We start from the raw sequence: 72,089 nt of genomic DNA on the forward strand, positions 1-72,089 counted from the left end.
GCTTGGAGACACTTATTCATTCTTCAGATATGCATACATGGAGACCTTCTTCCTTTTTCAATTTTTTCATGTAGTAGATTATTCGTCATTTGATGTATTCATTTCTTCCTAAGGGGAGGCATGTTTCTTGTATTCATTCAATAATCTCTTGTTTGAAGATAGTCTTCATCTACATTGGAGCTTCTTCACTATGGGGGGATAGCACATTTCCTTATTTCCTTTATAATGGGGGGATCATTCTTTGTGTATATATGATGTATTTAGTTCTTGGGGAGTTTTGAGTACCCCATCCATCCATGCATATTTATTTTATTTTTTAATCTCTCTTTCTAAAAAAGGATTTTTCCCATAAGGTTTTCTCTCTTTCTCCACTTTATGAGAGATTGCATTTCATGTATTGCATTGCATATTGTACAAGAGTACCTAAAATGGCTTAGTAGTAGGAAACTATCTTGTATTATAAGTTTAAGTGCATTTCCTTAAGTTTCACTTGTGGGGTGTGGGTGGGGGTGTTTGGTGGGGGGCAGTGTTAGTGCAATTAAATATTCACTTATTACACTTACTTAAGCTTAATTAGGATTATGCATCTCATCATAGTTTTCCATTGAGATACCTAGGAGTTTGCACCTTAATTAAGCACATGGTGTATGATAATTCCACCCTAGGTGGTCATAGTTTTTATTTCAATCCACCTTTAGTGTAATTATCACATTATCATCCTCATCCTCATCATCAAACATACTTTATTGCATAATGGAGATGATCTACCTTTGGTGGACATTTGATTCCAGCTTGTGTAGGTTATATCTTATCTTCTCATTATATTTGTCTCTTATCACCTCTCCTATATAAGGAGGCCTATTATTTATATTTTAGATCAATCCATTGAATGTAAATCATGTCCATAATTAATAAAATTCTTTCATCTTAATGCAATTATCTTTCCAATCTCTTGTGGAATTTGTCTTGGTCTTTCATGTTATCCCGGGGGTGTTGTAGAGTCACCAAAAAGTCTAACAATCACTATATGAGATAACTGATTGATTGATTGGATGACATATACAATTGTTAATAAAGACATGGTCTCATGATTCCATTTCTAATTTATGAAGGTGATTATTTTAATTTTAGATGTTTTGTTGTCACTTATTTCTTGCCACGAGAGAAATAATTTTATAGAAGAGATTTTGATATGTTTTTATTTTTTATTTTTTATTTGTTGATTTCTTAAACATATTTCCTAATGCTTTTTCTTCATAAAAAGAGACATATGTTTGGAGTTGACGTAGGTGTGAGTGCCATGAAAATGATAGTGCCTTTCATAAACACCATAAACTTTTTTTCTTTAGATGAATTTTTATGATTTTAAAATATTTTCTCATGACCATATATGATACCTTTGATCACTTTTTCAAGTATTTTTTTTAAAAATAAAAATAAAATATTATTTCATTTTCATGTTTTTTTGGAAAATAATTAGCTGATTTTCTTATAAACTTTTAAGAATTTTCTAATGATGAATTCGTGATTTTTTTGAAGAATTTCCTTAAGACTTGTATTTGAAAGTTTTTGAATTTTTTTCCGATCAATTTGATATGTTTTTGAAATTTTAAGGACTTTAATACTATTGAAAACAATTCTTCAATTGTATAATGTCATCAATGTTACACAAATGTTAGTATTAACTGAGAAATGTAAAGTTTGTTAGAAATAGATAATACTGGGGTGGGTGGTTGAATCAGTATTCTACAAATTTTTATTCACAACTAAATATTGTTAATTACTTTATAATTTTCATATGAAAGAAAACCATTAGTGTTGAATAGTAAATATAACCATACTCATAGAGAACTCATAACACCATTATTTGTTAACTAGGGAAACCCTGGGCAAGGGAAAACCCTGATGGGGATGAAATTCACTAGATGATCCACTAAACAAAAGAATCCTATACAGGATATTGACCTTGCTAGGAGTCTATGAAGTACATATGGTTTCTTGACTCCTTGTTAGAGGACAAGGTTCTATTAGAATCCTCAACCCTGTTAGGAGTTGGTAGATCAAATACAATATATGCAAGAAGAGCCCACTGCCCTAACATGTAATTATATAATTGAGTTCTTCACAAGAGTAGATATACATATAATACTTTCTCACTATTGTAACTCACACTTGTTCTAATCATACATCTAATATTGCATCACATAAGGCTTGCATAAAATATAAGCTTCCTTCACAATAGTTCACATCACTTATATTGCTCGCATATCACATTACAAAAGCATACTTATCTATACACAATAAGATCTTTACTTATACCTTGCATATTAGTAAATCTCTGCTTAAATGACCTTCATGTCTTCACACACTTGACATAATATAAAATAACTTATGGATTAATAGCCACAATGTTGGCTCATCATGACAATAATTATTTTGTCACCAAAATAATTCATTACAACTCATATTTTGTCACTCACACTATACTATCCATACACATTTGTGCACCGGCATACATTAACATGACACTATCATAAAGCTATCCTTAGTTTCCAATGAGCTAACTCAAAGTGATTTGACTGTATACATCAAATTTGTCTCTGTACTGCTACAAACTATCGAATACTTAGACACTTTTCTAACTCTAAATGCATAAATGAAATGAAGAATACATGTTGCCATAAATAAAAACTATCTAGAAATCTAATTGACCATATTTCCAATAATCTGCCCATTTGGCATCGATGACAATATTTGGGAAAATTGGCTATGTCCCAAAATGATGTCATACATAATAAAACAAACAAAAGTAACTATAGAAAATTTCCTTCAAAACATAACAATTTTATTCATGTTTTCATGGATCATTGCATACCTTATCACTCCTTACACTGATACGTAAGTATACTCCCCCTTTATATATACATATATCATTCCTTATATATATTACTTCTTCACCTTTCATTTACATATACGTCTCCTTATTATATACAATCATACAATTCTCCTTACATATATTACTCCCCCTTTGTTATTTATGAAAAAGGTGTCAAAAACTGTGTGCAAAATTTGTGTGGTCTACTACTAATCAACTTGATATTCTAGAAAAAAATCTGCATATACAAGTTTCTCTCTTTCCACTTCCTTCTTCCAATTCTCCTTCACTACATTAGAAATATTGATTAGTGTGCAAACTGCATAGGATGTCACTTCAACTACACTCAAGTCAATATAGGAAAACTTATTATAGGAAGCCTTTGCTACAAGACATTCCTCTAATTTCCTTTAGGTGACAAGATTTCTCTAAGAGTAGAGAACCTTTTTACTATCTTTTCCTTATCAAACTCCAAACATCTAATTAAATTATGGATCTTCTCCACTTTGTTTCCATAGTCTTTAATGATGGCCTTAGGGAGTTGTAATTGTACAATGAGTGTATCAAGATCACTCATCTGACCCTTTATCTGATTCTCAAAATCTATCAAGTACTTGTATGATAGTGCACATTGTCCATATAACTTCTTTCCTTCATTAATGTGTTTTCTTAACTCTTTGATGCATACATCAAGTGCCTCCAAGTCATTTCTTTCAATCATGCACACTGTATCAAAAATTGTTGCATCATGTTTTTCATGTGCTTGTGCTAAATCTACTTTAGACACGGTTGTGAATTCTTCATCAAAGAATTTTACCAATTCTTTTGCCTTCAACTGCAAGTCTAGATTAGCTACAATTATGGTCACTATCTTCTACATTCTGTCCAAGACTTCTAATAATTTTTTGTCCAAAGAATTCATAGATGTGTTCTTTTCAACTAACTTTCTCAATGAGCTCATTAACCCAATCTGCTCATCATCATCATTAGATAGAATTGTCAATACTTTGACTACTGATGATGGGGTTTATGCTAATTTTTCAATAGGTACAATTGTTGGGGCTACATAAGGTATGTTAGCCTCATGTTGAAAAACTACCTTCCCAAGTTTTGACTTGACATATTTCAGATTGGGCAAGAATGTTGATTCTTGCATCACAATCTTTCACCTTTGTTTAAGCTCAAAATTTTCTTCTATTTTCTTCCTTTCCTCTTCCTCTTGCCTCTTTTTCTTTTCCTCTTCTATCCTAGTTTACTCCTTTCTCTTGTCTTCCTCTTTCCCCTTTACTTGTTCTTTCCTCTTCTCCTCTTCTGCCTATTTCTTCCTTACCCCTGCCTCATCTTCTCATCACAAATGGTGTAAGATATGATATTGCCAAAAATGGATGTACCCAAAGACGTAAATGGATTATCCTTTGTATCTATTGTTATATGCATACCATCCACTTACATGGATTCAATACCCATAACTATGTACAATGGTGAGGGTGCCTAGTATGTCTCTTGAATTTCTTCCTCATCACTAGAAGGTGTACTTTCTTGTACATACAGTAGGCTCACAAGTTTAGAGTGTGTGCTCTCCTTTATTACTATAGGTACTAAGGTCATATGTTTCACTATGGAATCCTCTATTTCCTTCCTTACATCCTCATAATTGCCTCTAAGTAGAAAAACTTCTCTTCTTTTGTTCCTCAATAAGGGCTCAATACCCTTCAAATTTTTTTCGATGTCCTCCTTTGAGTCAACTTCACATAACTTTTTGATCATAGTTTCTCTCAACTTGGTATCTTCATCTATTACTCTTTTATTTTTGTTCAATAACCTATTATATAGGTCCTTTATAATCGTATTCTAAATGTTATCAAATCTTTTGTTCCTCAAAATCATATTCCTCACTATGGCATTCTCAAGTTTCCTTCTATCCATATTATTATATAAGCTATAATACTTATTTAACTATACAAAATTGTCATCATTTATAACTACATGTTAATTTTTTCTACCTTTGGTTTCCATGTTTTCTTTCCTATTGAGTTATTCCTTCTTGTGTTGCTTGCTCCACTATTCTATCCTCATTTTCATCCACTAATTCTTTAGAATCACTAACTTGTAGAGTTTTCCTTCTTTTTCCAAGTCCATTGGTGGTCTTTTTGACTATTTTCCCAGTGGACGGTGTAGATTCTTTCTTCACCTTCACCAATCTTTTTGACTTCCTTTATGCAATAGGTGTTTCAACCTCTGATTGCCTCCTAGGTTGATTACTTTGTGTTCTTCTTGGTTGCACTTGTGAAACTGCTACATATGGTACCTGAACACTTGGTTTAGCAATAGTTACACCTTTAGAAGGTGCTACAACAATAATAGGGATTGTTGCTATTACATTAGTCTCTCTACTTGCCTTCATTTCTAGCACTATGCCTTTGACTTAATTAAACTCTTCTCAAGTCATGTCCGATTTCTTAATGATGGAATCTATCTTCTTTTCCACATATTTCTTTATTTCCTTACTGTGAAGTTTAGAATGAACTTCTCTCATATTTTATTAATAAGTACCCCATCTAGGGCACTCAGTGTCCTTCTTTGACTAGAGTATGATCTGCACATACCCTTTAATGAGTTCTGCACTCATCTCATATCCCGTGGGCTCAATTAACTTTACCCTTCATTCTACATCTTCCATATAAGTGTTATCAATTTCCACCATGGAATGTAAATCATCCTTATACTTCTCCACCATAGAAGGATGTATTTTGTACCTTTTTTTCATCTTAGTCTGAAAAATCTTCATCATTTTTTCTATATCACTATCTCTAACATTTTCCAACTTTGTCTTGTACCACTGAGTCACCATCCTCATTGGGCACTCATTTCTCTCCCAATTTTTCATCCCTGGGAACTTCTTTGTTGCATGGAAAAATAAATGTGTTAAAAGGACTCAAATTTGGAGACTGCATTCTTGGTCTTCTTCAATTTTGCAATGATGTCCAATAACTGTACTCTGATTATCTCACACAAATTCACTTTCTTTCTCTCAATTGTCACTACATATGTTGTATGTAAGAATCCATATGGTACTAAGTTAACCCTTGAACCATGGTTAAACTTGTGCCCTAAAATATTATTGAAAACCTTAACTCCTCTATCTCGAATCATGTCCACCTTCATGTTCCTTCCATCAAATCTAGTGAACAAGTTAGTCTCAATAGTTTTTCTCATATTTTTGTCTTTTATAGGATTTCATCCCTCATTACTTAGGTTTGTGACCTTATGAATTAGGTCATTTTCAATTGCAACATGCACATCACCTAACTAAAACATTTCATCATGAAGTGTACACATAATGATTTTGTTCTAATCATGATTGTCAAACTCAGTATAAAACATATACTTCACTAGGTTTAACTCATTCAGGTTTGTGTACTCAAATTCCAAAGTTAGGGCATTATTAGACATGACTCTTAAGGTCTTCTATATATCCTTATCCCCTATACTTTCAATTTTGAAGTGGATATAATTCCTAACATCTTCTACATGAAGCACATTCTATGGGATTTGTGAAAATGCACCTAACAAGTTATCCACAAGAGAAACAAATGGATGTTTCTTGAACACGTATCTTGGCCTTTCACTAACATCATAAATCATCTAATTAGACATTGAATATAATTGTATGTAGTAAAAACTTAGTTCAAGCTCCGTAAAAAACCTTAAAAGTCACATTTAGGGCTTCAAGAACTTCTTTACACACTTTGATTTGATGTCAAATCACTCTTCAAGTCACTCAAGACACTTCACATGATCAAATAGTACTCACAATCTTTCCTGCAACATTTTAGATCAAACTTCACATTAAAGTTTACATATACCACAAGTTCAAAAGCTATCACTATTTACTAGTAAATTTGTTTTCTATCTTCCAACTTACTATGATCATATCTAAGCTTGTGCACTAGAGCATAGCTTCCTCTCTATTTCCTCTACCTTCTATTAACTGTAAAATTTCTAATTCACTCTCTAACACAAATTATATTTAACTAATGCTCTTCCTCTTCTAAAACTACTTAATTTAGATAGGATGAATCACAAAAAAATTCTAACTTCAATTTCCCTTTAGGCGCATCAAAGTACTATTCTTTAGAAACTGTATAAGAGCTCTCTGGATTACAAGCTTTCAAAAATTCTTCTTTGAATTCATCAAAATGTTCCTTAATTTCTTCTTTTCAACTATTGTCACTACCATTTTCATTTCTTTTTCCATTTCTATTGTTGTTCCTTCTATTATTAAGATTCCTATTTAAGTTCCTTCTATCCATTCTGCAAAATCTTACCGTGTGTCCAAAGTTATTGCATAATTGATATATGGGTTCATTTCTCCTTTGATTGGTTCCATTATGATTACCAGGTGCTCTGCAATTACTTCCAATATATTTAGGATTGTTTCACTTGTAACATATAATCTATTTTCTTTCACTATTGGGTCTTTCTCCATCAGTGATCTACTCTAGGACCTTCCTCTTTCATTACCTACAAGGTTAGTATTCTTGAACTTTCTACTATTTCCATTGTTATCATCAAATTTAGGTTTCTTACATTCTATTACTTAATTTTCATAACCATGACAATTATAACAATAGAAATTAGCAATAGGTTTAAAATACTTACATATGCAATCTCTCTTCATGTGTCCAATTTCATTGCATATGAAACATCTACCTTTGTATTCATGTATAACTTCCTTGGGTGATTCATCTTTCTTAGGTTGATCAACATGCTCTATTATCTTAGGTTCATCATATTCTTTAGACAAATCAATTATCTCAACTTCTTTATATGATTGGATCTTATTTTGATCTGTTTCCTTAGGGGTTTCTACAAATGGTTCTTATTCTTTCCTAATTTCAACTTTCTTGGCTAACTTTCCTCTAATGAGATATTCAAGACCTTTCTTGTCATAAGAGGGTCTCTAAAAAAATATATGCTCATCAATTTTCTTAGAACTTTTATAAATTTTCTCTAATTATTGGTTGGCTTGTGTAAACTCTCCTTTTACAATATTGTTGTACTTTTGTATCTATTGGTATGATTTTTCACAGTGCAAAAATTCTAGAAAAAATTAGTGAAAAATCATGTGAGTCTTAGAATCTTGAAAATTAGGGTTTTGTTTCTTGTATTTTTCAAACCTTTAGATTGACCTAGTTTTAAAAGCCCTAAAAAATATTCTCAAAAAAATGTTTTTAATGGTATATCATTTTTACTTTAGCAAGGGCTTGTGCAAATATGAATTCATTATAATTTTGTTTAATCTTACTTGGCCATGCTTAGCTAGAAATTTTCTTAACCATTCTATTAGTAAATACCTTTGATGACACAAAGTCTTTATAATCGTTGATCTTGTTCAGATCAACGGGTATCGTATGCCTGCAATTTTGAGATGCAAGGTTTTTAAGTAATGCGGACATGTGACTTGGTGACACATAGCCCTTGCCTTTTTAAAATTTCAATTTACCGTAAAAGGAGCCATTATTTGTCAGAAACTTTTACAGGATTGTCAGTACTTTTCGTGCTCATTTTGGATTTCTTGTGATATCATTGGTTGAATTACTATCAGAGATATGCCTTTATCACCAAGAAGTGTCAACTATTGATTTCATTTGAATCAGGGGCTAGCACTTTCCCACCAAAAGGAGATGCTCGTTAGATAAATAATGTGAGGAAGCAAAAATTGGACAAGTGGCACAGTTTGACAAGATGGGCCCATTGTTCTCAAAGATGATGTTGAGATGTCTTCCGTGGCAAGTTTCAGATGAGTTGGAATGAATGGAGATATTTTATTCATCACTTCAGCCAGTGTGGTATTTGAAATACATAATTTTATAACCGTTGATCTGTCAAGGATCAAAGGCCAGTACATGCCTACATTTTGAAGCTACATGAGAGATAAATAATGTGGGCAAGTGGTTTTTGGATGTGTGGCAAGGTGGGGTCAAGAAATTTTAATTATATATTGTGGTGTGCCACATTCACTAACATGTATTGCTAGATGTGCCACTAAGGAAATTTGTCTGCTAGATGGAAGTGAAGCCTCATCAGCCATAGATCTTTCAAAGATCCAGGGTCAGTGCAATCCTACATTATGAAGCCGCTAGTCAAATAAGGAATGTGGGCATGCGCCTTTGTGATGCATGTCATGGTGGGGCCAGATTATGAAGGAATACTAAGTTACACCATGTGGTCTACCACTTGTGCTTAGTTGGAAGTACTTATGCTATGGGTGTGAAAACCTCATAAATTAATGCAGTAATCAAGTGGGTCAGAGCATAGGGGTTGAGTAGGGTTATTTCATTGGTCCAAGTGGATGACTAATTATAAAGTGCAAAAAAATTTCACACCATTGATCCTGTCTTGATCAACGGGGGATGTTTTCCTGCATAAAAAACTTGAATGAAGTTTAAGTAAAGTGGGTATGTGCCTTGCAAACACGTGTCCAGGATGATGTCTAAATTCTTGACTCAGGAGCTCTACAAGGCATAATCACTATCACCATTGATCTTTCAAAAATGAATGACTAACGCAATCCCACAATAAGGAAGTGCTCAATCAATAAGTAAAGTGGGAATGCACCAGGTTGAAATGTGGAAAGAGTGACGTCAAGCACCTACTTGCTTAGAAGAAGATATGGGACCCACTGGCATGGAATGTTGTCAAAAGGCACAAACTCATATGAAGGTTTCCTATTTGTCAATATAGCTGATTGGATTTTGTTCAAATGTGAATTGATCTGATCATTGATCTTGCCTTGATCAACGAACGACGCTTCCCCGAAATCCTAAGCTGCAAGAAATTTAAGAAATAAGGGTAAGTAGTATTGTGACGTGTGGGATAATATGACATCATGGGCCCCCCTTGCTTAGAAGTCACAGAGGATTTGTGATCACCATTGATCTGAACCAGATCTAGGGTTAGCACTTCCCTGCAATATGGACTTGCTCAAAATTTAAATAATGCAGGAAAGCGAGCATAGTGGGACCAAGACTTAAAGGGAATGTTGAGTTGTGCCATGTTGGAAAGATTAGATGGAGTAACGTGTGGTCATTGGTGGAACATGACAGGTATGCCAAGTTGAAAGCAGTGATGTCATGGGTGCTAAAGGTTTAAATGTCGTGATAAAATTTGTCAAAACATGTTGTAAAAGGATGATATTTTATTGGTTAAGTTAGCTGAGTGGGCCATCAGAGAATAGGATTTTGGCCTACCATCGATCTGGGAAAGATCAACAGATAATGCATGCCTGCAATAATAAGTTGTAGGAATTTTATGTAATGTGGGCATGCGCCCTTTTGACACATGGCTTGGAGCTTGAGATTTTTAAAGGCATTTTAATTTGAAATAAACCCGTCTGATCTTGGAGAGATTGATGGGTTAGATTCAAATTTGAAATATAACACGAAACTAACGGTTACAAGAATTAATATGACTCAAAGTTTCCTTCGCGTGACCTCAATGCTCTGGTATAATATGAAAAATTTCCATTATTGAAGCACACAGTCACAAATTTTCTTAGAGCGAAAACGATTTCTAGAGCAAGGGAAAATAATTTCTCAAGGGTTTCAGTGAATTTGCAGAGAAAATTATAGAGAAAGAAGTGCAAATTTGGTAGGTAAGTAATCTATAACTTGTAGAAATCCAAAATTTTTTCTTGTAAGAGTGTGAAACTTTAAAATGCCTCCATGGAAGGAATTTTTTGGGCAAACTGACTATTTAAAGAGGGTTGTGCATGATGATTTCCTAGAGAAATTTCCCTTGTCAGTAAATGAAATAACTAAAGGGAGGGAACTCATTCCTAAGAACCCTAGGGTAGTTGTGGCTGAGGGTTTCTATGATAGGGCAACCTGGGTAAGAGATGCCCAAGTATCTATGGGAGGTTTGCAATTGTTCAAAAAATGGTTCTCAGAATGGAATTTAGATACCCCCATGAGCAATGTCTGGGAATTTGACATTGGAAAGCTAACAGTCCCTTCAGCTTTCTTTGATAGTGATCTATTGACTGACTTGGCTAAGAAATATGATCCTATTACAAGATGGGTGAAGAATCATTTTGGACTTAATCTTTTTAGGGTTTACCCTAAGCTATTCAGTGAAGTTTTCAACCTTAACCCTAACCACGCTGTACATGAAATCATTTTTATGGATGATTTACAAGTGAGACATGATGCAAAAAGAATGTACTTGAGGACATGGCCATTGCAGGAGCATGCTGCTTGAGTTGGAACTTTGTCTGTGATTACTGATAGCACACTCAAGCCATTCTTGAAAAGACATTTTGACCCCAGGGCTTAGGCATTATATACTTCTCTTTGTAAAATTCTTGAAATGGATGAAGTCAAGCAGATACCAGGCTTGATTGTTCTCATAATGGCTCAAACTCTTCAATTTGGAATGAGTACTATTTTGGATTTTGCCACTTTTCTAGCAAAAGAGATTCATAATGGCTTGGTGGGAATAGCATGGGGAAAAGTGAACAAACCATTCTATTGGTATTCATTGCTGATGCATGTATGCTTGTACAAGGGATATACCTTCTTCTCCAAGGGTATGGAGCTAGAAACAACTAGGTATGGAGAGAGGAATCTAGTGCAGTTGTGGAGTGTGGATATGACCTCAAAAGCCACAGATGTTAGTTATGTGAGATTTGACATATATTTTGCATCTAGGCTTAGATTTATTTTCAGAGGAGACAACCCTTGAATTCCTCAAACACTATTAGAATTGGTCAGACCCAAGGACCATGTAAAAGGATTACTGGTAAGTCATAATTGGGGGGACATTATTCCCTATAATGTTTCAATAGTGATAAGAGTATATGGCTTCCTGAGAAAGCCTCATGTGCCTTTGAAGGTAGGAATAGCTGAATTTTTATGGCAAATGGGCACTATAGATGAGAGGGAGTTGCCTAAGAAAGGCACATTTTTTCTAATTGTTACCATAGCACATGATTTTGTTTTTGTAAGGAAAGGGTGTAAGCATTTTAATTTATTCCTAGATAGATATAACATGCCAGAGTCTCATGCCAGGTTAACTGACCCTGAAGGATTCTATGATCTCTTCAGAGAGAGAATAAAAGCTTCCCACATGGTGCATCAAGTATACTATCTGAAGAATGTGATTAGAAATGTTTTTACTCTACAAGAGTAGGAATTGAGAAAGGAGAAATGGATAGTATATAGTAAAACCCTAGAATTTATTAATGCCCTTGATCTCCATTATGATCTAATTAAAGAAAAGAAATATTGGGGAGCCAAGATGCAGGCATTAATGAATAACTTTGCTATGATAATACAAACCATGAATGAGAAGAAGGATGCATATGTTAAGGCATATCAAGACAAGGCTGCAAAAGTACAAAGGAAGATAAGTAATAAAAATATAGTGGCTCCTAGCTAGTATACATTGCAAAGAAGAGCTGGTTATGTCATTGTTCAAAGTGTGCAATAGGCACCCCTTCATCAGAGGCCAAGGTCAGGAAGTCCATCTGCAGCCGGCTCTCCAAAAAGGCAAAAATTAGAGCAAGGGTCTTCTTCCCAAATGGAACAATATTCCCCAAGCCAGTCTCCAATAAGAATTGATGATGAAACATCTCTGAGAGAACAACATAGACAAATTGGTGGAGAGAGAGATATGATTGTTACCTCCACAGATTTGGAGATTGGAGAGCCTCAGGAACCACCTACACCTTCCTTGGATTTAACTATTGTTGATTACCAAGGTAAGGAGATTAACCCTATAGTTGCCCAAGCCTCTGAGAGGTTTATTAATGATGAAAATTTTGTGAAGTCTAGAGCATTTGCACAATTTTTGTGGAGGCTAAATATATGAAATTTTGAGAAGACTTGTGAAAAAATAAAGGCAGAACAACTTGATAAATTGGATTCTGCTATTAAGGAGGAAGTAAAGTCTAAATTTTTGAATGATTTTTCTCAGTTTACCCCTGAGGTTGGTAGACAAGTAATTAGACAGTCTGGAGTTCTTATTTTGATAGAATGGGATATAGTGAATGCCATGGTTTTTTATTTAGTTAGGAAGCAAAAGGATGTCTAGTTTAAAACTGAAGAAGAGGTAGTACTACAGGCTCATAGAGGAGTCAAATTTAGTGATGACCACCAAGCCCTTACATTTGGTCAATTGAAAAAAGAGACAACACCAGAATGCAAGAAATCTCCACTGTAAAGCATATTGGTGCATTGATAGTTTTTAGGGCTGGTGAGGTAGGCAGTAAGTAGATAATAGGGATGGCCTTAGAAATGTTAAAATTTGGTAGTGTTGTATCTGGCCAGGAAGAAGATAGATTTTCCCAACTCAATGCTAGGTTTGAAGAAGTTTTGAAAGCATATGAGGAAAAGGGTATGCAGATATAGTCATTGGAAAATAAAGTATCTCAAATGGAGAAGATCCTTGGGAAAAGAAAAGCAGGAGAATCTAGCAGACCTAGGATTGTATACCCTCCTAGACCACCTATTGAACCTTTCAAGTCCACTCCAATTATTGAGGTACCGGACACCCCTAAAAAGCCACAGTTCTACACAGCAAAAGATTTTGAAGAAGAAAAGAATAAGTTGTATGCAATGCATGTAGAACTAAATAATCAATTTGAGGAGAAAATAAGGTAGGGTATAATGTATTTAGTAGATAGAATTGAGTGGTCATCATTTTTTGATTTATTGGCAAGGATTGCATCCATTAGGGATAAATTGAAGAGAGATGAAGCTGTATTCAGACCTCTTGTACAAAAGTGGACAGAAAGAAATGAAGATATCACTACTATGTGTATATCTGTCATCCAGCTGCCTTGTCATCAAATAGAAAAAATCTTTGACTTGTTGGATTTGATGATAAGAAAAATTCTTTTCAAAAAAGAATAACTATTTGTTTTTCCAAGTATATTGTAGAGAAGTTTTATTTATTCCCTTGTGCATTAAAAACTATTGATAAAGTGAAGGAAGAGGAATGGAAAAGGGAGTTAGATGAGATTTTTTGTGAAAGGATAAATAAAGTTATAACTGAAACTAGACAATTATTATGGGCTATGACAAATGAGGAGTTGGTTAAAGTGCAGATATTCTATAACTCTATCAGAAAAGATTTTGGTGATATAGAGGCAACTGCAAATTCTTTAGTAACTGTACAAAGAGAAGCCGTAAATTTTGATTGGCTAGAGGAAACTACCTATAATAAGTGGAAGGAAGATTTTATGTCTACAGAATAGATAGAAGGAGGTGATGAGGTGGAGGATGATGATAAAGAAGAGAGTACAAAAGTAGAAGCCACCTCTGCCACCGATGATAAAGACAATGAGTATCCTTAGGTAGTAGGAGATGACTCATCACTATCACATTTGATGGCCACCTATCCCAAGGAACTAGAGCACTAAAAGGAATCTAATCATAATATATTTTGTCTTTCCAAAGGGAATAACAAAAATGGGCCCACAAAGGAATGTTCAATGTACCAATCTTTCTATTATTCATAGTTTTGTCTTGTTGTGATGGGTGTATGTAAAATTTTTGAAGCACAACTATCAATTTTTCTTAGCCTGAAGCTTGTTGCATCTCACACTATATAAGTGAGATTCCAGGGCTAGAGAAAGGGTTTGAATTCTATTTTTTCTAAGTGATATACTTAGTCTATTTTTGGTCCATTGTTTGGAGCAAGTTTGTGATGCATTTTCTCTATTAGTTCCTAAGAATACATGAATAATAGAATGATCTCTGTGTTTCTTCCTAAGGTCATTCTGAGTTTACTATAAATGTATACAATTTTCAAAAAAAATGAATAAAAATTATGAGTTGTCCCCCTATCAATTCTTTTTGAATCTTGTCTCCTTTTGATTACTTTTTTATCTTGATATTGTATGAGTAAAGGCTTGTGCAATTGAATGCAATCCAGTTAGGTTGTATATCTGTTCATCACTACTATTAGTTCAATGGATTAAGTAAAAGCTTTGATGAATTTGATAAGGTTGCTGTAGTAGGGGAAAGGATTTTTGAATGATGAATTCTGATAAGAATTGCACTGATAAAATTTGTTGTAAGGCAACAAATTAGATCTAAGAATTTGTAGTAGACTCTGAACCCCAGTGGATTAGGCACTAGTCAAATTGATTTAGCTGGAAGAGAAATGTGTCATAAATTATTTTCAAATGCAGAATTATAATCAATTTTACTTTTATTTCCTGTAGATCTTCAAAGTTGGCTAGTACTTGTTTGCACATAATGTTTTAGCTTCAATTAGCCACTATTTCTCAGAACATTTGCAGATTTATAGAAGAATTTTGGCTAGATCTTTTATATGAGATGTGTTTAGCAAATTGTCATGAATTATGCATGTATTTGAGGATTTGAGGTGAGAATTAGAATGAAACTAAAATAATCCTTATGAAATGTTTCCTAGTCTTGAATCGTCCCTGGGTATACCCAACTTGGTTTTGTTGAAGTTGGGCCCAAATGGTTTGCACATAAAATTGTTAATAAGAATTGGCTAGTCTTTAGATTGTGTGAGTAATGTCATCTTGGTATTGAGAATTTTGTTGCTTAGTAGTTTTGTAACACCAACAATATCTCAACATATTCTATCTTAATAGAATCTAACTTAGATGTCACTTGACTCAACTGGGATCTAAGGTCTACATTCTCAAATTTTTAGATCAAGTTCACTCTTACTATCAAATTTCTTAAGACTCAACTTAAGTTCAACAATTTTCAACTCATGTTTCAAGATATCATTTTCTTTCTTGAGATTTCTTACTTCAAGATTTTCAATAGTCTACACATTTGATTCCTTACCAAATTTTAGATCATCAATCTTGTCTTTAGTTTGCCAATTTAAACATTTGCATCTTCATACCTATCTTTTAGGTTATCTCTTTCTTCTATAAGAAGGTCAATCTATTCAAGAGATTCTTCAAGATTTCTCTTTAACTATTCCATATCCATAGGGATCTTACTCAAGTTGTTAAGCTTCTTTAGAGTAACTAGGCTCTCATACCTATTGTTAGAAAAGACAATACTGAGAGGGAGCAGGTGAATCGGTATTCTAAAAACTTTTGCCCACAATTGAATATTGTTAATTACTTTATAACTTGCATTTGAAAGTAAATTAGCAATGTTGAACAATAAATATAACCATACATTTAGAGAACTCATAATACCATTATTGTTAACTAAGGAAACCCTATCCAAGGGAAAACTCTAGTGGTACGATACCCACTAGATGATCCACTGAACAAAAGAATCATTTTTAGGATATTGACCCTATTAGGAATCTATGAAGTACATATAGTGTCTCAAGTCCTTGTTAGAGGACTAGGCCACATTAGAAGGTTCAACCCTATCAGGAGTTGATTCATCCCTATTAGGAGTTGGTAGATCAAATACAATGTATGCAAGAACCCACTACCCTAAGATGCAATTATACAATTGAGGTCTTCACAAGAGTAGATATACATACAATACTTTCTCACTAATGTAACTTGCACTTGCTCTAATCATACATCTGATCTTACATCACATAAGGTTCACATAACATATAAGATTCCATCACAATAGTTTGCATCACCTATATTTCTTGCATATCACATTACAAAAGAGTACTTATTTGCACAAGATAAGATCTTTAGTAAACTTCACATGTTATTAAATCTCTACTCAGTCAGCCTTCATGTATTCACATGTTTGAAATAATATAAAATAGCTTATGGATTAATATCCACAATATCGACTCATCATGACTTTGTAATTATTTTGTCACCAAAATAATTCCTTAAGTTGTAAAACTCATATTTTTGATATGCTTTGTTCTGCTCTATTAAATATTTGTACTAATATTTTAAATGTAAATCACACCATATTGTTCATACACATCTATGCACTAGCATACATCATCTTGACACTATCATAAAGCTATCTTCAACTATGCATAGGCTAATTTGAAGTGAGTAAATTGTATACACCATACATGTCTCTGTAATATTGCAAACTATCTAACACTTAGATAATTTTCTAAATCTAAACACAAATGAAATGCTAAATACATGTTGCCATAAATGAAAACTATATAGATATCTAACTGGTCATATTAATAATAGAGTATGAAGTATTAACCTTGTATATCTTAGTATTGACCAAGCAATGAGGTAAAGAAGACATTCCAATATTAACTAAGCAGGTGGTTGATAAAGGGATTCCTTTTTATAGTGTAGACTGAGTAGTTGAGCATCAAAGAGATGATAGTATAGACTGAGTAGTCGGGCATCAAAGATATTATAGTGTGGATTGAGTTATTGGGCATCAAAGGAGTGATAGTGTCAACTAACTGTTCAATCCTCGTATTGACTAAGGGACTATAGAATGTATCAATCAAATATTTTATTGATTGAGGCAAACTATTTGGATGTTCATTAATTATTTAGAAGGGTATTCAAGCCAAATTATCTTAGTTTATGATATATAAGAAAGGTCAAGTTGTGAGAAAAGTGTGGATAAGTGACACATGATATAAGATGGATGTGTGAGTGAAGGTAGAGAAGGAAAGTGTGGAAGATAGGCTGCATAGATTATTTTGATTAGTAAGGATCTAGAGGTCAAGCTAGAATAGGGATCTAAATCTAGTGTTAGCTATTTTACCTTCCCACCAAAACTAAATATTTGAATTTAAACTTAGCTAACATTCATATATTTGAATATTCAAATATATTAGGGCACACAAAATACTATTTAAAAGACCTTAGGTTACATCTTTTCCTATGTAAACTATGCATTTTAATATTTTGCAGACCCATATCATATCCACCATTAGATCAAGAAGGATCAATGAATGTCACTTTGTTGCTATCAAAATTTGTAGAACTTTTTTTCATAACAAAAAAGTGATGAATTTCCATGTAGCACCATAGGCCCATTCCTCTCTAGTCAACACAGTTTTTAGTGGGACCTTTTGTTCATCATCCGATCTTTTGCAATCTACAGCCATCACTTTGTCAATTTATAGAAATATTCATTCTTTGTTTTATATGACAAAGTGATGTTGTGACATGTGGAATCATGGGCACTTTTTTCCTTGTGGGCCATAGGCAAGGTGGATTGAAGTGTTTGATGTGTTGGCATGGGGCCATGTTTTCTATTGGTTGATATGCTTACAGGATTAATGAATTTTTAGACCTATTAGATGAAGTAAGATCTATGGTTGTTCTTATGCCATTTTGTAAAGATGAAAGGTATTCATTTAATGTGACATAATAATAGGTCGACATGAATACATGGCAGGCCTAGTTTGAAAGGTAAACACTACAGTCACATAATGGCTAAGTTATGGTTTTGTGAGATAGTTGCAGTTAAATCTTAAAGGGTGGTGCAGCTAAGGTAATTAAGTAGTCAAACTCATGAAGACCTTGTAGGGTGACAAAATGAAATAAAGCCATTGGTCCACATGTCTCTTCCTAGTTGCTAGACCCATTTGAATACTAGTTTTGATATTTTGTTGAGCCAAGAGGGAAGGAAGTTGGTTTTCTCTGTGTGATCCGATACTCATGATCGATCTTAACCACTCTAAATGAATACAAGGGCTAGTAAAAATGCAAAAGACATTCGATCACTACCTAGTTATCCACCTACCATGTTAGAATGATTAATGGTGTCATTTCTATCACTTTATGGTTTCTTCTAGGTCATGGTTTGATGATTTCTTCCCTCCAAAAATGTACTCCTTTTCTCCTTGTGGGCCACGGACGAGGTGGATTGAAGTGTTAGATGAGTTGTTGTGGGGCCACATTTCCTATTAGTTGATATGCCAACATGATTAATGAATTTTTAGAGCTGTTAAATGAAGTAAGATCTATGGTTTTCACTATGTCATTTTGTAAAGATTTAAGGTAATTATTTTATGCGACATAACAATAGGTTGACATGTATACATGGAAAGCCTAGTTTGACAGGTAAAAATTATAGTCACATCATGGCTAAGTTACAATTTCGTGAGACAATTGTGGTTAAGTCTTAAAGGGTGGCACAGTTAAGGTAATTAAACTATCAAACTCACGAAGAGCTTGCAGGGTGGCAAAATAAAATAAAACTATTGGTCTATGGGTCTCTTCCTAGTTGCTAGACCCATTTGACTACTGATTTTGGTATTTTTTTGAGCCAAGAGGGAAGGAAGTTAGTTTTCTCTGTGTGATCCAATATTCATTATCAATCTCAACTACTCTAAATGAATGCAAGGGCAAGTAACAATGCAAAGGACATTTGATCACTGCCTAGTTATCCACCAACTAGGTTAGAATTAATGGTGCCATTTCTATCACTTCAAGGTTTCTTCTAGGTTAGGGTTTGATGATTTCTCCCCTCCAAAAATGTACTAGATCATATCTATTACCCAAATCATATCCAATCATCCTCTGATAGTATTAAATGCATTAGTTAGATTATGAACCAATCTGAGTTATGCTTGAGCTATAAAGGTACATTTTGTAACCCTCCTTAGGATCAATCTTCTTTTTGGTCCTCTAATATTTCCTTGTGCTCTGCTTCTATGATTTCCCATGCCTCTACATTATTATGATCTCTATTGTATCTCTTTCTACCATTAATAAACTATGCAAACATTCCTTGCCTCTTGTTAATGTATTGTCTATTTCTCTCTAATTACATGATTGTATCTATCTTTGGCTTTTAGATGTTATGGTGTGAAGGTTCTTTCTTGTAGCATTATCTATTTTTTTTATTTGCACGTGATAGTTGAGATAAAAAAAGTTATAATCTATATAGTTTGACATTGTGTTAATAAACTATATATTTTTGGGAAAAATAAAGATTGAACACTCTATTTTGGTGCATCACCTCCTTAGGATAGATTAGGTTAGTGTTTTATGCATGCCTTCTTCCCTTTTTCCCTCCAAGAGTAGTTAGGTACATCCTAATAGAAAAGGAAGCCGACCTTCTCTAAAGACTCAACCTCATTGTTCAAGTGCCACAACTTGGAGGTTGTTTCCATGTTTCACAAAGTTACCTTTAGGTCAAAACTTTAGGAAAGGGTGTAAAAATTTTTGAAAATAGTTTTTGGCACACCTATTGGGACATATTCAAGAAGATTTCAAGTCTACTATTGTGGTTCCACAATGTATGCCCCATTTCCTAATAGGAATGGGGGCCCCCTACTTTATTTTCAGATTCTAGGCTCACAATCTAGGATCCGAGAAAGTTTTGAGGTCTTACCTAGTGTCCTAATTCTTATCCAAGTCCTAACACAAAAAACTCAGCTAATGAAAGTCAAATATTTTTAACAAGGAAGGCTAAATTGCAAAATTAAAGGGCACATCAGCCCACCACATAGGGTGCACTAATGTGCCAAATAAGGGAGCACATTGTTGCATTGATCTGTGAGCTACACAACATGTATCCAAGCCCGAGGTTTATTAACACCCCCCTTTCATTCTTCACTTTTGTTTTCTCATATTACAAACCTCCAACTCTTTGCAAGAATAGCTCTCACATCCATGTCGTGTGCCTTTCACATTAGCATCTTTATTCCTCATTTTGTCGCATCTTTATACCACATCTAGTGTGCCCATTTCTCCCTCCTTTGCATCACCCTATGGATTCCATTGTCATGCACCTTAGTTACCAAAACCATACAAACAAAAGACATAAATACAAAAAAATGTGCACCCAATTTGATGCACTACTTTGCACCTTCCCTTTGTGCACACCCAACACAAACTTAGAAAAAAAAACTCCATGATGGGTGCACATTAGTGCACCTACCCGGGTGCATTGATGCAACCCATTCTCTTATAAAAACAAAGAATCATCACTCAAAACAAGGTGTACTCTTGCGCATCTATCCAAGTGCATAGGTGCATGCCCCAATTTGATTAAAAAATGTAAAACTAAAAAAATAGGTGTGCAGTCACACACCTAACTAGGTGTGCTAGTGCGAACCTTTTCTTTTCAAAAGATTTCATGGGAAATTCACCAAGCACACTAGGCTTACCTTCTTGGTGTGCCTAGTGCACTTAAATTTTGCATTTTAAGAAATGAGCATTTTGAACAATTTTTTCTTTATAAAATTCTAATCCAGTAGAGACTAATGGACATCTTGTGTCACACAGATATAATGGCATCTTCATTCGGTGAGAAAATGGCACCAAAGCCCATTGTGTTCAAGTTCCAAGGAATACCATCAAAATCAAGGTTCCAAGATGACTATTTAGAGATTAAGGATACAAACTTGGGACACACTGACCTGGAAGAGTTCTTAAGGATTTGCAAAAAACCCATAGAGAGGTTAGCTTTGGTTTTAGCATTAATCCAATCAAGACTGGTGAATGCAGCTTCACACGCAACATTAGTACAATCCTCAGAGCTAATTATGACACTTGCACAACATTTTGTTCCTAAGGAAAGGGTAGTGAAGAGCATGACTAGAGAAGTTGTCCTTGACCTTCAACTTGACAACATTGAGAGGGCATTTCATCTCCCTAGGGTAGATCAATTGATCAGACTCACCTACAAGGCAGCCAAAAGGTGGTATAGAGAACACCTAAGTGAGGCAACTGAGATACTCCACTATAATATGTAATTAGGGCCGCCATTATTTTGCAATAAAATTATGCTTTTGGTGCTTGCATTTGGAGTGTAGTGATTCTTACCTAAATGTGTCATTTTTTTGTGAATTTTTGTTCATGGGATTGTGATTGAACCAAAAAAATTATTGCTTTGTTTCTAGTTGTGCGATTCATTAATTCTAGTGTTTGCTATGGTTTTTAAAAATTCCACTGACGTATCTAGCTCAAGAAGAAATCATCAAATTGTACATGCATAACTTTTTGTCTCACATGAGCACAATTTCCATGGCCTTACAATTTGATGAAGAGTGAAATATCATACAAATATTAACTTTCTCACTGATGATTGCATCAATGAAATCGAGGAAGCAATGCTTCTTCTTTCATTGGTTACCCACTGATTTCTTTGAAATCTTAACTCACAAATGTGTTGTTTCGGTAGCTTATGTCCATTACGATTTCAATTTTATGTTATTTTCTTTAAAGTTTTGTTATTTGCTTTATTAACCCCCTTGTTACAATTGGACTCCATACTAGTTGCATTGCTAGATTGCATTCATAAAATTTAAAAAAAACCATAAAAATACAAAAACATAGTTCTTTTGCATGCTTTATTTTGAAGTAGTGTGCAGATTGTATGTCTCATCCAAAATCAAACAAACTAGAAAAGGCCTCCTTGTGAACAATCACATTTATCTTCAACTGAATGGATTCTAGTAGGTCACAAGATCACCCAGAACCTTGGAGTTGATTCACAAGATCATCTTTTCAAGAGAGGAGTTCGAAAGAATTCCTATCATTTAGCATCATGCATAATGATAGCTCAACAAAAGTGTCAAAATAGAAGAAAAATTTGCTAAAGTTTCAAAATTTTGCATTTTTTGCGAGTTCATAAAGTTTTTTGAGTTTTTTAGAAATTCAAGTGCACAAGTCCACAAATCTGCAAGTTCGCAGATTCGCAGGTGCACAAAATTTTGTGGTGCATTTCATTTTGTGAGAAAGTGTAGTTTTGTCACTAGTACATTTGGGTTCATTTTTTGACCTTTATTGGTCATTTTTTTGACCAAATTTTGACCAACTTCGACCAACCTATTGGTCGATATTTTTTTGGTCAAAATTTTGACCAACTCACTAGTTGGTCAAAATTTTGACCAATCTATTGGTTGAAAACCTACCAAAGCCATTATGTGGGTTCAAACAGGAGTTGGTCAAAATTTCAACCAACAAAGGTATGAAAACATTTGCACGTTGGTGGAAATTTTGACCAACAAAGGTGGAAAAAAAATTTAGGTGTTGGTGGAAATTTCGACCAATGAAGCTGGAAATTTTGACCAACAAAGGTGGAAAAAAAATTTAAGCATTGGTGGAAATTTCGACCAATGAAGGTGGAAATTTTGACCAACAAAGGTGGAAAAAAAATTTAGACATTGGTGGAAGTTTTGAACAATGAAGGTGGAAATTTCGACCAACAAAGGTAGAAAAAAATTTGGGCATTGGTGGAAATTTGGATCAATGAAGGTAGAAAAAAATTTAGGCGTTGGTGGAAATTTCGACCAATGAATGTGGAAATTTCAATCAACAAAGGTAGAAAAAGCCCAGGAGCTGGTGGAAATTTCCACCAATAGCTAGGTGTAAATTTTTTTCAGGCATTCTATAAAACAATTCACATGTCTTGCTTATGATATGACATTTTACATGCATCCTACACTCTCTCATCTAGCTGATGATGGATTATGCAAAGTGATCTGAAACCATGATTCTAAAAAACAAACAATCAAATCCAAAATGAACTTGCACTACAAATGGATTGTGGAAATCTAATATTGTTAATTTTGCATGCACATCTACTAGGACAAATGTATGTTTAAGTTATGATTGTCCTGGTAGACATGCATGCAATTTTACCAATATCAGATTTCCACAATCCATTTGTAGTGCAAGTTCATTTTGGATTTTATTGTGTGTTTTTTAGCATCATGGTTTCAGAGGACTCTGCATAATCCATCATTAGCTGGATGAAACAGAGTGCAGGATACATGCAAAATGTCATATCATACGCAAGGCATGTGAACTGTTTTATAGAATGCTTGAAAAACACTGACAGCAACTAATATGAAGAATATATAATTAGTTATATGATTGAGACAAATCATTTACCAATGAGTTGGTCAAAATTTCAACCAAAAAAATTTCGACCAATGGGTTGGTCGAATTTGGTCAAAAATTGGGTCAAAAATTTGAGCAATAAAGGTTGAAAAATGAATCCAAATGTACTAGTGCAAGTATGCTCGCCAAGTTGACTCTTTGAGTTCAGTCATCAAGTCACTCCACCAAAGTGCCTCATCAAAGTCAGTTGTTAGGTCGGCTCATCGAGCTTGCTCACCAAGTCAGCACACCATGTCACGTCTCTAAGTGGCCTCGCTAAGTTGGCTCACCAACTTACCCCACCAAGTTGCCACTTTAAGCCCACTCACCATGTTAGATCGCCAAGCAGGCTCTCCAAATCAGCTCGCCAAGCTGACAATTGAAGTATGCTCACCAAGTCAACTCTCTAAGTTCACTCACCAAGTCTGCCCCCTAAGCCAACTCTCCAGGTCAGCTCACCAAGTCACCCCCACTTGCCCCACCAACTCGCCACTTTAAGTCAACTTTCCATGTTAGCTCGCTAGGCTGACTCCCCTAATCTGAACTCCTTATATAGAAATAAATTTTATAATCTAAATCTACAAATCATGTGTATTTGTTCATTGACATTTTTGCATTTTAAAGTTAATACTAGCACCACCTTTGATTGAAGATAACCACCAAATTTTTGTTTAATGAACATAGTCACATGTGCTATTGGATGAATGGATTCCTCTCCACTAGCTTCATCAAGGCATATCAACTACATAGTATCAATTGCAAATCTAAAAGGAAAAAGAAAAACAAGATATCAATCTGTGTGTGTGCGTGCACATGCAAGCATGCATGCATGTGCCAAGTAAGTATGTTTAAGCACATCAATGGAGATTAATTTTTGTGTGCACATAATTTGTAGCATATCCTTAAATACTCCTTTCTATGAGCATTTCTATCTTGATATATGTCGGTATGATTTAAAAATTAAAGACTCTAAGCACTTTGCAATTCATGTTACCTCAAAAACTCATGATCATCTTCCTATTTTCCACATCCAAGGTGATTGCCAATGTTTTTAATTCTAGAAAGTATTCTAATTGGTGATAAGGCACCATATCCTCCTCTCACCCTCGAGACAAGAAACTCAAGCTCACATATGAAGCACCAGTATTTCTTCTGACCTGAGTAGACCCAACAAATAGTATAGGTTATTGTTTTTGCAAGCCACAACTAATATTGCAATGCCTTCATCTAAGGATAAATCTACTGAGAAATGATAACATACATTTTTGAGAATGTGATCCATGGAGTAGATAGGCTGCAAGAGGTTTTGTGTATATTAGGTACTGAAGCACCACGTTAGCAAAGCAATTGCCAATAGACTAGTGGAAAGGCAAAGATCATGAATAACAATCTACCCAAAAACTAATTCTTTACATTTAAAAATTACAAGAATTCACAAACAAGATGTACCCTAACCCCTCCCCGAATTGAACCTACAATTTAACCTATTATACTTATATTTCAATGTAAATGACACAAGATTATAAATCAACTCATGAAGATATTATCATTCTACCATTCTGAACTTTGAGATTGGTTTTTCTAACAATCATTTGGATTTCCATAGACCATAAAACAAGAGGAAAAAGCATGTGCTCTCAAATAGAATAAAATGTTGACACATACTTGTCTTCTACATTCCAATTCCAATGGAAAAAGTCACCAACATAGATATTATGCCGAGTTATTAATAATAGATTCTAATGCATAAATTCAAATGGAAGATATGAAAATAAAGTGGAATAGCCTCAGTTATTTACCTTTGGGAACACCCAGTTTAGGGAAAACTCTAGTGCATGTTCTTGCTCTATTGCCTACATACCTTTCTATGCAATAGTGTTTTCTCTCACATGTGGGGGCAGGGAAGACAAGGAGGCTCCTTTGTTGTCTCCTTGGCTATGCAATAGTTCAGCAACACCCTAACCCCCCCCTCTCTCTCTCTATGCAATAGTTCAAAGGTATAATCCACATTTGAAATTTGGAAAGTTACCAAATTTATTCTAGTTTACTCTCTTTTGTTCTTTTTCATGTAATAGGAGACCCTGTAGTAATGGAGTTGTGTTTCCCTAGCACACGATCTAATTCATCATTCAATGCAAGAACCTGACCAAGAAGCTCCTCATTCTTGCATTAAATTTGAAATAAAGGTGAACCAACTAGATAATGGGCTAATAAAACATGCTTTATTGCTAGTGAGAAGCATTAAAAACTAGTTCACTTTGCATTTGTAACCTTGGGTAGGGTCTTAACAACATGCTCACATTGAACCTTTGATGTAAAGGAGAAGTACACAAGCTCACAACCCTCAGGAAGGCTTTCTTAGATAAGAAGTTTCTGAGTAGACACAAATCCTCACTAATAATGTTGCTATGATTTTCTTATTTAAATCCAAACAAGGTTGTATTATCTTGGGTAGAGGAGACTACTGTTGTTTGTGGTTAAGGATCCTTTAGGTCAGTAGAATCATATGCAAACTGGATGTGACATTGTAGTAAGAAAACTATAATAAGAGCTAGGAGCTTGCCTAGTGATCAAGGCTTGAGACTGGACACTGCATGACGTATTTGTAGGCATTTGAGTCTCAAGCATCACCAACTCAAAATCAAACTGAAAAGGAAACTTGGCAAATAAAACTAAATAAAAATAGTATTCTTGAGTAAGCATCAACATTGTATGAACAAGACCATTACAATTCACTATACTTGGTACAAATATATTGTTGGCTGAGTATAAAGAACATTGGTGGTGAATTCAAGTCCAAGTTGCAAAAGAAAAGACATTTACATAAAAACTAAGCAACCCTGTCTAGAAAAAAAAGATATATAGAGATTTCTAATTGAAATTACTAATTGATGCTAAAAAACTTAAACCATAAGAATTTTTCTAGAGAATAATAAAGAAGAAAGATGAAGAATCAAACACCTAAAGGATACAATGTTGATGCAACTTTAGAAAGATCGTCTAAAAGACATCATATGCTCAAGCAGAAGGAGCTTTGAGATTCATTACTACACTTGGAATGGGCTCATCTTCAATCTTCTGAAGACTGAAGATGAGCCTATTCCCAAGTGTAGTAATGAATCTCATATAATGCAACAAAGAAATAACATCAACAAGAGTAACCGTGCCATCTCCTAGCATTCTCAGTATTGCCACTGGCACATAAAGAACTAGGCCACACTTCACAATGCCAAAACCTTGAGTAGAATTCACTATGGGAAGAAGCAAGTTATGTTTCCTTGGCAGGTGTTAGCTAACAATCATTTCATATAACATCTTATACAAGAATTCCTAAAGCTAACCAGATTTTGAAATGAGATAACAACTGATATATATCATTTCAAACTCAATTTATTCCTATTTGTGCATAAAAAATTTGCATAAAATGCCAAGCAACTCCACTGCTTTAATATCAACATTTTCTCAGTAAAAACCCAGAAAAGCTTACCTTTGCATTCCTTATTTATGATTCTAATGATGCAAAGTAGTCTTGTTGTTGGAAGATATAAACTAAAGTATGAAGGATACAATGTTAGAGCAGCTTCAGAAAGATCATCTGAAGGACATGATATGCTCACGTTGAAGGAGCTTTGAGGTTCATTACTACAGTCTAGAATGGGCTGATATTCAATCTTCTGAAGATTAAAGATGAGCCCATTCCTGAGTGTAGTAATGAATCTATAACCTTGAAACCCATCTCTTTGCAAACTTGCACACAGGCTTTAGAATACTAATGACACAATTCATTTGTCCATACTATTGGAGCAAAAATACTATTGTAGAATCCAAAAAGTTAGGCCAAACAGGTAGATTACAGAATCATGAAATTGTGAACCATTACACACACACAAGAAGAATAGTACCTTGAAGCACTACTAATCAAATATTCATTAACAGGTGGGCAACTTAAAAAAATCAAGCATGTCAACTCTGAGAGGTCGTGATTTGTTTATCCCAAACTCAAATTAGATAATTGTCATCGTAAATATTGAAATATCCATATCTTTCAAATGAAATTGAAGAAATATAAACATAGAATAATGATGAAAATTGTACCTGGAGATAGGTTGCCATTCTCTTAATGTTCTCAATGTATTTAGGAAGTGGTACATGAGGACCTAATCCAGAGGGGCGAGGATCCAAAGAATCATTTCCACCGAAATATACAATGATTAAAAAGGCCTACTAAACTGCATCCTAGGTGAGCCAAAACAATAAATATATTAGACTAAGAATATCCAACATTTGCATATAGAGCAGTTGCAACACCAATCTCATAAAACCTATAAGGCAAGCATGAATCTCATAATCATAGGTAGTGTTACTATTTACAGCCATTGAATAAATATGTTGACAACATACAATATTTATAAATATATCAAACTCCACAAAATACTATGCAGTAAAAAGCAATAATAAAATAATTGTGCTAGAGGTGCACAGTTACATGACAGATCTATTTTTACTTATGAACAAAAAGAAACAAATAATAAACAACCCAACATATTTAGTTTTTCTAATGCATGGTGTTAGTCCTTTCCCATTATCTTTTTTCCAATAGTTCCAACAAATGCGTGCAGTTGTGATTAATCCACACACAACCTACCATAAATTGCCTAATGGAGATCACACAAATCTGATATATAATTTGATAGCTATAACAAATGATCCATGAGAGAAATTTAGCTTAAAAGATGCACTTTCTAAGACTTCTATAAACTCAAGTTTGAGGATCCATGTAGTAACCATGGAAATATGTTTGTAAAACTACTATATTGCAACTGGAACAAATTCATAGTAAAAAATTTAGAAAGGAACTTGAAGAACATACTAACCACTCATCTTCATCATGTTGTCCAGATGAATAGCTTCAGTAGCCATATGTTGAGATAAATGACTTTAATTGGCTAAATAACTGAAGATTTGCACCTCGATAAGTACCCCACATTTTCCCTGCACTACCAGTCTGCTATGAAACACAAACGTACTTCTTGAGGGGTGTATATAAGTATGCTTGCCAAGTTGACTCTTTGAGTTTGGTCATCAAGTCACCCCACCAAAGTGCCTAATCAAGGTCAATCTTGAGGTCCACTCATCAAGCTTGCTCACCAAGTCAGCTCGCCATGTCACATCTCTAAGTGGCCTCACTAAGTTGGCTCGCCAACTTGCCCCACCAAGTTGCCACTTTAAGCCCACTCACCATGTTTAATTTTGAAAATAATGTCTAGTCACCAAGAATTGACATATTATGTCAACAATTAAATGGAAAATAGAGTAAGAAGGTATAGAAAATACCTTTTGTCCTCCTACTGCTTTGATACTATGTAGACCAAAAAATCTAGTGATCAATGTGCTTTCATAAGTCTGAACATGATTATAGTAATTTGGCAGCATACAAAGAAGTGCTTGTAAAATGGTCACACTAGTAAACAATGAAGAAAAGAAAAATAATAGGATGTTGAAACCCTATGGAACATTAAGGAAAACTGAGGAATCCCAAAATATAAAATTTGTGTACCTTATAACTAGCATTAGTTGGCTACCACACCTAAATGTATAGCTTAAAGGACTCGTTTAGTTACAGCTAGCATCATAAGATACAAAGATGCATCAATTTCCAAGGATGTTGACAAAAATTGCCAAATAAACTAAGAACAATAACTCCCACTTTCTTCGACTAATTGCAAAAATTGCATTGATGAGACTAAATTAGTATGCATGGTGTTTAAAATGTAAATCTCTTGTACACCCAAAACTATGTAAGGCAAATTCAAAATTTTGTGAATCCAATATGTCTAGGGACAAACACACAAACTCAACAACATATTTCAATATAGTCTTCTTCAATAACAAGAAATTGACTAAAAATAAATACACATTTTAAAATCATATTATTTTCATCATTCAAATATTACACATATACATTTTTCATTCTCTTGTTAGTCTGACTCTTAATTTCTTGTAAGCAAAATCAATAAACATTACAAGGCATATCCATATAAATGTAAAATATTGAGCAAGTCACTAGTCATATGCGTGAATATGTAAATAAATATGCAAACCTGATTCCCAATTGCAGATTGAGCATTAAGTCATAATTTCTATGCCCTTTATAGATAATTTCACGTGGTCTCTTACTTTCATTTGGCTGCCATTTATGCCCTCTTTTCACAGCCTTGGAAGGCACATTTATTTTGGATACCTCATGAATCAAAACTCCTTGAACATATTCTCTCTTGACAACAGATTGCACAAGAAAAATTTTGGGATCACAAGTTCTGACACCCTCATCATTATCATCAAATTCCTCACTACTTGAGCTTCTTATCCCATCAAAGGAAAAGGTTCTTACTATTTCGGATTCAAGGGTTTTTGAGGATGTTGTTTCGGAGCTAGGGGCATAAGAAGTATTCAAATAAACCTCAAAATTAGACATAGAAGAGCTTCTCTCCTTCCAACAAGATTGCTCATCAATGGAGAGATCGTCATGTTGATCTACATTGGAAGGTGAGGATTCCAAAAGGTGGCATAGCCTAGTCTGATTGCCACATGTAGGATAAAATGTACCTTTCCCATCTTTGAGCCCCTTACTCTAGGTCCCCATATAACAACTCCCATCTGCCCATCTGTAGACTCCATGGCCATGCTTCAACCCATCAAGCCATTGCCCATCATATTTATCCCCATTGGTCTAACTCATAATCCCCATTCAATCATATTTTTGTCTAGTGTATTTTGATACCTTTGAAAGTCTATGAAAAACCCTAGGTTTGGCTTTTAAAATTTACCCTAGCATGAATTCTTTTTGAAAAAAGGGGCAAAGAATGGATATTCTTCTCCTGCCTATTTGGACGTCATGGTTGAGTCTTATGAAAAAGGGTTTTAGTCCTACTGTCGGATCCGATTTGAATCCATGGTTGTTGCATACCCGCTATGGCAAGATGCTCATATGTTACGCATAGCGAGATAGCAATAAAAAAAAAATTACTTGTGATACTGAAAAGTGGAATCCGATGCCGCAAAATGTGTTCATGGGATGATCTTATGACCATGTGATACATCCCAGACTTGTCAGTTTCAAGAAGGAATGCATGTGGGAAAAAACTTTCAAGTGGTGTCACCGGAGTTCAAAATTATCTGGCCATTCACCAAGTCGCTAATGGGAAATACTTGCAATTTTCTGATGGCGATATAGCGAATGCTCAGATACTGGCTAAATAGCCATGAAAATGCACTGGTTAAATAGCCTGTGCCATTACCTCCCTTACTTCCGTCAGCTCCTACAAAATGTACTGCCCTGCACGATTTTGGGCTGTGTCCTTTTAATTAGGCTTGGGGCAGTGTAAGGGTGGGGAAAAATATTTATGGGGCCCTGAGCCTACATGGTTGGAAGTTGGAAATTTGTGGTTGTGGGCAGTTAGTGTTAGGGGTTTGGGGTTATAGTGTAAGTTCTAGTTTTAGTATAAGTTAGTATATATATATGTGTGTGTGTGTGTGTGTGTGTGTTAGTTTTGATTATGTTTTTATTTATATATATAGATAATTTAATTAATATGTGTCTTTTAAAAATTAGTTTAGAATTAAGTTAGTTTATTTTTATTTAAAATTATTTAAATTAATATTAAATTAAGATTAGTTTTAAATTTAAATTAGTATTAGATTAGTTTAATTTTAAGTTAGTATAAATTTAATTTAGTTTTTAGTTCTTAATTAAATTTATTGTTTGTGATAGTTAATTTAGTTTTAGTTTAAAGATAGATTAGTTATTTAAAATAAGTTTAAAATTTAGATTTTAATTGTTAGGTAGTTTAATTTAAATGTTTTAAAACATTGAAAATTTATTGTTTGAAAGTTAAGTTAGTAGTGTTAATGTCTTAATTTTTATTTTTACTTTTTATTAATTTTAGTGTTATGAGTTGTTAATGAGTAGTATTAGATTTTAGATAGTTTTTTAAAAATTTAGGTTTTTAGTATGTTTTTAAATTAGGATATTTGGCAATAGAGTTGTTTGTTTTGTATTAAATAAAGTGTTAGTTTAAATGATGTTAATTAGTATATATATTTTTTAGTGGAATCAAATATAATTGCTTTAAAAGCATAGTTGTGTTAGTATTATTAAATAGTATCATTGTTAATTTATTTTTTTGGATTGTATCTTATAGACCAAATTCAACATATAATTATCTCTTCTTACACAATAATAAATTTACTTATCTATTTACCTTTATAATATATTTTGACAATTATATAAATATTATTAATTCTTATTTTCAATTAAATTTTATCGAAAAAAAAACTAATAATTAATATAGTGAAGTTGTAAACTTGTAATAAATTAAATTTTAAATAGGAAATTTTTTAAATAAATTTTCTAAAATTTAATTGATATAAACTCTTGGAGAATTACTATGCTAAATCTATGTGAATAGTTTTTTTAATAAAAAAGATATAATATTTAGCTGAAACTTTAATAAACTTATTTTATACTCTAATTATTAAATTTAATTATTTTTAATTATTTTAAAAATAAATTTATATAAAAAACTTCCCTATCTAAAATTTGATACTACTCATTAACAACTCATAATACTAAAATTATTGTGAAATATCCTAATTTCCTATTTAAAACTTAATTTATTACAAGTTTACTACTAATGTTTGCAAGAGCAAGATTGCAAATTAGAATCCTAAGCAAAAGTTCATGGGTCACTGCCACAAATGCAACAAATAAGGACATCAGGCACATGAATGCAAAACCAAGACCTTGAGCACACAAAGATTTGAAGGATACTCCTATAACTATTAGAAGTATGGAGATAGAGCATATGAGTGTAGATCCAAGCCTAAGTGGTCATCAAACAAATAGACAATGGTAAATCACAATGGAAAATCTTATAATTAGGATTACAATACTAGGTATAGTTGTCACTACTATCAAGAGTATGGACATGTTCCTAAGAATTGCATAAGAACACACTTTAGAAGTGACTACAAAAAATGGTTGAGTCAACTACATGTTTTAGTTGGTTGAAGATTGTTCACATAAGTAAGAATTGCCCAACAAGGTCAAAAGTGCCAAGCAGTGATTCAACAAAGGCAAATAAAAGACAAATGTTGAGAATGTCAAACATGAAATGAAAAATACATGGAAGAGAAAGGAAGATTGTAGCACATCAAGTTCTGATGGGATCTCTTCACCCAATGGGTCAGTTGATGACACCACCTCCAACTAAGAAATCAAGAGGTATGTGTGGGACTGATATTTAAATAATATATCATAATTATTTCCAAGGACTTAGTTTTGAAAAGATTATATTTTCATGAAGAAAGATGCAAAGTTTTGTTTAGAATCTTGAAGAAATCTTTTAGTTTTCCAATTTTCATGTTACTGTCAAGCATGAAAATTTTCGCTTAAGTTGTCAAGTGAAATCTAGTTGATACTGAGCTATGATGAAAACCAAGAGTGCACAATGCAAGTTTGGATCAATACTTGTATGTATATTTTTCTATGTGTAGAACACATTTCCTTCCTTTGGAAAAGTTTCAAGGAAGACAAACAAATCCATTGTAGTACAAATAGGAGAATTCATTGAGAAAATGGGAGAGAGCTTTGAGTCTATTATGACTATATATTTTGAGGACTTTAAGTAGTCAATGAAACAAAGACACAAGATACTAGTGTCACTAGTTGAGAAACATTTCAATGAGGTTTTCTTTCTAGTTGATACTGATTTCAAAAATGTACAAGTTGTAGCTCCAAGGGTTAATGGTTGAGATCACTAGGATATGAAGTCAATGTGGATGAGGCATATATAGTAATTACATCCTTTCTTGTAGAAGAAGAAGTAGATTATAAGGCTACTGACTTTGTAAATTGTGATTTTACCAAATCAAAGATAACTATGGATCTAAAGACAACATTAGTGATAAGGAAGAAGAACAAGATTGTCAAGAAATTGAAAAAAAAATATGGTGAAGGGGCAAAGGAAGATGATGAAGATGATAATGATGATGATGAAGAAGAAGTACCAGCCCAAGCACCATTGGCCCTAACACAAGGTTAGGGAGAAGATCAAGGAGAAGAGGAAGTCGAGCTTGAAGAAGGTGTCAAAGGAGAAGAAGTTGGTGAAGAACCTATAGCCATAAAGAAGAAAAGAAAAGATAAAGCCTTAGTAGTCAACAATTAAAGAAGGTTGTAAAATCTAAGCCTGCAGTTCTAGCTACACAAACTAGCACAAGACCTACTACTAAGAAATCTCAAGAAGTAGCCAAGCAAAAAAAAAACAAAGCTAGGAAAGCTATACAAGTTGATGTGTCTGAGAAGAGACAAAGGAGAAAGTACATTGCTCCAACTAAATCATATGAAGAGAGGATAGAATTTGATGATAATAGCCAATTTAAAGTGGTAAGTCACAGTCCTTTTGATTTAGATTATCTATGTGAAAATATAAAGAATAATGTAGATTTTAGTGGATTTTCACATATTGGATTTGATAGACTTGGAAAGCTAGAAATGGATAAAGTAGAAGAGTCAATATATGCCATGATGGTAACATTTAAGATGACTCTAATTGAGATTTTGAACTCTCTACCAAATACTTTATATGATAGAGTTGAGAAAAGATGGAAATATAGTGTTACAATAGAAAGGAATATTAGAGAGACTACACTTGTAAGAGTCATGCCAGATTTAGGTAAAGCTAAGATGACTAAAGCCATAAAGAAGTATGCAGGGATATTTTCTCCTAAGTATCATGCATTTAATATTCTCCAAACTAAAATTGAAGACGTTGTTCAGAAAAGTACCCAAATCTGGAAGGTAATTTATGGGCTGACAACATCTAAGGTAATTAAGGAGAAACCTATTAAGGTAGGTGAAGATAAAGATGAGCAAGAATTAATTGAGGTTACTAAAGTTGATACTGAGAAGGATGAACATATGGAAGGCACTGAAGAATGGGAACAAATATAGGCAATAACTAAAGATGAGTAGCAACTAGAATAGAGTATACCAGATATACAAATGTTGAGTGCCAATCCACTACATGTGACAAAAGCAAACACTAAAATCATATAGATCAAGGATGTCTCTAACACTATGACTCAAAACATTAATTCACTAATAGAGGAGGACATGAAGAAGATACTACTAGACACCACCACCAAGGAAAACTTATGTAGTCACCCTATATTTGTGAGTGTAGATGAACTTAAGGAGGTAGAGAAGACATTTATAGAGGTGGAAACTCGAGACATCAAAAACCCCTTAATTTACTATGATGCAACCTACATTACCCATTGTAGTGTATCAAAGGAAAGAAACAACCACCATGGCTAACATCAACAAATTGGTGCAAAATTTGTTAGTACCAAAAGTTTCTACTCAAGCATAGGATGGAACACAAGTTCAAACAAGACAGGTAGATACTCATCTACCTACAACACAAGTTCAAGATGTAATTGAAATTGAAAAGAAAGAAGAGGAAAGATGGAAGATTCAAACTTGACTACATAGCCTTGTTGGAAGATTGGAGAGATTTTTGGAATATTGGTTTGATGATAATATGTAACACTCATGACTGAGTTTGTCATTGATGTCAATATAGCATGTTTGATGTCTTATGTGGTATCTGACAGAAGAACAATGGAAAGATCAATTTGATATGCTTAACTAGTTGAACATAACAACCACTCATGGTCATGAGAGATACATTTGAGTATCTAGCATATTCAGTTAACATCGGGAGTAGAAAGGCTAAGTCTAGAAGAAGTTGTGTAAGTTTTTGTAATGTTTGTTCTAAGATAGAGTGTATAGAGGCATTTTTGGGTAAACTTGTTATATCTCTTAGCAGATTTGATATATTGAGGATCAAGGTTGAGGACTTGGAGAAGACATGTTAAGGATGTCATGGCTAAGGTCACTTGTAATAATATTATGTGTACAAAAAGTTATTCAAGTTGCAAGGTGGAAGATTTGTGTTATGGCTAAGTGTAACATGCTCTTAATGTGGTCCTATAATAATTAATTGAGATTCTTAGTGTATGTTGAGTAAACAGTTGGTGGCAATCCACTCAAGTTTCAAGTAGATAGATGATATCAAGTCATTCAAGAGCTTAGTAATCAAAGGATGTTGAGTTATTCAGATGTTGAGTTCTGGCATTGAAGTTGTAGTTGATGTTGAGCATCAGGGACTTCTAGTGTTGAGTTATATAGTTTTGACATAGTTGTTTGTAATGGCACAAACTCCTATGTAAATTAGTTTGGAACCAACTTAAGGATATATTTTGAGATCCTAGATGATAACAATGAATCTTGATTGATTATCCCAATGCAACACACATAACCAATCAGAAAAAAGAGAAGGATTAAGCAATAGGTGAATCACATTAGTTGATTCATACCTAACCCTAAGTCACCAAGATCTTCATAAGGATAGTAAACCCTAATATAGAATGTAAGTAAGGAGATGAGTAGAGAGAAAATTTTGTGAATGCAAAAAGAGAATCAAGGTGTGACTAAGGAATTGTGATCTAGAGACATGAATTATAGAATATGTTAGAGAAGAACATAGTAAAGGAGTTAGAGGATAGAAGAGATACATCTAATCAAAGAAGGATCAAGAATACATGCAAAGAGGTGATATAACATCAAGTAGTAGAGTGCTAACAAAGGATCATTGTTGAGACATTTTAATAGGTGAATCATTTAAATCTCTTAAACAGAGTAGTCCTAACATGTTGAGATAAATCCTTGAATAGGGTGCTTACTTCATTGTAAGTTGAAGTCATCTTACTAGGAACACTTCTAATAGGGTATTGAAATCCTTTAATAGGGTAAGATGTAATAGGCTTTGTAAGCCTTTAACAGGGCATACCTTTAATAGGGTAGATCATATTTCATGATCAAACATTGTAACATTCATTGGATATACTTTATAAATGTAGTAGTGAACATGTATGGGTGTCATCCCCACCCTAGTTTTACCTTCTCATTAGAGGGTTTTTGGGTAATCATATCTTGTGTCATATGTGTGAATGTTTATTTACTTTCAAGCTATGAATAGTTATGCTTAATTTGGTATTTTAGTTTACATGCATAGATTGTGAGATGGATGTGTAGTGAATGATTTTAAGGATGAAGTTTTCAAGTATTTTATGGGACTTAGTATTATCATATTTTATTGAAAAACCTCCCTGTAGTAAGTCAATTCATCAAACACAAAACAAAAAAAGTAATGATTCACTTGACCCCATGTCACATGAATTCTGGGAAGGTTGGCGTCAGGTTGGGATTATAGGGACATTAAGTGGATTAATGTTATTTGTATGGGGAGATGTATAAGTAAAGTAAAATGTAGTAAATAAAAGATTTGGCTTAAATATTGTTATTTTTTAAAGGATATAAGGGTTAATGGCTAGTGGATAGGGAATTAGTGGTAAAATTAGATAAGGGGTGGTAGGAAGTAAAGCAAGATGTCAGGGATAGTTATAGTATAGTTTAGGAATAGTTAGTAGAAAATGTTAGGAGTAAGGAACCGTATATCAGATTACTAATAGAGATTATTTTAATTGATTTAATATTCAAATACTATAAGAAAATAAATTAAACTAAGATAATATACATGTTTATATATATAATTAATATATATAATTAATCAATTTACAAAAAAAATAAAACACACAAATTATAGCATTTATAACTATTCACATAATTAAAAAATGAGTAGCTCAAATTAATATAAAGATAAATTAAAAATCATTTTTATCATTACAATACTAATTATTGCATATTATCATTATTTAATTGAATTAATTTTATCTTAGATGCTAAATATTTATTATAATTTATAAAAAAATTTAAACTAAAACATGCAACATTACAAAGAAAATGGACTAAATTAATACACAAATTTGCACACTTATTTTGAGTTGTCGAAACTCGCCATATCGCTAGCCAGATTATTGGTTTTTATGCCGATAACAATATAGGGACCCACTTGAAAGTCACAGACATGGTGAGGCCCAAGACATGTGATGTCATGTAGAGATTAGAAAATATATATATGTACCACCATGTTGAGCCAACTCAGCGATAGCGATATCATGGACCCATTTCCTGTGTACTAGGTACAAAGATTTTTGATCGTGAGATCGAGCCGAGATCAAAGGGTGGCGTTGACTCACTATGAAGAAGTGCTCAGAAGTTAAGTATAGCGAGTTAGCGAGTGTGGCCCACCACTGTTGAAGTAAAATTGCTATCCACAAGATCAAGTTTGGATTGACGATGCTCATTGACTTGCTATAAAGAGATGTGTGAAAATTAGGTATAGCGAAAATTGGTCGTACTTCTGGAATTTGATTGTGTTGTAAGTTTTTTGCATCAACGTTTCGGATCACACACAGTGATCCATCATCAGGATGAAGAGCTAGAGAAAAATAATAATAAGCAGCAGACTGGAGAAAACACAAAGATATAACAAGAGGAAGGAGAGGAGGTGGGGGGGGGGGGGGGACACGTGGATTGAGGGGGAGATAAAGTAATAAAGAATAAATAAATGAATTAGAAAAATAAAAATAAAAATAAAAAATAAAAGTAAAAATAAAAAATTAAATAGAATAAAAAATAAAAAATAAAAAAATAAAAAATAAAAAATAAAAACAAACAAACAAATGATAAATAACAATGAAAGCGCTCACAAAATGAGAATAATAATAACACTAATTGAAAAAACAATAAAAATAGAAATAAAAATAAATGAACGTAAAACCATAATAGACCAAATAATAAATAACAATAAGAATGAGCTAAGAATGAGAAACAAAATATTTTTAAAAAGGGGGGGCCAACAAGGAAAAAATAAAAAATAAAAAATAAAAATAAAAAATAAAAATGAAAAATAAAAAATAAAAATAAAAAGAACCTCAGGGACCACCAAAAAGTAAGAGGGAACAAAGGAACCAAAGATGGGAGCGTCCTAAAGATACCGACAACACAGCGAAAGGAAGGAGAAAAGAAGAAAAGGAAGAGAGCAATCACCAACCTCAAGCAGGCCACCAACTAGGGAGAAACTAGGAGCAAGGAGGCGAGGGGAGACCGACGGGCTCAGAACACCAAAGGATCAAGTTTGTTGGTCTTGAGTCAGCAAAGGAATCCACGAAGGGTTTAAGGTCCACCCATCATCTCTGTTGAGGTTGACAGGGTGACTGTTGATAATTATAGCTTCTTTGAGCTTCCTTTTGAAATAGTTGTCCTCCTTGGATACGATTTGGGCATCTTCTAAACAAATGTGGTGCTTAGTGGCTGACGAGTGCTCCGCTAAAGCAGACTGATGAACCCTGTCGTGTTTAATGTCGGCACTATGCTCCTTGATTCTAGTGCTGAAAGAGCGACCAGTTTCACCAATATACGGAATCCCGCAAGAGCAAGAAACTTTGTAGACTCCTGATGCTGAAAAAACATCTCTGGAATCTTTGAGAGCGGGGGTGCGATTCTTGAGCCTAAACCAAGGTTTGAAGGCCACGCGAAGGCCTTTTCTGCTCAGAATCTTGGCAAGCTTCTGGGAGACCCCATCTATAAAGGGAAGCGACACAAAAGCGGGAGGCGGAGAGGGGTTGGGTCGGGGAGCAGAGAGGGAAAAAAAGAAAGAGCGAGCACGGACAAAGGCCCTAGAGATTTGTTTGTGGGAGTACCCATTTAATCTAAAGACTTGGCGGAGGTGGGTCAACTCTGAATTTAAGTGGTCATCATCACAAATCCTGAGGGCTCTTAAGGCTAAGGTCTTAAGCGTGCCAACTTTTTGACTCGGATGGTGGTGAGAAGAAGCATGAAGGTACAGATCGGTGTGCGTGGCCTTCCGAAACACTCGACGTCCCAGAGAGCCATCTGGTTTCTTAGTGAGTAAAATATCAAGGAAGGGTAATTGATTGTTGGATTCAAGCTCTTTAGTAAAAGCAATGCTAGGAGAGATGTTGTTAAGATGAATGTGGAACTCTTCTAGTTTATCAATACCATGGGGCCAACAAACATTGTTATCGTCAACGTATCGCTTCCACCATTTAGGCTTGAGGGGGAAAGAGTGGAGGGCCAGCTCTTCAAAGTGCTCCATATAAAGGTTAGCAATAACTGGGGAGAGTGGGGAGCCCATTGCGACCCCATCTACTTGTTCAAAGATAGTCCCTTGGAAGGAGAAGAAGGTGGACCTTAAACAAAGATCAACCAGATTAGCGATCTCAACATTAGTTTTCCTTTCCAGAGATGTTTTTTCAGCATCAGGAGTCTACAAAGTTTCTTGCTCTTGCGGGATTCCGTATATTGGTGAAACTGGTCGCTCTTTCAGCACTAGAATCAAGGAGCATAGTGCCGACATTAAACACGACAGGGTTCATCAGTCTGCTTTAGCGGAGCACTCGTCAGCCACTAAGCACCACATTTGTTTAGAAGATGCCCAAATCGTATCCAAGGAGGACAACTATTTCAAAAGGAAGCTCAAAGAAGCTATAATTATCAACAGTCACCCTGTCAACCTCAACAGAGATGATGGGTGGACCTTAAACCCTTCGTGGATTCCTTTGCTGACTCAAGACCAACAAACTTGATCCTTTGGTGTTCTGAGCCCGTCGGTCTCCCCTCGCCTCCTTGCTCCTAGTTTCTCCCTAGTTGGTGGCCTGCTTGAGGTTGGTGATTGCTCTCTTCCTTTTCTTCTTTTCTCCTTCCTTTCGCTGTGTTGTCGGTATCTTTAGGACGCTCCCATCTTTGGTTCCTTTGTTCCCTCTTACTTTTTGGTGGTCCCTAAGGTTCTTTTTATTTTTATTTTTTATTTTTCATTTTTATTTTTTATTTTTATTTTTTATTTTTTATTTTTTCCTTGTTGGCCCCCCCTTTTTAAAAATATTTTGTTTCTCATTCTTAGCTCATTCTTATTGTTATTTATTATTTGGTCTATTATGGTTTTACGTTCATTTATTTTTATTTCTATTTTTATTGTTTTTTCAATTAGTGTTATTATTATTCTCATTTTGTGAGCGCTTTCATTGTTATTTATCATTTGTTTGTTTGTTTTTATTTTTTATTTTTTATTTTTTTATTTTTTATTTTTTATTCTATTTAATTTTTTATTTTTACTTTTATTTTTTATTTTTATTTTTATTTTTCTAATTCATTTATTTATTCTTTATTACTTTATCTCCCCCTCAATCCACGTGTCCCCCCCCCCCCCCACCTCCTCTCCTTCCTCTTGTTATATCTTTGTGTTTTCTCCAGTCTGCTGCTTATTATTATTTTTCTCTAGCTCTTCATCCTGATGATGGATCACTGTGTGTGATCCGAAACGTTGATGCAAAAAACTTACAACACAATCAAATTCCAGAAGTACGACCAATTTTTACTAATGGATTGTGGAAAACAAATGACACTTAGGTATAGCGAGTTAACGAGCAATAGACCCACCATCATTTTCTTAAAGGTTGTTTCAATTGTCTACCACACGATTAAAGTAAGATTAGTGATCATCGCTAGCTCGCTATGGAAAGGTGCTCGAGAATTATGTATAACAAGTTAGCGAGTTGATGACACATGTCCGTAGTCATCCATGGGCCCAATTTGAAGCACCAGCTTTGAAGGAAAGGTGCAGGTGGAGGTGTTTTATTGGCTTGACAGCCAATGTGTTAAGAAGAAAGCTGAGTCAACTTAGTTGTCATTCCTAGATCGTAGGATTTTTCAAGGATCAACGACACAAGTTTAAAAAAGAAAGTGTGAGGCCACTCTATTTTTCTATTTGACACATTTATGATAAGTGAAAGCTTCATGTGTGGGAGAAATAGAGTATAACACAAAGATTTTCATTAATTCTAGTCCCACACGAACAAAGATTGCAAATTTTTTGAGCACAAGAGCCTAATTGATTGTGTCGTGTTAAGCCCAGTAAAGACATGAAACTATTCTTCTGTAGTTTGAGAGACATTTTAGAAGTTCAGAGAAGAATAGTTTAGCAAGTCAAGTAAGTACTCATGTACTATAACCTCTGTGGCATTCCAATTCTCTCAATACTGTCAAAATGCCTCCTAAGAAACCATTCTCTAGGCAAATTAATTATATGGATAGGAATGTCCACGATGATTTATTAGAATTACTCCTAGAATCTACTATACAGCCTGCACAAGTTAAAAAGTTAATTTCCTTAAACCCTAGGCTTAAAATTGGTGATGGCCTATATGAAAAGGGGAACTGGGTTAGGGATGCAACAACTACTCAAACTAGCCTTATCTTGTCTAAAAAGTGGTTTTTGGAAAGAAAGTTGTTTGCCCCGCATGCTAATGTCTAGAATTTTGATTTGGGAAAGTTAGTATTCCCAAGTGTTCTCATGGATTATGATTTTCTTGAAGCCATTGCTAAGAATTATGACCAAGCCATTAGGGTTGTAAGAAGAAAGGATGGTGTGCCTCTGGTCTCGATTACTCCTGAAGAAATTAGAGAGGTTTTTCACCTAGAACCATTATCAGACTACCATGTGAAAATCAATATGCTAGAATTAGAGAATGAATATAAAGCAAAGAAGGATGTAATTAGGGGGCACATATTGGTACAATAGGAACTTTGCTAGTAATTATTGTAGCCTCTAGAGAGCCTTTTAAGAAGAGTCTTTTCACTTCCCAGGCTATAGAGATATACAGGACCTTATGCTGAGTTTTTGGTGAAGATGACCAAGAATTTATGCCCATTGGTTTCATGTACATGATGGTTTAGATTGCTTCCTTTAGTGTAGATGTTATTTTTGATTTTGCTTCCTTTTTGGCTGAAGAAATTCACATTGGTTTAGTTGGGATTGCAAAGGGCAAGGTGGAAAAAACTTTTGGTCACTACTCTCTATTAATGCATATGTTTTTGTTCAAAGGAGTGACATATTTTGGTAATGAGATGGAACTAAACAGAGAGGAGAATGGGGAAATACTGCCAGTCTTGTTGTGGAGTGCAGATATGACCTAGAATCCAAGTAATGCTAGTTTTCTTAGATTTGATAGATATTTTTCTGCTAAATTAAGATGCCTCATATTGAGTGACAATCCCAAAATCCCTAGGGTACTAATGAGTCTCATCAGGCCTATGGATAACCCCCATGACCTGAAAGTTTCACATAATTGGGGAGATATCATCCCCTACCCTATTTCTACTATTTTTAGAATCTATGGTTTCAAGGGGAACCCTCATGTTTTTCCTTACCAAGTTCCTTTGAAGGTGGGAATGGCTGAAGTTTTATGGCAGTTAGGGGGAGTGGAAGAAATGTTTTTGCTGAAAAGGAAATTAGGATAAATTTTCCCTACCTGCACAGTGACCCATCAATTTGTGATTAAAAAAGGGGGATGGATCTTTTTGCATAAAATTTTGGAGCAGTACATGATGGCTCTCTCTCATCCCCATTTTTGTGATTCTGAGGGATTTTTCAATTAGATTTTGAGGCATAGAATCAAGTTGGGACCGGTCAAGGATGATTCTTATTATCCAGAGGATATTGTAAGGAATGAATTCTCATTGTAGGAGCAGGAAACTAAAAAGGAAAAATGGAGAGTTTATTCTTGGGTCTTAGAATTCATTCATTGTTTTGATAATAAATATGATTCTTTGGATAATGCTATTACAGAGGCTGACAAAATAAGTAAGCTCATGAATACCTTTCCTAAAATAATGGAGGTCATGAATGAAAAGAACTTTTTTTTATTGATTCATATCCTAATAAGGCTAGAGAGGTCATGAGGAGGTTGGCTTTCACTCCAAATGTGAGAACTAATAAAATAATTGTACAAAACAGTCTCGGATATACTATAATTCAGAATAAAAGGGTTCCTATAGACAAGTGTAAACAAATAATACGATCTACCAGTATAGCCCAAGAGGAGAGACCTGAAGAGCCTAGACCTAAGAGACAAAAGGTAATGACAGAAGAAAGGCCTCAAGATGAGGAATATTCAGCCAGCTAGTCCGCTTTGAGGATTGGAGAAGAGAAGCTCACTGGTGAACAGGTTGAACAAATGGGATCACAGGGAGATATTTCTATTACTCATGCAAAATTAGATGAGGGTAACCCTCCAAAACTTCCTCTCCCAAGTTCAGATCTAACAATAGTTGATTATAGAGGCAGGGAGTTGGACCCTGTATTAGAGCAGACAAGTCATCAATTTTTGACTGATGACAGTTTTGTGAAATCAAGGGCATTTTAGCAATTTGTATGGAGGACAAACATGAACGTTTTTTAGGAGAAATGTAAAAAGATGAAAATAGAGCATCCATAAATGGATGAAACTTCCATGCAAAACCAAATTAAAGAAGAAATGATGAAGGAATTGCAGAATATAAGCCCTAAGGAGGGGAGGAAAATGATAAAGGCATCTAACATTTTATTATTTCCCAATTGGGATATTACAAATGCATTAATTTTCAATTCTATTTCAAGTAGATTGGAGTTGCAAGACCCAAATAGAAGAGACTTCCAAGACACTTCATTCATTGAAGATCAAGCTGCATTGGTTAGTTGGTCGTTGAGAAAGGGATCTAGAGCCACACGATCATAATCAGATGAGTCTGGGTTGATGGGAAATATACTTGTAAGAAAGGTTGAGGACACTTCACATGTATAGGCAGCATATTGGAATGTGGATTCTTCTAAGTTTGTGTTGGCCACTACTAAGAAGGAGGAACAGGTTATGTTTGAGTTATAGAATAAATATGAAACACTTCTTGAGGCCTATAATAGGGAGGTAAAAAGGAGAATTGAACTTGAAAACAAGGCAATGGGGAAATCCACAAGGCCAAGAATAACATACCCCCGTCCTCCAGTGGAACCTTTTAAATCCACCCCCCTTGTAGAGATACCAGACACACCTCAAAGGCCTGAATATTATATAGCTGAGGAATTTGAAGAAGAGAAGAGCAAACTATGGGCCTTACATGTAGAGTTAAAAATGCAGTATGAGGATAAGCTTAGAAAGGCGCTAATGTATTTAGTGGACAAAATTGAGTGGCCCTTATTCTTTGTCCAATTGGTAAAAGTAATAGATATATGGGAGGAAGTGAAAAATCATGATGATACCCTAAAGCCTATTGTTAATAAATGGGGAAGAAGGAAAAAGGAAATCACCCTTCGATGTCATTCAGTTATAATATCTTCCAATGACCATGTTGAAAAATTGTATGATATTGCTAATGACCAGTCAGATTTTGATAATAGGAGAGTTGCTCTACAACTGAAAATTGTTTCTTATTTGAATAAGTACAAGAATAAAAAAATTGATCTATTTCCTTGTGGCTTGGATCAAAAGAAGAAATTGAAAAATAAGGAAGAGTGGAGCAAAGAATTGGATGACCTTTTCTGCACAAGGATAAACAAAGTTATTAATGAAAAGGGGCATGCCTAGTGGGCCACCACGATAGAGGAATTGGTTAAAGTCCAATTATTTTTTAATTCTTTGAAGCAAGAATTTGTTGATTTTGAAAAGGAGGCTGGTTATATTTAAAAAAAGAAAAATGATATCCTATAGTTTAGCTGGCTGAATGACATACAATTTGACACTTGGATGGCAGATCTTTTTTTGGACAAGCAGTTAGGGGAGGATAGTTTAGACGATGATGAGAAACAAGAAGGCGAGGTGCAGGTTATTGACACCTCTACACAAGAACTAAAAAAAGAAGAAGGGGAAAAGGTAATAATGCCTACTCAGGGTGAAAGCAGTGAGAACCCATAGGAGAAAACTAATTTGGAGGTATCACAAGATCATCCTTCTTTGGCTAGCTTGGTAGCCATGTATTCTGAGGAGCCAGAATAATGAGAGACAAATCAAAAGTTGATGATTCACAATAGAAACTAGAATGGGCCTACCTAAAGGAATATTTGATACGTCTAGCATTCTTTTGTGATTATTTTTGTCTTTTGTATGATGCTTTGTTCCTTGGACACTTGTTAGATCACAATTGCCCTTTGCTTGTTGCAACTCATGCTATATAAATGTGTTTTCAAGGCATTGTGATGGTCTGAGACTTGTGCAATTTTTTGTTTCTTTCAAGACGAGTACATTTTTAGTCGGTCCAATAGTATGCAGAGGTTTTGAGTTTACTTCCATTGTAGTTTCTGATAAGCAAATTGAAATGATAGAAATGGTAATCTATTCTGGGCATTCAATTGGTTTTCTATTGGTTATTGTATTAGTCATTTAAAAAGGATAATACAAAGGGGTATTTACACTATATCTATGTCATCAATTTCTATCTCTAGTTTATGGGTTTGTTTACTTTGAAGTCATTTAAATAAAGTTTATTTGGCTAAATGCAGTCTGGATGGGTTGTATGCTGGTTTTATTGTTGCTTTTAATTCAAGCAATTATATAAATGCTTCAATAAATCAGTAGGGTTTATGAGTTCATAAAAGAGATATTGCATAAGAATGGAAATGGGTGATTGCAGTTGATTAATTCTTATACAAGTTATTTGAATTAGATCTCCCACCAATAGTCAATTTCTTGCCCAATGGATAAGGCACTGGTCCTATAAATCAGAAGTAAACAAGGATGAATTCTATTGCTGCATATCAAATCATCTTACAAAATCAAAATTATTTTAAATCCTATTCAAGACTTATAAATGCTAGTCTCAACTCATTTATATCTAATTCCTGAGTCTTAGGTAGCTGCTATTTCCAGGAATATTTGTAAATTTTAGGAGAATTATGACCAGATTTGCTGATAAGGGATGTGTATAAGTTTGAGAGCATTGAAGAATTGAAGTGAGCTTTTTATGTATGTGAGGGTAACAGATGAGAATCAGAATGAAACTAAGATAATTTCATACACAATTGCATTAGAATTATCCCTAGGTATACCTGCCTTGGTTTAGCAGAGCCAGAAGAGTAGGAAACCATCCTTTGGTTTTTTTGAAGTTGGGTTATAGTGATTCATTCATATATTTGATATTGGGAATTGGCTAATCCCTAGATTGTGTGAGTCATTTCACTGTAATATTAAGCATTTTTTTGCTTGATAGTTTCAATAGTTTGAAATACCAACAGCTCACACACTACTTAAGATCTAAAATAGAATAAGCTTCAACAATACATTGCAATATATATATGTACAAATCTTCAAAAGGAATTTCATATCAGAAAAAAAAAGTAACAAGAAATAAATTAAATTGCAGTGCACTAGGAATAATATAACACAGAATGAATACTAAACCTCAATTGAACAAAAGATTATACAGTGGCTTCAATAAAAATGATGCTACACCTAAACCATCACTTGTAGCAAGCTACTTGAAGATATGTAGTACAAACCATCCTAGAGAACAACCTCTAATTTTTAAAAACTTTCACTTTTACTGGGTGAAGTTTTACTTTTTGCCTTGGCAAAGTCAACCAGGTCTTCAAACAACTTATCTTCAGGTTTAACTTGTTTGCTAGAAGTTAAAGATTTTTGTGGATATGCATCATTGTAAGTTCCATCATGAATGGAGATGAAAGCCAATTTGCCTGACTAGATTCTTATAATGAATATATGAGAGCACTTCAATTTCATTTTTGAATTCTACTGCACCATGCACTTGTAGAGATCCTTTCTTATTCCTCTGTGTGCCCACCACTTAGCCCACATTATTGAGTGTCCTATACAAGAAAGTCTTATAGCAAGCAATTTACCCAAGATTCTTGGAGTTGTTCCACTATAAGATATGATGAAATCATGAACTAATTGCCTATTATTTAAGAAAATGAGAAACACTATAAGACACTTTGTAGTGCTACAATAATAGCCAAATCACCAAAGTAGGCATGCTTTTTGGATCGTCTTCTCTCCCAGACACAGATGTGACATGCATTTTGGTTGCAGGTGATTTCTAGGAGCTTGGGGTTCACTATCAATTCCAACACCTTCGACTAAAATTTTTGAACAAGTCAAAAGTTGTTCCACTATAATGATTAATAATAAACTTTATCATTGTTCAAGTCAAAAATTTATCATTAGAAAAAATGGTAGATAATTTTGTTCATTATCTCAAGTAAAAAAAAGACTACTTGACAATAGCAAGAAACAACACAGATGACTTAGAAATAGTCTATCGCAATGAAAGACATATTTTTCCCATCATAACACTAGCAGTGCTCTACTGTCTCATTTTTGGTAACAGAGACACCCCCCAAACATGAAGGATTCACCCCCCAAACATCTTCAAACATGAAATGATCCACTGTCTATTAGACTGGTGTCTAATCCAGGCTAAACCTCCATCAACAATTACCATCCAACACTGTACTTACACAAAGTTTTCCCACTCTCCTACATTTGGTTAATATAGTACAAATAAATTATCACAACCTTATTATCTCCCACCATTAATAGTGACTACAAGTGGTAGGAGAGAATCTACATTGGAAACTTCAGAATAAGTATAGTTGACTGTGCCTAACCAGTCACTAGTTTGAATGCACCAGTCTATTATTCCTTGCTCAACCCGCAATGAAAATTAAAAGAATTTGCAGACAAGATAAAAAAATAATAAAATGTTCTCACATTAAATATTAGTCAAAATGCATTTGATACATCATAGGAACTCACTATTCCGTGGGGGACAGATACTGAATTGCAGAGAACAGGATTATTTTATTCATTAAATTTTTTTCACAATGCATTGTCTCACCACCCCAACTCTACTTCTCCCCCAAACACTCAACAAATCCCTTCTAAATAACCAAACAATAGTAAACAATGACTGCTGTCTAACTATCTGACTATTACTAGTTAGTTATAAACTAAAATTTGTTGTCTAATTTGACACAAAGTATCAACTTTGACAACTTACAATCATATATGTCTTTAATATATTTCACTAACCTCTTCAAAGGTTTTATAACTTCACTAACCCTTCAGAAGACACCTAAAACCCTTACAAGCTGTACTAGGCCTAAAGACACCTAAAACCCTTACAAGCTTCTCTTTGCATTTTTTCTACATTTGATACTTTTCTTATAGGTGGACATGTCTATCACAAACATCCAACATGTCTGTCCTTAGACTTCACGACAAAAACCCTACAAACAACACAAAAAAAATAAGGACATGAACCATCCAAACATCTCTAATAGCTTGTGGATATCCCAAAGATGCATAAGTGCATGACTTGTGAAAACCAAAAAGATAAGACTAACTTGTATAACAAGTGAATAACCAAAATGATTTTATGTCTGTGTTATGTTTGACAATGATAATGATATTTGGATTCTAGTATGAGGAAATTTGTATCAATCAATTCATTAAATATAATTTGAATATAAAGAAGATTTTAAGAGATTCAAGAGCATAATTATAAGCCAAATTTGTGGAAGACCTAAATTAGACCTAAGTGAATAGACATGTGAAGTCTTATTTTGAATATGATGAGCAGATCTAAGGTAGAATTTTTATGGAGGTATATTCCAATTTTAGAGAATTTATTGAAAAACATTATTTCAAATCTTGGTGGATTATTCATAAGTACAAGGCATATTTGTTGAAGACCTCGAAGGAGATCTAAGGAAAATCTACCTACATTATAAACACTTTGCATTTCAAAGGTTAGTTCCTTTTGCATTGCAGGATTTGAGGTTGGTCTCTCTTGCTAATTGAGTCTACACATTTGTTTGAAGTTATATACATACATACATATGTGTGTGTGTGTGTGTGTGTGTACAGACACACACAATTCACCTACAAGGATTTCCATGCTAAATAATATATGCATCTTGTCTTTCTTTTTTTAGACATCAACTATGTGAATACTTTCTACATTGCCTTCAGTTGACTAAATATATATAATAAAATATGTAGGTTTCTATGCCAAACTAACTCCAATGTGGACAAATATCTAATAATTGGGATTTAAACTAAGCAAGAACTATATGTTCAAGGAACAAAAAGATGACTACAATGAGACTATTACAAGAAAAAAAACTTCAGTCTCATTATAGAGAATTGGGATGTGTGTTTGAAGACTTAACAAATTTGAGCTTCACTTGGTTTCAAGAATACTATAATATTCTCTACTTAACAAGGCCAACCACGTGAAGATGCAAGCTCATCTGGCCTCACCCCCCTCCCCCTAACACCAATCTAAAGTACCCATTATCATTTAATTACATACTTCATTCATTCATTCATTCATCCATTTATGAACTATAACATTCAATCAATACAATCACATAACATTCATTAATATGATATAAAATTCATTAATACACAATACTAATCAAAAATCATTAACAAATAACAATATTCATTAACATAAACCAAAAATCACTATTAATACACATCATTCATACAAAATTACTTAAAACAAAGTTCTTTCATTATCCAACAAGGTTTATCAAAGAAGATTTTTAAAACATACATTTCTTTTTTTTGTTTTTCTGAGCTCTCTTAAGAAAAGTGCTCATAGGAGCATCCATATCTGCTTCATTCTCCTCCGCTTCTAGCACGTGTAATGTCAAAGTATGATGGCTCCTTCTTTTTGGAGGAGCAGGAGGTTGTTGCACTAAAATGGGCTCTATTGCAAGAACAAGTGAATACGATAAATTGGCATATTCTTTTTCTTTTTCTAACTGTTGCAAGTTTGTAATTAAGTACGCGTACAACATAAAATGCATTTTTCTTACCTAAAAATGCCACATCTTCTACATTACCATTTTGATCTGCCATCGCGTCAACATGTTGAACACTTGGAACATGGTCCATTGCTTCAGCATGATGTTCAACATGCTCTGAAATATTCAAAAAAAGGATACAGGTCAAATTCCAATTGAAGATGTTAAATTGTATTCATAATTGCATAATTAATTTCCAATAGCAAATTAATACCTCCACCACTATAATGCACATCATGGCCTTTGTTAGGAGTAGGTTCTGTGGTAGGAAATGAAGGCTACGGTAAAATGTTATGCACATTGTTATGTAGTCAATTTACGTTTAAAAATAATACCAAAAAAGAATCTTCTCAACTATTTAATTTCATTTACTTTTCATCTAACAAATTTACTTGTGAGATATCATTTGGTGTACTGGATTGTTGGGCAAGGCTTATAGATTCTTCACATAGACGTGCAACCACAACTTTATAGCCTTCCTTCAAGGCAATTTTTCTATCTTCATCTATGACCTCCACATTGAAATCTGTGCCCTATGTTTTTTGCCTGATAACTTTAGTTTTCCATGTATGATTTCATTAAACAAAACTATTTGCAACATTATATTAAAAAAAAATACAAAATTCATTGCTCTACTTACAACTCGAGACTACAGATTCATATAGCCACTAGAGCCAAGTTTGTGTTGGCCAACCTTTTCTATTCTCTCTTTTGTAGCCACGGATGTGTCCTACAATCTATGAACAATTTCAAACATCTTAGATTATATATTTATAAATATCAATAATTAGTGCACGATTACAATGTACTTAATACTATAATGACATACCTCTTTTTGCCCTATGCTGCTTCATTATCTCTATCTTCACATAGCCTTTTCTCCTTTGCATCTTCTATTATTTCATTCCACTCCATCAGTGGAATCATAGGAGGACGATCGTACTTTGGGTTATCCTTAAGAGCCCTTCTATATTGATCCCTCATAGTCTTTATATGCTTTGCTTCTCTTTTCAGAAGTAGGCCAGTGTCAAAAATGTTTTTCCCAAATTTCTCCTCAATGGATGCAATCAGCTGATTTTTTAATTCCACAGCTTGTAAATTCCACCTTTTAAAAAAAAAATAGATTGTTAGATTAATAACTTTAATATATTACAATAAATAAAAGAAAACAAAAATTATGTAGCAATGATATGAAACTATGTACCTTTTACATATGGTGGGTCCAAATAGTCTCAATGTCATATGAAAAAGATGTTCAAAGAAAGCATTATTACCTACAAAAACATAAAGGATTTATCAGTCCAAAATGAGTAATGTAAAAGTAAACTAAATTTACACTTTAAATAATATCAATTTTAAAGCACCTAGAAGCTTTCGTTCTCTTAATGGAAATATAGTTTTCTTATTAAGAAAAAATGTCTCTCCATACAAACCAATACTAATCACATGAACTGCTCTAGGAAATGGATCAACTTCAGTAGTACTGCTCTCTGTTGCTCTATCAACTAAAACATCATACAATTTAATGACGATTTCAATACTGCTCTTTGTTGGTCTACCTCCCTACCTATGTCCATGTCTCTCTATGTGTGGCTATATATATGTATGTATGTATGTATGTGTGGTGTGTGTATGCATGTGTTTGTGTGTATGCGAGCTTCTGTAGACATCATTTAAGCACTAATATGCTACTTCATTGTTCATCAACTTGTAGAAAGACATTACAAAATATAACACATTACAAAATATAGCAAAACAAGGTTTTACCAGTTCTACTGGGCATAGACGATGATGTTTGCATGGTCCTTGTTGCCAACAATGTAGTAGACAATAGTGGACCGCCAACTAAAGGAGGAGTCTACACTTCATAATGAGCTAAAAAATAGAATATTGTTAGCAAAGACATTTGCAATGAATAAATATTAAATAGGATACTAGCGAGAAACATCCACAAAAAAAAGGTAAGTGTTATAATGTCGATCAAAACAAATGAAGTGTTACTTACACGAAGGTACTGCGCAACAATCTTGACCATGTTGACCATGTGACCTTGAAACTGGCACATATGTCTATACAAGAACACATAAAATTAGAGATCATGATCCATAAGATACTATAAAAGATTAATATCTATTGAACTTCTATTACTGCTTACTTTCAAAGATTGGATTCTGTGGTCCAATTCTATTCCCAATGCCTCTTTCTCCTCACTTTTGTCACCCTTGATGATAATTCTAACAAGCTCATCAGTGTATCTTTGTGTAATTTTTTGGGTGATGAATATAGGGTCAGTACTAAGACTAATGTCATGTAGATATGATGCATGTATTTCAGATTGCATTTGATCAGTGATCATTTTAGCTTTTTCCTATCATTTGTGACATCAAATATTCATATACTTTCATCAAAATAACTCCAAAGCCATAAAGAAAAGAACATAATAATAAGAAATTTGTTTCTATATTAACATTAAAATTTACAATAATTAATGTTTACCTCTATTGAAGGTGTTTGAGATGGTGCATCCATATCACCCTGTGAAAAAAATTAGTAAGTCTTAGAAATCAGCAGCGAAATTAAAGTAATAGGCTTACCAAAAAAAATATTAATAATAAAGTAGATTGTATATGTAAATCATTTGTCTTAAGTTAAAAATTTAGCATAATTAATGTTTATATCTAAAAAAATATTTGACATGTTCTACTTAATATTTATATGTGCACATATGGTTTGGAAAGAAATATTTGTTCATACAAGACCCTATCATAGTTGACATTGATCGTATCTGAAGATTTCATTGATCATCATGATCTTCATCCATGTCATCATCATCATCATAATCATCATCATCATCATCATCATCATCAAACTTGTCACTTTGATCATTGTCGTCACCACCACCATCTTCATCACCATCATCATCCTTTTGATCACTATCATCATCATGGCCATCATCGCCATGATCATCACCATCTTCATCACCATGATCATGATCGTCATCAACATCATCATCATCATTATTTCCATTATTTTTAGCTTGACCAAAATCATCACCATCTTCTTCTTCTTCATCACTGGGTAACTGTCATTCCTGATAATCATTTACTTCCTCTTGTGCTTCTTCAATATCTTCTTCTTCGATCACATTATACTTTATTGGCCTTCCTCTTGGGTCATGTCTAACAATAAATGACCAACCTAGTTTGTCTGGAACACCAAAGTAAAACACTTGCTCGCATTGACTTGCAAGAACATAGGGCTCATCTTTGACTAACTCAAATGACCTTGTATTAAGCATAGTAAATCCATTGTCTTGTTCAATAACAGTCCTATCGGGATCATTTCGATTCAGTCATAACTTAAACCATTTGACAACAAATAGAACTATTTTGAATGAATCAAAGTTGCACTCATGTATATCATCCAAAATGCCATAGTATCAATTTTCAGATTGTCGAGGATGTATGTCAGTTCTAGATGAAATATTGGTGACTGCAAAGACAACACTTATCCTAGAATCACACGTTTTCTTCATTTCATCTAACTTTTTTGTGCAGAATTTATAGCCATGGTAGTACATAGCTTTGTGGTGCTTGACCTAAAATTATTCAAACATGTCAAGAATCTTCTCATTGATCTGTTGGTTGATATTAAACTTATGTCTCATGATTATTAATCTTATGCATACCTTTGTATCGCTTAAGCCATATATTAGATCAAGTACCATTGGCGTAACATTGGGATCTCCATTATGATGAGCTTCTTTAACCAACGATGCAACACCATCCCATTTTAATGAGCAACCATTTTGTTGAGACTATTCAATCCACACTGTCATCCAATCAAGATTGTTTGCAATGTACAAGTGTAGTGCATCCCACTCACGACCAACTAAAAAGAAGATAATTACACCAGTTAGAAACAACTTATATATATTGATGATGGATAAGAATTGTTAAATTACAAAAAAAAACTTATAATTACCTGCCACCCTCCTCAATCTACCTTTCCCTGTTAGGTACTCCCCTTTGAATTTGTCATTATAGTTGGGATCCCAAATGTGATCTACATGGATACCTACTGCAAAATTTGGAAGATATTCACTAATATACACCATGGTCCGGTATATCATATATCCCTCTATCATAGAACCATCAGGACGTGCTCTTTGTCGAACCAAGACCTTCATAAATTTCAAGTGCCTCTCAACCATCCACATTGATCTAGCTTGTATAGGTCCACACAATTCAATTTCCTCAACTTGATGTATGAGGTAGTGTTCTTGAGCATTCAAAAACGTTGGAGGTAAACACTTTTGCATTTCACACATAAGCTGTGGAATTTTTCCCTTCCAATATTTTATATCTTTTTTATCAATTTCTTTAGATGATAACCACCTAAAAGAGAACACGCAAAAACACATAAAGGAGATTTCAAATAAAATTATACAATAGATTTCAAATAAAAAGCTCCAAATCTAAGCAAAAACACTCTTCTAACCTCATGTATTTTCCAAGATCATATATAACTTGTTTACTATTGTTGTCAAACTATTGTTTAAGGGATAGAGGTAGGATGAACTGCAATCATTAAAAAATGATCATTTCAATATATTATTAAATAATGCAACTAGTACTACATTCAATCTTACAAATATACTATAAATAGAAAATATGACTTACCTTGAGGAAGGTATGCAAATCATGTCTTCAACCCTGGCCCAAAATCACCTTTCTTTGATAGAAGAGTGCTTATATTTGTAGCAAATCCTATTGGAAATTTTTTTTTTTATGACTTCTTTTAATGCATCACTTTGTTGCTCCATTAATAACCAAGGAAGGGCACTTGTATTTATGCGGTCTCCATTCCTATTTAATTCAATGAAAACTTTTAGTGCATGAATAGATTCATGAATGTCAGTACAAATTTTAGCAAATTGTTCTCTATCATGCCTTCCATCCAACATTTTCCATAGTGTCTCTGTTACATTCTTTCCAATATGCATAGCATCAAACAAATGCGTGATTAAGAGATCTTTATAGTATGGTAACATACTAAATTGAGTAGGATAAATTTTCATTCCTCTAGGAAGTTGGTCATTGATGCCTTGACAACCTTCATGAGCATCAATTATAGCATTAGTAAATATAAGACAATATCAAAATACAAATTATAAACTTCAGACGACCAATTGGACATTACCTCGATGATTTAGTCGACTGTATTCCAACTTCCATAAATGAGGTGTCATTCTTCGTGGCCTTGATGATGTCTCTTCTTTCCTATTGAAAAGTTGTTTTTTGGAAATTCGATACTTATGATTATGGTGGAGAAAGTGTTTAAACTCATCAAACACCTACTTTCGTAAACTTCTCAAATGATGACATTTCATCTTTGGACCACAAACTAGACATGCAAATTTTCTTTTTGTTTGAAGACCTAAAACATCATGTATAATTGGATCATGTACAATGATCATGTGCAAATTAAGCATTTGATAGTAATGTGTAACTACTATAACATACCAAAAATATGTAATCTTAACAATATAATATACCACAAAAATGAGTTAGCCTAGGGGCATCATGTATTGTCCATACAAGAATTGCATGGAATTGAAATTGTCGATGTCCTATCGGTCTAGAGATGTCATACATAGTGATGCCATTCCATAACTTCAACAACTCATCAATTAGGGTCTCAATATACACATTCATATCTTTAACTTGGTATTTACCTAACAATTGAATGAACATAAACATTACGCAATTATTATAACCAATTTCATGCACTTTTTATAAATTAATTTAGATAACTATAAAATAAAAAAATACCTGGCACAATCATTGACAACATTATGTGCTCCCTCTTTATGGACATCCAAGGAGGAATGTTATTGTTAATAACAAAAATAGGCCATACTAAGTAAACAGATCTCATATCCCCATATGGATTGACACCGTCCACCGCCAATGAAAGTTTCAGATTATGAGGTTCTTTAAATAGTGACCATGTTTCTTCTATCTCTTTAAATGCAAAACCATCGGCAGGCATTTGCATAATGTCATCCTGACTTCTATTCTGTGCATGGTAATCCATAAATTGTGCTAAGCTAGTGCACCTGAATAACCGTTCAAGACATGGAATAATGAAAATGTATCGAAGAACCTTGTGAGGCACCTTTTTTGTTATTTGATCTGATCGATATCTACTAACATGACAATCAGAGCATTTTGTTGCAAATTCATGTTGTTTATGATATAGAATGTGATCATTGGGACATGCATGCATTGTCTGATACTTCATTCCAACCTGATCCATAATGTTAGATAATTCTCTATATGAACAAGGCAAAATGTTTGATGGTGGTAACAAAAACTCACTAATCAACCTACAACAACAAATATGCATTCTTAATATAATGAATAGTAATTGTATGCTAACATTGATGATGATTAAAATGACATACCTTAGCATCTGTGACATTGCTACATTGGATATACTATTCATAACCTTTAAGTTCACCAACAACACTATAGCCGATAGTAGAGTTGTTTGGGAGCCTTCGTATAAGGGCTCATGTGCCTTCTCAAGTAAAGGTATATCAAGATCATCTTCATCATTATTATTAGATTTGCTAGTACCATAATTGTGAGCCTCTTCATCACTTGCCTCAATACCATCTTCTTCAATCATGTCCCCTTGCACATTATCATCTTTTTCCATGGGAGTGTTATCCTCAGCTTGGATATTCACACCTCCATGTACCTCCAGTAGGAAATCCACATTCAGAAATGGACAAAAATTGTTGCCCCCTTCAATATGACCATATTGCCTACAATGACTCTGGGCTGTTGTGATTAAAATTCTTCAATTCTTTAAGCCCTTACACTTTTTTCAAAGACAATAACATTTATTAGGTTTTCTTCGAAACTGAGCCCACAATGTAGCCATTGTCTCATTATTTTGTTTTGGGTTCATATTGTTAGGCATTGTCTTTCTTCACAAGAAAATATACCTACAAATAAATTGGACATGTTGTGATTAATTTTTATAACTGCACATATCATTTTTGTTAATTAATGTTTTCAAATTTAACTAAAATGATTACAAACATATCAAAAAGGACTTTCACAGGGTCTTATTACATCAATTGTTCTAACATGGTCATGTTGGTTATCTTGAGACCTTAATGTCTTCTCATGCCTTCAACCTTGACATTGATGCTCCTACATCATTCTCCCAAGGATCAAGGAAAGTTGGATCATCATGGAATTGAGTAGGCAGACCTTCTAGGAAGTTGCAATACTTCAACCTTGTAAGTGTCACGTCAATGCAATGGGTACTAAAAAAACAATTTAAGTTGATGAGAAATAGTTGTTATGAATTCAAAATGTAAGCATCACCTCAATGCATTGGGTATTAAAGAAACAATTCAAGATGATGAGTATTGGTTTTTATGAACCACAACTCATGAAATATGCATTAAGTCCATACCTATTGTTTACAATGAGTATGGGTTTTTTTCTAAGAACATACATGTTGTTTACAGTCAGTAAGTTTCTATATCCTCTAAGAAATTTATTATGTTGAATCAACATACCCAACATCTAGCAGATAAATGTGCAATACAATTTGTGTGCTATTCACATTAAATTATACAAAAATGATCCCTCAATTGAGGACAAAGTATCTTTTAATGAGTACATCAGATATGTTGGTCTAATTTTTTGCAAATCAAATTTTCTTAGGATCATAAAAAAAATCAGATGAGAAGTTTCTGAGAAGTCATAGGGCTTTAGTTTTTGGCATAGTATATTTCGATACCTTTGAAAAATCTGTGAAAAGCCTTAGATTTGTCCTTTTAATTTTTTCATGGCGCAATTTTTTTTTAAAAAAAAAAAGAAAAAAAAAACAACAAGGAGTGAATATTCTTTCCTTGCTTGCTTGATCGCCATTGTTAAGTCTTTTGAAAAAGGGGTTTTAATCTTTCTGTCTGATCTGATTTGAATCTACAGTTGTTGCATGTTCGCTATGGCAAGATGCTTGTATGTTACACATAGCGAGGTAGTGACCATCGGAGAATTATGTGTGATACTGAAAAGTGGAGTTCAGTGTCGCAAAATGTGTTGGTAGGAAGATCTATTTACCATGTACTATGTCCCAGACCAGTCAGTTTCAAGAAGAAAGGCACATGGAAATATTTACAAGTGGTGTCACCAGAGTTTAATTTTATCTGACAATTCGCCAAGTCGCTAATTGAAAACACTTGCGACTTACCAGTGGTGATATAGCGAATGCCTAGATTTTCCAAAGATGGTGTCTTTCTGAGATCAGAAGTAATTTTGAGGATCCTGAGGAAGATATGGTGCACGTTTCACTTTTGTCCCTCTGTAGGTTATTGTCTTTTGTAGTTTCTTTTTTTAGGCATTGTTTTTAAAGTTCTTACTAGAACTTGCCATATCGCTAGCCAGATTTGTGGTTTTTATGCCGGTAGCGATGTAGCGATTGCTGAGAAAATGGTAATGTAATTGAAAAATCCTCAAAGGTGGGCCCTGAATGAGTGATGTGATAAGGTTGAGCTGTGCAGATCAAATTACATGGTGGCATCCTATTGAAATATCTTTGAGCCAAAAAAATTTGATTCGTCAGAGCTTGCCATGTCGCTAGCTGGATTGTTATTTTTTTTGCCGGTAGCAACATAGTGACCCACTTGAAAGTCATAAACACGTGAGGCCCAAGACATGTGATGTCATCAAGATATATATATATATATATATATATATATATATATATATATATATATATGTGCCAGCATGTTGAGCTAGCTCAGCGATAGTGGTATCATGGACCCACTTCCCGTGTATAAAGTACAAAGATTTTTGATCATGAGATTGAGCTAGGATTAAAGGCCATTGTTAGCTCGCTATAAAGAAGTGCTTGGAAGTTATGTATAGCGAGTTGGCAAGTGTTGGCCCACCACTATTGTAGTAAATTTTTGACCGCAAGATCAAATCTAGATCAACGATGCTCGTTAACTCGCAATGAGGAGATGTGTAATAAATAAATATAGCGAGTTAACGAGCAAGGGCCCCACCATTGTGTTCTTAAAGGTTGTTTAAATTATCTACCACACAATTAAAGTAAGATCAATGGTTATCACTAGCTCGCTGTAGAAAGGTGCTTGAGAGTTATGTATAATGAGTTTGCTAGTTGATGACACATGTTTGTGGTCATCCATGGGCCCAGTTTGAAGTGCCAGCCTTGAAGGAAAGATACAGATGGAGGTATTTCATTGGTTTGACTTCCAATGTGTTAAGAAGAAAGCTGAGTCAGCCTAGTTGTCATTCCTAGGTCTTAGGATTTTTCATGGATCAACGGCATAAGTTTAAAAAAGGAAATGTGACACCACTCTATTTTTCTATCCTACGCATTTATGATAAATGAAAGCTTCGCGTGTGGAAAAAATAGAGTATAATACAGGAGATTTTCATTAATTCCAGTCCCATGCAAACAAAGATTGAAAATTTTCTAAGCACAAGAGCCTATTGATTTCATCATGTTAAGCTTGGTAAGAACGTGAAAATTATTACTCAATTGTTTGAGATCAATTACAGAGGTTCAGAGAAGAACAAGTTCAGCAAGTCAAGTAAGTACTCATACTAAAACCTCTATGGCATTGCAGTTCTCTCAATACTGTCAAAATGCCTCCTAAGAAGCCATTTTCTGGGAAAATTAACTATATGGAAAGGAATGTCCATGATGATTTATTAGAATTACTCCCAGAGTCTACTGTAGAGCCTGCACAAGTTTAAAAATTGATTTCCTTAAACCCTAAGCTTAAAATTGCATATGGCCTGTACGACAAGGGGAATTGGGTAAGGGATGCAACAACTACTCAAACTGGTCTTATCCTATTTAAAAAGTGGTTTTCAGAAAGGAAGTTGTTTGCCCCGCATGCTAATGTTTGGAATTTTGATTTGGGAAAGTTAGTAGTCCCAATTGTTTTCATGGATTATGATTTTCTTGAAGCCATTGCTAAGAATTATGACCAAGCCATTAGGGTTGTAAGAAGAAAGGATGGCGTGCCTTTAGTCTCGATTACTCCTGAAGAAATTAGAGAGGTTTTTCACTTGGAACCATTATTAGATTACCATGTGCAAATCAATCTGCTAGAATTAGAGAATGAATATAAAGCAAAGAAGGATGTAATCAGGGGAGGTGCACTAAGGGCACATATTGGTACAATAGGAACTTTATCATTAATTACTGCAGCCTCTAGAGAGCCTTTTAAGAAGAGTCTTTTTACTTCCCAGGCTGTAGAGATATACATGACCTTATGCCGAGTTTTTGGTGAAGATGAGCAAGAACTTATGCCCATTGGTTTCAAGTACATGATGGTTCAGATTGCTTCCTTTGGTGTAGATGTTATTTTTGATTTTGCTTCCTTTTTGGCTGAAGAAATTCACATTGGTTTAGTTGGGATTGTGAAGGGCAAGGTGGAAAAAACTTGTGGTCACTACTCTCTATTAATGCATATGTTTTTGTTCAAAGGAGTGACATATTTTGGTAATGAGATGGAACTAAATAGAGAGGAGAATGGGGAAATACTGCTAGTCCAATTGTGGAGTGCAGATATGACCTGGGATGCAAGTAATGGTAGTTTTGTCAGATTTGATAGATATTTTGCTTCTAAGATAAGGTGCTTGATATTTAGTGATAATCCCATAATCCCTAAAGCACTAATGAGTCTCATTAGGCCTATGGATAACCCCCATGACTTGAAAGTTTCACATAATTGGGGAGATATCATCCCTTACTCTGTTTCTACTGTTTTCAAAATATATGGTTTTAAAGGGAGTCCTCATGTTTTTCCTTACCAAGTACCTTTGAAGGTAGTGTAGACATCTAAAAACCTTTAGAAAATAAAGTATTTTTATTTTCTAAAAAAGTCCTAATGACATCATCATTAATTAATTAATTAATTAATTAATTTTTATGCCATTAAATCCCTTTATCTTAATTAAAAATATTTAATTAAGGAATCCCTCCCAAAAATGTTTAAATCTTATTTAAACATTATTTCCTTATTTATTAATTATTTAATTAATAAATTGACCAAAAATCCTAAAATAAATAAAAAATTTATTTTTTGCCCAAAACTTGCCCAATTTCCTTAAGACCACCAACCTCTTCCAAAATATTCTAATCCTTCTTTAATTTTGATTAAAGGCTAATCCCATCATTTGCTACCCCTAATCCCAACTCAAAATATTTAATCAAGATTAAATATTAATCCTCATGTTTATTAAAAATATTTTAATAAATATCTCCTCAACCCAAACCCTTGAAATAAATAAAACTTTATTTATTTCATAAAATCTTATCCTAGGAGGTTCTAGACTCTTCTAGAAAGTCTTCATCCTCATCCAAAGCCTAGACTCTTCTAGAAGATGTCTTTAACCCTAATCCTAATCCCCTCCTAACCTTGTCACATTCCCTAAACATGGGTTAAGACTTGCTAACTCAAGCCAAAGTTAACAAATATCTCCTCCTTCACCCACCCTCATTAATTGCAATCCACTTGCCATCCACTTGCCTATCCCTAAGCTAATTCTAAACCATCCTAATCCATCCTCTAATCATTTGCACAAGCCTAAGCAAGCTTAAAACCTTCCTAATCAAGTCCAAGTTGAAATTACTCTCATCACCCTCAAAATATCTCAACCATAAAACTTTATGAAGTCCACTAGGCCATAAATGACTCTTCCAAGCCCTTTTATTGCTCTTACAAGTCATTATGAGGGTCTTTATGAAGATTTTATCCCTAGAGCCTCCTTTGTTGACTCATCCTTCCCCTTTCCTCCATCCTCTCACCATGTGACATGTGTCACTCCTTGATTGGCTATAAGGAAGCACAATCCATGTGCTCTCTTCTCATGCAATTTGAGCCCTCCATAAGCTTTTTCCCATCCTTGCATCTTAGCCCTCAATCCTTCAAGCCTCTTGCGTATAAATTGGATCCTTCCCCTTTGCAAAATAACACAATCCATGAAGTAAAGTCATAATGCCATTTTAAGAAGCCATTTTACATCAAAACCATACACCCACACCCAAATTCCAACTCCATTTGAAGCCCTTTTTGAAGCATAAGCTTGAGCATACATCCTATCTATTTAGACAAAGTCACTCAACAAGAGAGCTTCTCATTGAGAGAGCCCATTAATGGCTCATATTCTCAATTGAGAGCTCATCTTAGTCTATCTTGAAGTTTATGAATTTTGTTTAGTTTGTAGAAGCTTTATTTAAATTTGGTTTCTATTAGCATACTAACATTGCTCATATACAGGTAGGAGTGGCTGAAGTTTTGTGGCAGTTAGGGGGAGTTGAAGAAATATTTTTTTTTGAAAATTCAATTAGGGTCAATTTTTACTACTTGCACAGTGGCCCATCAGTTTGTGATTACAAAAGGGGGATGGCTCTTTTTGCATAAAATTTTGGAGTAGTATATGATGGCTGTCTCTCATCCCCTTTTTTTTTATTCCGAGGGATTTTTCAATTAGATGTTCAGGCATAGAATCAAGTTGGGACTGGTCAAGCACAATTATTATTATCTAGAGGACATTATAAGGAATGAATTCTCATTGCAAGAGTAGGACACTAAAAAGGAAAAGTGGAGAGTTTATTCCCGGGTCTTAGAATTCATTCATTGTTTTGATAATAAATATGATCCTTTAGATAATGCTGTTACAGAGGCTGACAAAATAAGTAAACTCATGAATACCTTCCCTGAAATAGTGGAATTCATGAATGAAAAGAAACAAATTTTTATTGATTCTTATCTTGATAAGGCTAGAGAGGTCATAAGGAGATTAGCTTTCACCCCAAATGTGGGAGTTGGTAAAATAATTGTACAAAAGAGTCCTGGGTATACTATAATTCAGAATAAAAGGGTTCCTATAGATAAGGGCAAAAAAATAAAAGGATTCACTAGTATAGCCCAAGAGGAGAGACCTGATGAGCCTAGTCCTAAGAGGCAAAAGGTAATAACAAAAGAAAGGCCTCAAGTTGAGGAATATTTTCCCACTCAGTCCCTTGTGAGGATTGGAGAAGAACATCTCATTGGTGAACAGATCGAACAGATGGGATCATAAGGAGGTATTTTTATTAGTCAAGCAGAATTAGATGAGGGTAACCCTCCAGAACCTTCCCTCCCAAGTTTTGATCTAACTATAGTAGATTGTAGTGGCAGGGAATTGGACCCTATGTTAGAGCAGGCAAGTCATAAATTTTTGACTGATGACAGTTTTGTTAAATTTAGGGCTTTTCAGCAGTTTGCATGGAGGGAAAACATGAACATTTTTGAGGAGAAATGTAAAAAGATGAAAATAGAGCATCCAGAAATGGATGAAACTTCCATTTAGAACCAAACTAAAGAAGAAATGATAAAAGAATTGCAGAATATAAGCCCTGAGGAAGGGAGGAAAATAGTCAAGGCATCTAACATTTTATTGTTGCCAAATTGGGATATTGCTGATGCTTTAGTTTTTAGTTCTGTTTCAAATAAATTGACTTTGCAAGACAAGGCTGAAAAGAACTTTCAAGGCACTGCATTCGTTGAAGATCAAGCTACAATGGTTAGTTGGTCACTGAGAAGAGGATCCAAAGCCACATCATCATAGTCAGATGACTCTGGCTTGATGGGAAGCTTAATTGTGAGAAGAGTTGTTGATACCTCACATGTGCAGGTAGCATCTTGGAATGTGGAATCTTCCAAGTTTCTTTTGGATACTACAAAGAAGGAGGAATAGGCCATGTCTGAGTTATAGGGTAAATATGAAACACTTCTTGAGGCCTATAATAGGGAGGTAAAAAGGAGAATTGAACTTGAAAACAAGGTAATGGGGAAGTCCACAAGGCCAAGAATAACATACCCCCAGTGGAACGTTTTAAATCCACCCCCTTGTAGAACTACCAGACACACCTCAAAGGCTAGAATATTATACAACTAAGGATTTTGAAGAATAAAAAAATAAGCTATGGGCTTTAGATGTAGAGTTAAATATACAATATGAGGATAAGCTTAGAAAGGCCCTAATGTATTTGGTAGATAAGATTGAATGGCCCTTGTTTTTTGATCAATTGGCAAGAGTAATAAGTATATGGGAGCAACTAAAAGCCCATGATGAAATCCTCAAGCCTATTGTTAAAAAGTGGGGAAAAAGGGAAAAAGAAATCACCCTTTTATGTTATTCAGTTATAAGGTCTTCAAATGACCATATTGAAAAATTATGTGATATTGCTAATGACTTGACAGATTTTGATAACAGGAGAGTTGCTTTGCAACTAAAAATTGTTTCTTATTTGAATAAATACAAGAATAAAAAATTTGATTTGTTTCCTTGTGCTTTGGATAGAAAGAACCAATTGAAAAATAAGGATGAATGGAGTAAAGAACTGGATGAACTTTTCTATATAAGGATAAATAAAGTTGTTAATGAAAAGGGGCATGCCTGGTGGGCCACCATGACAGAGGAATTGGTTAAAGTCCAGTTATTTTTTGATTCTTTGAGGCAAGAATTTGTTGGTTTTGAAAAGGAGGCTGATTATATAGTAAAGAAACAAGATGATATCCTGTGGTTCAGCTGGCCAAATAACATACATTTTAACACATGGATGGTAGATATTCCTTTGGACCAATAGTTGGAGGAAGGCAGTTCAAATAATGATAGGGAACAGGAAGATGAGGTGCAGGTCATTGACACATCAGCACTAGAATTGAAGGAAGAATAAAGTGAAAAGGAAATAGTCCTGCTCAAGGTGAAAGAAGTGAAAACCCACAGGAACAAACTGATCTGAAGGCATCACAAGATCACCCCTCATTGGGTAGCTTGGTAGCCATGTATTCTAAGGATCCTAAATAATGAGAGACAAATCAGAAGTTGATAAGTACAATAGTAATAGGAACGAGCCTACCTAAAAGAATATTTGATATGCTTAGCATTCTGTTGTGACCTTTTTGTCTTTTGTGTAATGTTTTGTTCCTTGGACACCTCTCAATCACATTTTCCCTTTGCTTGTTGCAACTCATATCTATATAAATGAGTTTTCAAGGCATTGTCATGGTTCGAGGCTTGTGTAATTTTCTTTCTTTCTTTCAAGAAGAGTACATATACAGACGGTCCAATAGTATGTAGGGGTTTTGAGTTTGCTTCCATTGTACTTTTTGATAAGCAAATTGAAATGACAGAAATGGCAATCTATTCTAGGAATTCAATTGGTTTTCTATTGGTTATTGTATTATTCATATGAAAAGGATAATACAATAGGGTATTTACACTATATCTGTGCGCTAAAAGGAAGTATTGTGTGTATGATGAAGAGTTGTATACTATTGTTAAAGCCTTGAAGAAGTGGAGACATTATTTGATTCCTAAGGAGTTTATGCGGTACATTGATCATAAAGCTTTATAGTATTTGGGAAGTCAATATAAGTTGAATCAAAGACATCTGAAGTGGGTTGAATACTTGCAGATTTTTACATTTGTGATCAAGCATAAGAGTGGAATTACTAATTGAGTTGCTAATGAATTGAGCATAAGATGTTCTTTGATGATTGAGATGAAGGTTGAAGTTATTGGTTTTGATGAAATGAAAGAATTTTTTGATACTACCGCTATTTTTCTAAGGTGTGGAGAGAGTGCGGAGCACCAAATCTACTAGATCAAATAAGTAAGTATGATGAGTATTTCATTCAAGAAAGTATATTGTTCAAAGATAATTAGTTGTGTATACAAATAAGTCCTATGAGAGTTAATTTGATTAACAAAAAACATTGTGGTGGTTTGGATGGACATTTTGGAATTGATAAGACATTGAGTTTTCTTTTGCTTAAAGATAAGCTATATCAACAAAATATGTATAATGATGTTTAGAATTTTGTAAGGATTTGTGGAATTTTTCAAATTGCAAAAGGAGTAAGTTAGAATACTAGTTTTTATATACCTATTTTTATTCTTGAGAAAGCTTGGAGTGACATTAGTATGAATTTTGTTCTTATATTACCTAAGATAGCAGGAGCTTATGATTCCATATTTGTTGTTTTGGATAGATTTTATAAGATGGAAAATTTCATACCATGTAAGAAGACATGAGATATTGTGCATATTGCTAAGATTTTCTTCAAAGATATTGTTAGATTGCTTGGATTCCCAAAAAGTGTTATTTGTAACAGAGACTGTAAGTTTGTTGGTTACTTTTGGAGGACTTTGTGGAAGAAGATGGGTATTGAGTTGGGATTTAGTTCTACATTCCATCTACAGATAGATGGAAAGACAAAGGTTGTAAATAGAAGCTTGGGAAATTTTTTGAGATGTTTATTTGGAGATAAGCCAAGCAATTGGGATATTGTATTGGCACAAGATGAGTTTGCATATAATAATTTTGTGAATAGGAATACAAAAAAAACATGTTTTGAGATTGTTATTAGAATGTAACCTAGAGATATATCATATTTGAGGGATGTTGCTAGTGAAGAGAAGAGAAAAGGGGAAGAATTTTCTGATTTTATGAAGTCTTTTCATGAAGAAGTGGAGTTGAACTTGGAAAAAAGTAATCAAAAGTATACAGTGAATTTTGATAAGTCTAAGAGACATCATGTTTTTGAAGTTGGTGATGAGGTGACGATTCATTTTTTTAAAGTTGTAGCTTCTGTCAAATTGATTTGATGGTAAAACATCTTTAAGATAAATATCCTATATATTTTATATGTAATCTAATATATTTTTTATATAATATACAATATATATTATTATATAATAATATAATAACATATTACATATATGCTTAAAGATGAGTTATACATATAGTTATTTATATTATTACTATAATGATGATTAACTATAGAGACATGTCTCCTCCTCTCATATTTATATGAGATCCAAATCTGCATTTTGAAATCATTAATAACATTGGCAATGTTATTACATTTATAGAAAATGATCTATGTTACTCAACATGGTATCAAAGCCTAACTATAAATGCAAGAAAATAAAAGAATACCTTGAATATTCTAAGCATCCTTTCTAGACTTCCCATCCAAATCAAAAGTGTGTGAACTCAAGGATGCTTTGGAGTGCTTCACTACAAACTACCTTAAAGGATGTTCAGTGTAATATTCTATGTGAAGAACAAACCCATTTTTTTCAATACAGAGCTCTAGTAAATGGATGGACAATGAACCACTTTCTTGTTCCTCTAAGAAGAGGGTTCCTTTAATATATTTTTTAATGAATGATATTGGATCTCTACAATTGAGGTCCACAAAGGTCTATCTCCAACATTTACAGAGTATTGTGGCAGCGTTGGTGTGTTGCAACTTGACATTATACATTGTAATGTGGGTTAGAAAAAAATGAATACTCATACCAAATGAATCCCAGTGAAATACTGACACCAAATGGATTGCAGTGAAAGACTCTCACCTAATTATCATGATGGGGTGTGAAATGAATAAGGGATTAACATATATATATATATATATACATATATATATATACATATATATATATATATATATATATATCTATATATATATATATATATACATATACATATATATATATATATATATACATATATATATATATATATATATATATACACACACACATATATATATATATATATACATATACATATATATATATATGTATATATATATATATATATATATATGTATATATATATAATGGTTCTCTGCTAATCACACACATTCGTAGTAGATGTAGATTAACAATATGTAGAGTGGAAAGCAATAAGAATCACTTTAAAAACTCTACAAAATTTCTCTATTCTATATAAACCAAGATGATGCCTCTACATAAATATTATCATGCTCTCTAATTGAATATGATGCAGAAAATCTTTACTTCGTGCACTCGTATCACTCATTTAGATGATGTATTAGTTCCTCCTATATTATGAGAGACACATAAGGATGAATCACTTTACTCTCTAGCTAGTTATAAAATAAGTGACGTGTCATCATTAATCTTTTTAGTAAAGACAAGGGGAGGCTTTCTAACTATAATAATTGATATTGATGGTGAAAATCAAGGCACAATAAGGCACTTGGATTGGACCCATTTAAGGGTTTGGTGTTATATTCACATCATGTACATCATTCAAGTTATCATGTTTGACTGGTCCTTATCACCTAGAATATAAGCATTCAGGAATATAAATTAAAAAAAGATAGACCATTCTAAAAGTGACCTAAGTGTATATATGTTAGTAGAAAAGTACACTAGGTTTTTAACCAGGTGGTGTGGCCATACATGAGAAGAAAATAAGTTAGACACATTAAAGGTAGGTAGGTATAAATGCATAATTTATTGCTAATGATCATTCCCATTCCTTATTTCTATTTAAATTTTTGCTAATGTCATGTGTGGGAGTATATATATTAACATATATATCTTGTGTTTAATATATTCTATATATTAATGAAAATGGAATATATGCATATATATTCAAAGTATATATTCTTATTTATGTTTTTGGAAAGATCTTTATTATGCTAGAAATAGATAATACTGAGAGCGGGGGTGGTGAATCAATATTCTACAAACTTTTGTGCACAACAAGATATCGTTAATTACTTTCTAACTTGCATATGGAAGTAAACCATAATTGTTGAATAGTAAATATAAACATGCACATAGAGAACTCATAAAACCATTATTTGTTAACTAGGGAAACCCTGGCCAAGAGAAAACCTTGGTGGAGATGGTACCAACTAGATGATTCACTAAACAATAGGATCCTATCAAGGGTATTGACCTTATTAGGATTCTATGAAGTACATATATTATTTCAAGTCCTTGATAGAGGACTAGGCCTTGTTAGAAGCCTCAACCCTATTAGGAGTTGCTACAACCTTGTTAGGAGTTGGTATAACTATTACACGCAAGAATATCTCACTGCCCTAACATGCAATTATGCAATTCAATTCCTTCACAAAATAGGTATACATACAATACTTTCTTGGCTACTATAACTCAAAATTGCTCCGATCTTACATCAAATTTCACATCACTTAAAACTTGTAGATATTTATCATAATAGTTTGCATGTCACATCTACTCACACAAGTTCCTCCTTCTCTGCGCAAGATAAGATCTTTACTTATGCCTTTCACATTAACAAAACTTTGCACTGGCAACCTTCATGTCTTCACATGCTTGACATAATATAAAATAACTTATGGAATAATATCGACATAGTCAGCTCAACATAACTTAGTAATTATTTTGTAACCAAAACAATTCCTTAAGTCATACAACTTTGTTTACTGCTATGCTATGTTTTTCACTATTAAATACCCACACTTTTAATCTTACAATAACTTGTGTCATACTGTTCATACACATCTATGCAATGGAACACATCATCATTATAGTTTCATGAAGCTTTCCTCAACTACACATAAGATAACTCTCAACACATCATCCATACTCTTAAGATCTATTCTCTAAATTGCTACAAACTATTTAATACTTAAACAATTTCTATCTTTAAATGCATAAATGAAATTTTGAGTGTACATTTCCATAAATGAAAACCATCAAGACATATAGGTGACCATATTTCCAATAATCTCCTCCTTTGGCATCGATGGAAACATTTGGGAAAAATTTTCTAAGTCCCAAAATGATATCATACATAACAAAAACAAATAAAAGTAACTATACAAAAATTGCCTTCAGAACATAACAATTTTAGCTCTCTCTCTCTCTCTCTCTCTCTCTCTCTCTCTCTCTCTCTCTCTCTCTCTCTCTCTCTCTCTCTCTCTCTCCTATAATAAAAAACATTGGTTAGATAGTCCTGTGGCTACTTATTTGGCTTTCTCTTCCTATTCAGTTTATAAATTTAGCAATCGTATTCATCCTATGTCTATGGATAAATGTTAGAAAAACTTAGTACCTTTGGATTAAAGGTATATCCTATCATTAAATTCATTGCTAATATATAAATGATGGAGCTATACCTCTTAATTTAGAGGATAGTTATCAATCAATGATAACTGATCCAACTATTAGTGTGTTTTGTCTTTCATAGTTGGGCATGTTGAATTCTCTTTTATTTTTCTATCCAAAGGAAAAATCTATTTACTAACAGGATGCAAGCATGAAGCTCAAATAATGATAAATTTAAGTGTATGCTATGCAAAGGTGTAATCTAAGTCATGCCAAGCACTCCTAAGGTTACAAGTCTCCATATTTTCAAGGTTTCAAGTGTTTTGGACCAAAGTTTACAATGTCTTGACAATGTTGAAATTTTTTGACAAGTGTTTGAGTAGTATCCAAGGTGTAAATTTGCAAGTTTTTCTTTATCTTGATTAATGTTTTACACACACACAATGCACAATAAGACAAGAATAGTTTTACATCACGACCTAGGATTTAAGACTATATATTGCATTGAATTCCCACTTGAACTGAAGTTCATCCATGCTTATCTAGAGTGGACAACTTAGAATCTTGGCACCAAGGGCTCTCCCTCATAGTGAACTCACTTCTTGGGGCTACCAAGATTTGGTTCCCAAGGGGCATTACTTCCCTAGGGACTATTGTCTCTACTAAGGATGTGAGAATATGGGATGTCTTCATGGGCATTAGTGACCCCTTGAGCTAGTGGGTAGAAAGGATTTTGGTCTCTAAAACAAGGTATTTAGTGTGGTCATTTCATTTGGAAAGTAAATGATAAACTTCCTCAGAAGGTTTTCGAGCCCTAAGAACTAGGGTTTGATACACCACACAGATACTGGAGGAGAGCTATCACACAACAATACCATTGAAATGACATTAATTGTATCAAGTCTATTATAGTGGTTGGAATTTTGAAACCTAGTTTTGGCCCATCGCCACTTCAAGGTCGCTCCCTGGGGCTCACAAAGTGATGAGTCTTGTGTCCAAGATAGGTCTCTCTATAGAAATTGCACAAATTTCTCTTGCACCCAAGATCTATGAATAACAAGGGGAGATGATATGTCCATGCAACTCCTAGGGTTCTAAACAATGCATAAACACCAAGTAGTATAGAAAGTTAATTTTGGTGAAACAAATAAAGTGTTATCTAATCTACAAAAATAATGCATAGAGTTTGAACAAGCACACAAGTCTTCAACAACATCCTGCAAACAAGCATTAGTAGTTTTTCAATGAATGTGTTCTCCCAATGATTGCCACATATTGTAAATAGACCAGCAGTAACAAAAAGTCATCTACTCCAAGTCCTAACATGAAATTGAAACCCTAGATGTGAATTTTGATCAAAATAGGTGATTTCTATGAACCAAATGAGCTCTAATAGAGTAGATTACACCCCAAAAGACCAAAATAACTCAAGATGCCCCCAATTGTGGTTAGATAATGAATATTACATCCATGGTGTAGTTGGGGTCCTAAAGGGTCCAGTTGGTAGTTTTTAGGTGCAGGTGTAAGAGTGGAAATAGGCTTGGAGGAAATGGTGTCAAATAAATACCTAGAAACTTAAATCTTGAAGCCTGCCTAATTCATCAATTTCTATCTCCAATTTATGGGTTTGTTTACTTTGAAGTCATTTAAATAAGGTTTATTTGGCTGAATGTAGTCTGGATGGGTTGTATGCTGGTTTTATTGTTGCTTTTAATTCAAGCAATTATATAAATGCTTCAGTAAACCAGTAGGGTTTATGAGTTCATAAAAGGGATATTGCATAAGAATAGAGA

General features: G+C 33.9%; 1 protein-coding gene across 1 annotated transcript; it reads right to left on the bottom strand.

Annotated features, from left to right (window-relative positions):
• Positions 1-38,788: 38,788 nt before the first annotated feature.
• LOC149556650 (uncharacterized) lies at positions 38,789-39,814 on the bottom strand. Its single transcript, XM_089829941.1, has one exon. The coding sequence runs from the start codon at positions 39,812-39,814 to the stop codon at positions 38,789-38,791; it is 1,026 nt and encodes a 341-aa protein (XP_089686067.1).
• Between the last annotated feature and the right edge of the window lie 32,275 nt (positions 39,815-72,089).

The sequence above is a fragment of the Cupressus sempervirens genome, chromosome 5 (genome assembly GCF_028749045.1).
Source record: "Cupressus sempervirens isolate cs-2001-9-10 chromosome 5, ASM2874904v1, whole genome shotgun sequence".
In the NCBI taxonomy this organism is placed as follows: Eukaryota; Viridiplantae; Streptophyta; class Pinopsida; order Cupressales; family Cupressaceae; genus Cupressus; species Cupressus sempervirens.

What these genes read in the sequence shown, in the direction of transcription:
- LOC149556650 (XM_089829941.1), bottom strand. Translation starts at nt 39,814, where the DNA reads ATGGGCTCCCCACTCTCCCCAGTTATTGCTAACCTTTATATGGAGCAC.